At 32.9% G+C, this 72,089-nt stretch overlaps 6 protein-coding genes across 6 annotated transcripts; 1 reads left to right on the top strand and 5 right to left on the bottom strand.

The window, feature by feature from the left end:
- Window positions 1–3,886: 3,886 nt before the first annotated feature.
- Window positions 3,887–5,911, bottom strand: LOC108334921 (uncharacterized). The gene is made up of 5 exons (XM_052869854.1): window positions 5,494–5,911; window positions 5,265–5,322; window positions 5,069–5,152; window positions 4,833–4,974; window positions 3,887–4,717 (listed from the first exon to the last, which is right to left on the bottom strand). Exons 1-5 carry the CDS (start codon window positions 5,828–5,830, stop codon window positions 4,439–4,441), a joined length of 900 nt encoding a protein of 299 aa, XP_052725814.1. The 5' UTR covers window positions 5,831–5,911; the 3' UTR covers window positions 3,887–4,438.
- Window positions 5,912–15,154: 9,243 nt separating this feature from the next.
- Window positions 15,155–16,893, top strand: LOC108335090 (UDP-glycosyltransferase 89A2). The gene has a single exon (XM_017571027.2). It carries the CDS (start codon window positions 15,423–15,425, stop codon window positions 16,806–16,808), a length of 1,386 nt encoding a protein of 461 aa, XP_017426516.1. The 5' UTR covers window positions 15,155–15,422; the 3' UTR covers window positions 16,809–16,893.
- Window positions 16,894–24,734: 7,841 nt separating this feature from the next.
- LOC108335057 (sugar transport protein 1) lies at window positions 24,735–27,620 on the bottom strand. Its single transcript, XM_017570978.2, has 4 exons — window positions 27,280–27,620; window positions 26,661–26,986; window positions 25,656–26,285; window positions 24,735–25,330 (listed from the first exon to the last, which is right to left on the bottom strand). The coding sequence occupies exons 1-4, from the start codon at window positions 27,386–27,388 to the stop codon at window positions 24,872–24,874; spliced, it is 1,524 nt and encodes a 507-aa protein (XP_017426467.1). The 5' UTR covers window positions 27,389–27,620; the 3' UTR covers window positions 24,735–24,871.
- A 7,705-nt stretch (window positions 27,621–35,325) lies between these two features.
- LOC128194357 (uncharacterized) lies at window positions 35,326–36,878 on the bottom strand. The gene is made up of 3 exons (XM_052869853.1): window positions 36,724–36,878; window positions 35,809–35,840; window positions 35,326–35,548 (listed from the first exon to the last, which is right to left on the bottom strand). The coding sequence occupies exons 1-3, from the start codon at window positions 36,809–36,811 to the stop codon at window positions 35,354–35,356; spliced, it is 315 nt and encodes a 104-aa protein (XP_052725813.1). The 5' UTR covers window positions 36,812–36,878; the 3' UTR covers window positions 35,326–35,353.
- A 4,556-nt stretch (window positions 36,879–41,434) lies between these two features.
- Window positions 41,435–42,732, bottom strand: LOC108335470 (transcription factor MYB53). The gene is made up of 3 exons (XM_017571491.2): window positions 42,538–42,732; window positions 42,279–42,408; window positions 41,435–42,194 (listed from the first exon to the last, which is right to left on the bottom strand). Exons 1-3 carry the CDS (start codon window positions 42,668–42,670, stop codon window positions 41,558–41,560), a joined length of 900 nt encoding a protein of 299 aa, XP_017426980.1. The 5' UTR covers window positions 42,671–42,732; the 3' UTR covers window positions 41,435–41,557.
- Window positions 42,733–48,136: 5,404 nt separating this feature from the next.
- Window positions 48,137–52,347, bottom strand: LOC108336078 (protein NRT1/ PTR FAMILY 3.1). Its single transcript, XM_017572396.2, has 4 exons — window positions 52,145–52,347; window positions 51,779–51,996; window positions 50,557–51,116; window positions 48,137–49,137 (listed from the first exon to the last, which is right to left on the bottom strand). The coding sequence occupies exons 1-4, from the start codon at window positions 52,209–52,211 to the stop codon at window positions 48,255–48,257; spliced, it is 1,728 nt and encodes a 575-aa protein (XP_017427885.1). The 5' UTR covers window positions 52,212–52,347; the 3' UTR covers window positions 48,137–48,254.
- Between the last annotated feature and the right edge of the window lie 19,742 nt (window positions 52,348–72,089).

Raw genomic sequence — 72,089 nt, 5'->3', positions numbered from 1 at the left:
ATTCTAGTGTATAAGCTTGTTGGACTTTTCAAAAAGGGAAATGAAACTTCAACAACCACTTTGGACAACATTTTGACACGGGATAGGTGTCAAAATACTAGTGGTTCACATGAAAAATAGAATTGAAAATTTTAAATAATGTGGAAAGGGAGTGGATAAGGGGTTTCAAGTTTGGCGGTTCAAATTTCACTTTTCAGATTTTCAATTTGGGACATTCGTAGAGAGAGAAGAGAAGCTTGAGAGAGAGAGTCGAACCTAGAGAGAGAGTTCCAGAGAGAGAGCTCCAACGGAGTGCCCGCCGGTGTCGTCGGACAACGTTGAACGCCGTCGTCGTCTTTCTTCCACCCCTCCAGCCAGTTCCGATTCAGGGCCGCCGCAACTCCGGCGTTGGCCGACGAAACGAAGACGGCATCGTCTTCCCTCCGACCCAGCCAACTAAGGGCGCGTTCTGAGTCTCGATTCCTCCCACCCAGCCAACTAAGGGAACAATTACTTAAGATTTTATTAACAAATTCGTGCCACAAAAACCACAATTTGTAAGACTCATGATGCAGGAACAGATTTGGTACCAAAGGCAAAATAAGTGAGTACTTGGGTTGAAGTTTTTGCACAGCAAGGTCAGTTACGTCCACCACACTCATTTTGGGGTGCCTTATTTTTTTGTGGGATGACATTGAGAAATACGAAAGAAACACAATGCCCACTTACACAACTATAAGTTGTAAAAATTTATATGTTGTGGATCTTTCATACAAATGTTGCATTTGATTCATGTGTTGTGCATTATTGTCTTTGCAGGAAGAACTACAACAAGTTAGGGAGCAATATGTTTGTCAATGGATTTTGGATGTTGACAACGTGCGGAGGAATCAAGTGTTGCAAGATTTAGGCAAAAACTTCAACCCAAGTACCCACTTATTTTGCCTTTGGTACCAGATCTGTTCCTACACCATGAGTCTTACAAATTGTGGTTTTTGTGGCACGAATTTGTTAATAAAATCTTAAGTAATTGTTCCATAATTACTTAGAATTAAAACAAATCAGGGAAAAAAAATAAGGCACCCTAAAATGAGTGTGGTGGACGTAGTTGGCCTTGTTGTGCAAAAACTTCAACCAAAGTACCTACTTATTTTGCCTTTGGTACCAGATCTGTTCCTACACCATGAGTCTTACAAATTGTGATTTTTGTGGCACGAATTTGTTAATAAAATCTTAAGTAATTGTTCCAAAATTACTTAGAATTAGAACAAATCAGGAAAAAAAAATAAGGCACCCCAAAATGAGTGTGGTGGACGTAGTTGGTCTTGCTGTGCAAAAACTTCAACCCAAGTACCCACTTATTTTGCCTTTGGTACCAGATCTGTTCCTGCACTATGAGTCTTACAAATTGTGGTTTTTGTGGCACGAATTTTTTAATAAAATCTTAAGTAATTGTTCCCTTAGTTGGTTGGGTGGGAGGAATCGAGACTCAGAACGCGCCCTTAGTTGGCTGGGTCGGAGGGAAGACGATGCCGTCTTCGTTTCGTCGGCGAGCTGCGGCGGCCCTGAATCGGAACTGACTGGAGGGGTGGAAGAAAGACGACGGCGTTCAACGTTGTCCGGCGGCACTCCGTCGGAGCTCTCTCTCTCTCTCTCGAACTCTCTCTAGCTAGGTTCGACTCTCTCTCTCTCAAACTTCTCTTCTCTCTCTACGAATGTCCCAAATTGAAAATCTGAAAAGTGAAATTTGAATCGCCAAACTTGAAACCCCTTCTGCACTCCCTTTCCACGTCATTTAAAATTTTCAATTCAATTTTCCACGTGGACCACTAACATTTTAACACCTGTCCCGTATCAAAATGTTGTCAAAAGTGGTCGTTGAAGTATCATTTCCCTTTCAAAAATATGAGTACTGTACTTAGTTTTACGTGTTTATTGATTCATATCCATTTTGAAACAATTACGCTGTTTAGAATTCTTTTTCTATGATTACATTTGTTTTCAAATGTTATTTGTGGCCGAAATGTAAATCATTAATATCATATTTAACCTAAATTTTTTGTTTCTTTTTTGGTTACGGTCTAAACAATTATCATGACAAACCATCAATTCAATTTTGTTATCACTGATGAAACTTTTCATTGAGAGGCAGTTCATTAGACACTTATTGAGAGAGATTATATATATATATATATATATATATATATATATATATATATATATATAACATTTAATCTTATTATATATTGACATCATTTTTAATCTAAAATAGTAAGATATTAAGTTTATGAATTTTTATTTTATATGGTGTATAACTTTGTCATTATTATATGAGACTTAAATTTACATTTGGATTTTTTCCAACAACCTTGCTCCTTCTTATATCTCTCCTTCAAATTTCCAATGTCTCCAATCACTCAATTCATCTAGTTAATCCTTGGTTGAGAATAGACAATAAATGTTATAATGATTGGATCATATGTCATATCTAGTCAATAATCTCTATTTAAAACATTTAAATGTATTTTTATTGTTCATAATTTTCGTAAGTGTATCCTGATTTAGAGTTTCCTAAATAGCCATTTGTTACCTTAATCCTTTCTTAGTCATCATTGATTTGTTTTACTAGAACAATATTGCCTATGTGTGAATCCGATTTTATACTATCCTATGTTGATTTTAGAGTCGAAGTCATCTCGTCCTCGGTCTCCTGTACGTGACCAATATTAATCAGCATAAACTCTATTAATTAGTTTAGATATTTGGATGTTAGATATCAAGGATAAATTCGTTCACTTTTTTTTTTCTTTGTATTTTATGTTCGTATTAATAAGTTCCACTCTCTTATTTTTTTCATGTTTTATTCAAAATTTTGTATCTTTAACTAAATTTTAATTGTTTGAGAAATAAATTAAAATATAGGAAGTTTCAAATTTATGTTAACCTTTTAAAGTTTCTATTATAATATTAAATTTCTCATTTTAACATAAGGTACAAAAAGTATGTTAGAACCTAAGGGTAAAAGTACACGTTCTGAGTAAATGTTATGTGTAGAAGAGACAAAGTAAACGTTTAGGTGTTAATGATTTGTATAAATAAGTTAGAATAGACTATCTAAGTGGATTTCATTATTTTATTATTGAAACCCTTGAGTTATAAAAAGAAAAAAACAAGTGATCGAGCTCCATTTTACAAATATTACCTTTGTAAACATATTTATGTTTTCTTCTTCTCGATTCTCTCTAGATTTCTGACCAAGTTGTTCATTCATTTGAAAACCTGAGAGCATCATAGGAGTTTTGGTGTAGATGGCTATCATCCAAACCAATAAGAGACTAAATTCAAGTAAGTTTTTTGAATAATTCAATTCTGTTTAGAAATTGAATGAATGATAATTATTTGATAATTGATGAAAAAAATTAACTATTAATGAACTGGAGAATCAATATTCTTCTTTAATTCTTTTACTCTCATTCTTTGTAGCATTATGTACAACAACCCTCCTTTTAATTTACTAATTTTTTTTAGTTATGCTTCTGCACTCACCTTCAAAATCTGGTTTATTGAGATTGTAATTAAATTCGTTGACAGACAACTTTGGATTGACTAACTTGTTGACATTGTCTGTCTTTTGAAACTCTATTATAAGGACTGACGAGGTTGTTCAAGATATTTGTGACCTTTGATGAGATGATTTTGGAACATCTTCTTGGAAGGTAACGAAGGAGGTAAGTATTATAGGTTGAGGGTCTCTGCGCTATGTATAAATAACAATCTATTAATTTTCCCTTTGAATGAATTAGTTAGGTTCTGACATCATGTTATATTGATGAAACTAGTCTGTTTTAGTAATATAGAAGTCATATATAAAAAGATTTAGAGATAATGAAAATCAGACTAAAAACAATTAAAACAAGATCATTTTCATTTACTAATTGGTTCGATTCACTTACCAAACCAAACATGTAATGTACAACAACCAAGGCTTCAACACTCACTCTCATCATCACTCAAATTCAATGACAAGCAAGCAACCCTTTTCAATTTATTGACAATGGCAAAGATTGACTTCATCACTATGGAAAGAAGAGAAGGAAAACTGACCCCAAAACCCAAAGAAGAAAAAGAAAGGGACTGCAAAGCTTGCATTTTCTTGTTTTTTCTTGCTAGAGTATGCATGTATGGAAAACTGTTGATACAGAAAACAAAGAGTACAAATTGTGCAAGTAAACTGCTGAATGTTACAAAGAGAAACACCAAAACACATTGTTTAACACACTCTTATAAATACATTCCTTATTATTGATAGGATTCTTTTGCAAAATCACAAAATTGTAAGTCTCACTTTATATATAACGAGTCTTGGAGATTTGTATTTTTGAGTAACATTTAACCAATAATAGAAAATGTTTTATAAAGAGTATGTTAAAAAGTGTGTTGTTAACACTCCTCGAATATGTTACAAATGTCTCCAAGGCCTTTGTGCAAGCCTTACACATTCACTGTGCCTATGACAATCCACAAGATGATCAATTGTCAATCCTGCAGCTTGCATAAAAGAATAAACAATCACAGGACCCAAAAATTGGAAGCCACGCTTTATTAAGTCCTTACTGATCGTATCTGCTTTTGAAGTCCTTAAAGGGACATCTCTTGGATATTTGAATCTGTTAATCACTGGTTTGTGGTTTACATAACCCCATATATAGCAGCTGAATGATCCACATTCCCTCACAATCTGTGGGGTAAAATATGATTAAGTCAAAAATTTACATAGTCATGTTGATCAAGTCACAGAAAAAACCCAATCACAAAAAAATTGATCTTCATCAGATTAGTGATTTTGCTCTTACCGTCATTATGCATTTCGCATTGTCTACTATGCACCTTACTCTGCAATCGGGTAACAGAATTTCTTTGTTTGATGCTATTGCCACGATTTCTTTCTCCTCCATTTTGGCCACAGTAGTAGGATCAAATCCAGCAAAAACTTGTCTGTGTCATCATGCATAACATTTTATAGATATATTAATGAATCACAGACCAAGCAACATGAATACAAATGGAAATTTTCCTCACACAATATTACCTAAGAATTTTCTTTCTTTTTAGAATTTCTGTCCAGTTGTAATCTATCAGCAATCCTGACAATGTAAGAAGCTCGAACAATTTTCTGTTTCATGAATCAAACCGGAGTTAGATCGTGCTTATGATCGTTGTTTCACTACTAGAGCTTATTTTAATGGTAAAGAAAACGATGTACACCGTACAGAAATGTTACTTACTTGTCATCATAGGCTGGGACCCCCCAACACTCATCGTGAAATTCTATGTAAGCCTTATCTGTGCAAATATTATATATCAATTCTGAGTCTAATTTTTCTTAGTGAAAAATATTATCAAAAGTCAAATCGTATACTGCTGGAAATAGAAATGTGACACTTTTCTTTGGTTTTATATTGAATGTTTGTATGGAGTAACCTCTGTTTGCAATGCAAAAGAAATTGATCATACCACAGTTTTTTGTGATCCAATTGCATCTTCTCAATTGACCAGGTTCAGCAGCATGTGAACTTTGTTGTTGGTGAGGAGTATTAGTAACTGCTGGTTCTCTTCTTCGATCACGAGGTGAAATCAAATTCAATGCAAATTGAAAATTGTCATCTGCTAGATTCAAAGAATCCGATAGGGAAGAGTCATCTGAGTTTTGTGAGAATGATGATGATAAGGAGGATAAGGAAGAAGTTGAAGAGCTTCTCTGTAGTCTAATAGGGTAGACTTTGTTGAGTTGCTTGGGGAAAAAGATTTGGCTCAATTTTCGTGACTCTTGAGAACTAGGTTTTTTCTCCATAGCATGCCTTCTTACATAGGCATACTTACTGGGAAAGACGAGGAAAAGTCTATAGTTATAAATGGGAATGATGTCAAAACGGGTTGGTACTCATAATAACAGTGAGAGATTCAAAAGGAGATGGATGGCAAGTAGGAACAATTCTTAAGTTGGTTGGTGAAATGTGAGTTTCAAGTTTTTGAAATGTTTGGGCTTCTTAGATTTTAAGAAATATCTAAGCCTCTAGCAGAACCTATGTATTAGGATTTCAAGTGTGAGTATAAGTCTCACCGTTGAGAAAATAAAACATCGTATAAGATTGAAGATCCAATAATCGATTGTCTTGAGGTTTTAGTAAAGAGTAGTGTCAATCTTTTATATGGTTAAACTTATTTCTTATTGGTGTTTATATCTCTCAAATGAACCTCTTCATTTTCCATAGACTCAATACCATGTAGCTTACTTCTCTTATGACAAATCTTGATACACACATGTCATGTGATTAATTTATTGGCAAGTGTGATAAATAATATCACATATTATTGAATAACATCATAACCATTAACGCATTGTATCTCAAGATATTAATATTTTCAAAAGGGTTTTCTTTGTTTACTCCAAATGATACCAAAGAGAGGTTAACTAGTTGAAAGGTAATGAGTCTCGTAATCAAAAGACAGAGCAGTCACAGTAGTTGTGGAGTTTGTCTCAGAGCAATTCATTCTTAACTCTTACTCATAATAGGCCTTTTAAGTCTGATACATACTTGTTGCCAATAAAGACAGAGATATGTCATCCTTTTTCTAATTTTACTTAAAACAAATATAGGGTTCTTAAAACAAATTGGCGCAAGAGACGAAGCGACTGCGTTTGACATGTTGCTCGCTTGAATGGTTGGTAACCTTGGATCCTTGACCAGAATGTGTGTTGTACTAACTCGTTTTAGCAACATATCATTCACATTTTATCACGGCATTTTCAAGTAGTTTATATTTTGTCATTTTCGTGCCTTGAGCTATTTATGAATTAATTCAATATATTGTTAATACTTGAAGTTTCACATTCAGAATCTTGAGAATATACATTGCATAATATATATATATATATATATATATATATATATATATATATATATATATAATTATAATAAAGTATTAAATAATTGTTTTATGTTAGTGTGTTTTCAAATTATCATTATTTATTTTATTCAAATGAATTATGTTATATAATCAATGCATGTTTAGTTCTTAAATCACTTTATTTTTAATTAATATAATAAAACAAATTAAAACTGTATAACTAACATATTTTGATTTATTTATACTTTAGATTTAATTCATCTTATTATTGTTATTATTATGAATAATATATGTAAAAAATAGTTTTACAATAATATAAATAAAAATACTTATTATATAAATATTATACTGTGCAAATAAATATAAACTAAGTATTGATAGCGCACTTCTTTCTTGGTTGTTTTTTTAATAATAATAATAGATAATAATAGATAATAATAATAATGATAATAATAATAATTATTGTACTATTAGCTGAGAGGAAAATATCTCGATTTACATTTCGAAGACATCTTGGCTAACATTGTAGTAGGAGATGAAATATTTAAAGAAAAATAATTCTTTGACACACATACTTTTTTACATTCATTTGACATTAGCCTTACTTAATTTTTACTTTCTTTTTTCTTAAAAAAAATACAAAAGTTTACACTTTTATGACCATTTTATCCTTAAATTCTATATCAAATGAATGTAAAAGTGTGTTATGATATCATTAGTCATATTTAAAATGTTCACATAAGCAACCTGATAAATCATAATTAGGTATGTTAAGAAACCCTAAAATAAGGTAAACTTATAAATTGTAGGCCCAACAAATAAGACTTATATATAGTCATTGTTGATGAAGAATGTCAACGAAATCATTTATTATATTTCCATTAATAACATCTCTAATTTAAATATCAAAGTGTTACTATAAGTTCTCGTCAAGATATACCAAAAAAGGACTTATCAACATAGTTCGTAGAAGATATCTCGACCAAAAGAACAAAAAGGCAAGTGTACACGTGTGCTTCTAGATACATTTCGGCCTAGGAAGAAAATGCTACAAAAAAGAAGGGCATTATCGACGGCTATAATCCTTCGGTAACAGCCAGATACCGTCGATAATGACAACTTACTGACGGCCTACCGACGGCCATGACACCCTCGGTAAATCTCTTGTCGCTAACATTTACCGAGGGTCTTTGTCCTTCGGTAATTACCAAGGGCTTCCGCCCTTCGGTAATTACCGAAAGGCAAAGGCCCTCGGTAATTACCGAAGGAATAGAGGCTGTGGGTAATTACCAAAAGGCGTGAGCCTTCGGTAATTATTGAAGGTCAGAGGTTGTCGGATATTTTCGAAGGGCTGAAGCCTTCGGTAAGTTCCAGGCAAATGTCAGGCACATTTGTATTTCTTATCCAACCAAACAAACCTGCATAAATTGTTCATAGCACAAACAGACCTACATAACATTTTCCAACCACATACAGACCTGCATAATGTGCATCTCAATGATCCAATCATTGATCAGAAAAACAATATAACATCTTAATCATCCAATCATCAATAAAACATGTATTTATAAATGAAACATAAAACAATCTAACATAATGTTCTAACATCCAAATCATCCAATTGATCTAACATCCAAATGATCTAACATTCAAATGATCTAACATCCAAATGTTCTAATATCCAAATGTTTCTATAACAACTATGTCCAATAACAAAATAAAACTAATAATCTACATAGTTATCATCAGAATTATCTTCATCATCCTACTCCTCTGTAGATGGCTGGACTGGTGTGGGTTGGACTGATGTCGGCTGGACTGAAGAGGGCTGGGCTGATGTGGACTGCTGAGGGACGACAGGTGACGGGGAGGGTCGTGGCTGGGCCGGAGGGATAATGAATTGATCCTGTGAAGTTTCAGGCAACACTCTCATGAATAGGGACTTAAAGTTTCTAAACTCTGCTATCAAATCAGTGATTTCCTGGTCACGTTGCTCCAGTGCCTGCGTGAGGCGGACAACGGCCTCATCAGCAATAATGGTGAAAGAAGAAGGTTGGTGCTTCAGAGTACCTCCTCTCGATGCTGTATAGTTTGCAGCAAGTTGTCCTGCACCGTACACTCGTCCCTTTTTCTTCTCACCAACGATGTCGACCCATCATTGTGTCCTACGGATGTAGTCTTCTGCATTACTCACATCATCCGGTGTAAGAGCTGACCCATGTTCAGATCTAACCTGTGCAAGTCTCGTAGAAAATTCTTCCTGTTCAAACATGAAAATCAATGTTAGGGAATGATAGAATAACATAAATGAAAAATTACTAATAGTAACAATGTTATTTGCTTACATGAGTCTTCCGAGATCTTTCATCAACGAATTCATTAGTGCCCTTCCAAACATGAGTCTGTGCAAAGACCTCATCAACATGGACCGTCGTCCCAGAGCTTGTGCCTGTAACATAATTTAGAGTTAGAAGTGTACATATGAAATAGAAAATACATAAGTTATATATGAAAGAAACATAAAAGTAATGAAAGTTTACCATACGAATGACATGCTCATGAATCGTGATCGACCCACCAGTATGCAGGGTGTCACCCCTTTCCGAAGCTCTATTCCTCTGGGCTTTGGCAATCTAATAATAAAACGGGACCACGACCCAATAACTGAGGTGAACTACCACTTGACAACAAAGTCGATCTTTAGTTGTCAAACTCTTTGTTGCCAATTGGAATTGAGAGATGTTCCCTCCATCATCACACAATATTTCCTACACCTCTCAAATTTTTTTTAATTCCAAAATTACCCTATTTACTTTTAACATTTACCTTTTTTTACTTTTATGTCAAAATCCTAATTACTCTACACCTCTCTCTCTCATTTTCACTCACAAACAACTATAGTCCCCTCCCCCCCAACTCTCTCTTTCTTTCCATATATGTTTTTCCCCTACCATTCTCCATTTTTTGTTTCGAATTCCTTCCTTCTTTCTTTTCCATATTGGTGCCTTGGTGGTGTGTTGGTGGTGTGGTGGTGGTGCGCCGTTCGTAGGGAGCGTCGTTCGTGTTGTGGTGGTTCGCTCTTTTCGTTTGGTCTATGACAGGTTGGGTTTCTTTCCCATGCTTTGGATGAATGATAGATAATTTCATTTTAATGTATTTGAATTTATAATATATGTGTTGTGATATGTGATGTTTTGTGTTTGTGCCTGTGTTTTGTGTTTGTGCAAAGGAAGAAGATAACCGCGAATGGCTCAGCGGATATAGGACATACGTTTGGCCTTCAACGGATGTGGATATCCGTTGATGGATATCCATATCCGTTCAGGACCAAATGGATGTGCCATATCCGTTGAGCCGTTCACGACTTTTTCTATTTTTTTAGTTTATTAATTAATTGTTTTTTAAATTAATTTATAGATAGTATTTAAATTAAATGTTTTATTTGATTTATTTTTGTCAAAGTCATTAAATTCAGCAGCAAAGTGGGATCCAGGTGGGTGCAGCAGATTGGACCTAGTGGATTTTGACGGTACAATATAATTAACTTTTTCAAAAACCTTGAGCCATTTCCTGCATGCACCTTCTTCTCCAAAAGTTTCTGAATTTCAGTTTTCTCCTCCTTCTCTCTAAACTTCTTCTCCTTCTCTCTGCAAATTCTTACATTTTCCTTCTTCCGATCATCATTCAGGCAACACCTAAGTATTCTTGGTGTCAAGCTCTCTCTTTTAAACTGATCAAGTTGCTGTTTTGGAGTTGGTAAGTTAAATTCCTTCGTCCTTTTAGGATTTATGCTTTTTTTTGTTACATGTAAGCACTGTTCAGCTTGCTTGTATTCATCAAACTCCCCCTTTGAATCTATCTTCTGTTTTTGGTTCTATGATTGGTTCATTTTCACCAATCAGAAGTTCGTAGGAGGTTATAGAAGTTACTTGCAGTATAGGAAATATTGTGGAAGCATAGAAGTTTTCTTGGTTTCGAGGTAAGGGAAGCTTGTAATTTAATTATGATTCTCTGTTTTGAATGGTTGCATGTTTGAATGATGTTTTGTTTATTTATTTGGTTGATATGAACTATCAATGTTATTGTATGTTCGTCTGTATGTGTTGATGATTAATAAATGGTGTGAACTAGGTAGGAATAGAACTTGATCATGATTTTACAGTATTTGTGCAGAATTCATTAATTGTTGCCGAGAGTCATTCGTGACCATTCGGTTTCTCTTGGTGTGTTCGGTCTTAACTGAATTCTCATTCTATGGAGAATTTCAGTTAATGACCGATTGGTCTTCTATTAGTATATTTTAAAATAAGCGTTCGGTCTAAGTATAGTTTTCTATTTCTACTTAGTAATCAACCTAGTTAAGGTACTCAATATAACTTAAGTCTTAGATACTATATTTATCCTCAATTTGTAATAAGTGTTTCGTAGTTGTGCAGTAAAATCTATTTATTCATTTTTGTATAAGTTCAGTAGTGTTCGGTCTTGCACTAAGCACTCGGTCTCAGTAGTGCTCGGTCTTGTACTAAGCACTCGGTCTCAGTAGTGCTCGGTCTTGTACTAGCATTCGGTCTCAGTAGCTCTCGGTCTTGCACTAAGCACTCGGTCTCGTCATAGTACCCAATTATGTACTTGTATTTGAAACTAAGAGTGTTCGGCCTAAGCTTGTAGTGTTCGGTCTAAGCTCTTAGGTTTCGTTTAAAAGCTTTTAGTATTCGATCATGTCTAATTATAGGTGTTCTATAGTATTCAGTCAATTCTTCGGGTTCTGTCTAAGTAAAGATCGTTCAGTTATAGCCTTTGAGTAGCGAGAAAACGTTCAGTCTCACAATAAATATTCAGTTCAACTAAAGTGTTTAGCCTGGTTATAGCGTTTGGTCATGGTAATCACTAAGAGGTATTCTCCCGTTCGGTCTTGTTCATAGGTATGGTGATGTCTCTTTCGGTTTTGTTCAAGGATGGGATCTTATTTTATTGTTCGGATTAACTGTATTGATGGTTAAGTATGATGGTATTTAAAGTATGACATGAATTGAATAGTATGGATATGAAAGAGTATTCCAAGGAGGAATATCTCGTGGTTGGTTACTGAATTGTAAAGTATGAATGTGGTTATGCTTAGCTGGCGTTTATCCTGATATTCTGTGATTACTCATTCTCACGTAGAGTAACTCATGTGTGAGAATGGTAGGAGGTCTTAGTCCATAAGGTTAACTTGGGCGAGGTATAACGGACTAACCTCGGGTGGTAGCTGTTGAGGGCATCCCAGCTACTACACCATCCGGTTGCTTAAACGTCGTAGCTACATAATTCATACAATCCGGATAAGTCAAGTCAGTGGTCGGTCATTGCATGTAGATTTCTGTCGGTTATTGTCTGAAATTGTATGTGTGATGATTGTACGTGAATCTGTTAAGTTTTTATGACTAATTAAATTACATAAGCTTACCCTACTCTTCTGTCTTGTTTATGTTGTCCGTTCGGTCATCCTTCTTGTTGTAATGATCATCCTGTGGATGTGAGCAGAAAGGGGCGAGTGTTCTTTGGAGGAAGCATTGGAGGGTGAAATTCATGAAGTCTAGTTGTAGGATCGTTCGGTTAGTAGTATTAGTATTACATTTTGTATAACCGTTTGGTATGTAATTTTCCCTTGTACCATCGTTCAGTTTAAGCGTAGTTTAGGAACCATTCGGCTTGTTCTTCTAATCTGTACCAGACTTTATTAGTTATTGTAAAGTTCAAAATGCTCAGCAATTTTAGTTTATCTAGAACTCTTATTGTAAATCTGATAACTCTCCTATCATATTATTATATGTTGACTCCTTCATATAGTTTTAAGCTATATTTTGTGGGATGTTACATATTTTTGAATTGTTTTATTTTTAATTAATTAGGTAATTTTCAATTAATTGTGTAATTATAGTTAATTAATTTTTTGTTTTATTTTTAATTAATTGTGTAATTTTTTTATTTAATTTATTTATAGTTATTGAATTGTTATTTATTTGATTATTTAGTTGTGTTTTTATTTAATTTTTTTAATAACAATAAACTAATATAATAAAACATAAGTTAAAAGATGGTAACCCTTCAACAGATATGAAATTGACGGATTTTCACATATGTTGATTGATTTTCACATCCGTTGATGAATTTTCACATCCGTTGATGGATTTTCACATCTATTGAAGGGTTACCTTCTTTCTTTCGCACCTCAGATGAACCTCCTCTACGGTTGATACCACCACCACTGCATCTTCAAGCGCCACCACCAAGAACGAGTTCTGCCACCACTGGATCAATTCCTTGCACCACTACTAACCTTTGCAACTTCCCACCAAGCACACCACACTTAGAGAGACACACTCACAACAACACCACACTCACAACACAATGAAACAGTTAAAGGATAAGAAGAAAACGAGAGCTGATTTTCGTGTGAAAGTGGTGGGGGTGTGGAGGTGCATTCATATAGAGGAACCATTAATATTTTATTAATGAAGGGAGTGAATGTTGGTGAAAATTAACCCCAATAATTAAATATTACTGAAGAACAAAAAAGAAATGAAAAGTTGCAAAGAATAGTCCGTAGTGATGGTGTAGAGAACTCTCGACAATGGAATAATAATCGGACTCTTGCTATGCTGACGTATTTTTTTGGGTTTAGTCCGATCAGTCTTTGAGCAATAAAAAAGAGAGATTCAATTTGTAAGAAATTAAATTGTATGTTGGGTTCGTTGAAAACGAATTCCGTTTATTTGTACATTTATTGTAGAATTCATGTGCACGGGACATTACTTCCGCTGGTGAAGTTGTGCTCCCATATAATACTTAGCTATAAATTTCATAATATTTTTCAAATTTATTTAAAAGAAAATTTCCCTTGCATCAAATTATGCTCTCCAAGGATGAGTTTTAGAAGACATTCATTTTATTAGTATATGAAAATTTAGTTAAAAATAATTTAAAGGTAAAATATTTTATAAAAATTACATAGTAAAAAGGAAACAAAATTAAACTAGAATTTTTATATATAATACATAATAATTTAAGGGTTAAATATGTTTTTCGTCCCTTAAGTATCACACGATTTTGGATTTAGTCCCTACTCGAAACTTTGATGGTTTTTAGTCCTCATAGTTTTGAAACTCTTACTATTAGTCCTTAAAATTGGACGACGTTAACTTTTAGTAGATGTGGCAAACGGGAGGCCAAGTCTTATGCCAGCTTGCCTCTTCACTCTCTGCCACGTTGTTTTTCTTTTTATCTGGTCAATAAGAATCTGACACGTGTCAGCCCCCTTCCACCCCAAAATAGGGTTTGTCAGATTGGGAAAACTTGCCCCTGCACCTCCGCCACGATTTTGCTCTTTTATCTTACGCCGTCATGAACCAAGAATGCGAGAAGGGAAGGGTTGCTCTCTTGCAGGTGGCGAATGGAGTTTCATCTGTGTTTTCGGATTTGCAGGTCTGTTGCAGGTGATGACGCGAGGGAGGATGTCGCGACTTGCAAGGATTTTGCGCGTTGAAGGTGGCGTTGATGGAGGATGGCGGTGTTGCAGGGAGCTTGCTAGATGAAGGCACGATGGCAGAGAGGCTTAGGCGATTTAGGGTTCGTCGCAGCACTCGTGATTTGGGATTTCGCTTGTCGTGGTTCTCGATTGGTCGGAGCGAACTCGGTGTGCGTCTTTCGGCACGGTGCAATTTGCGATTGGGGTTGCTCGCGTTTTCTGGTTTTGTCTGAGTTTCAGGTGATTCTAGGAATGCCATGGATGCTCGCGTTTTCTGGAATGCCATGGAGCATGTGTTGATGGCGCGAAACAGTGGACTTAGGAAAGAGAGCTTTTCTCTCGCGCACGGAGAAAAGGCAAGGAGGGAGAAATCGACGTCGCGGCTAGCAATGGCCCCGGTGGCGATTGGTGTCGCCGACGATGCCCTGGACTAAGCGGAAGATCCGGCACGACGGTTGGTCCGATGGAGGCTAGGCTTTGTCGGAGAAGACGAACGAAGCTCTCAAACACAAGCAACGTGACAAAGAGTGAAGAGGCAAGCTGGCATAAGACGTGGCATCGCCGTTTGCCATATCTACTAAAAGTTAACGCCATCCAATTTTAAGAATTAATAGTAAGAGTTTCAAAGCTATGAGGACTAAAAACCATCAAAGTTTCGAATATGGACTAAACCCAAAATGATATGATACTTAAGGGACGAAAAACATATTTAATCCATAATTTAAAGCTATTATAACTTAAAAAGATAAAATATTCTCAATAATATATTATTTAAAATTGATTCATAATTAGTTTATAAGAATTTCCAAAGATAAATATGCTTTATGATATGAAATAAAAGTTGTGCTTGAAGAGACATTGGTCAAGTCAACGGGTGACTAAGAGGGGCTTGTCGTCCACATTAAAAAGAAAGAGCATGCTAATAGATTTATCCTGAATTATTTAGAAGTAGGTGAAGTAAAAAAGCTTTATCCCCCGTTACTCTTCTTCCACACATCTTCTCCTTCCAGTCTTCAAATCTAAGATCATGTCGAAACCTCACATCCTTGTATTTCCATACCCAGCGCAGGGTCATATTCTTGCACTCCTCGACCTCACTCATCACCTGGCCCTCGCAGGCATAACAATCACCATCGTTATCACTCCCAAAAACCTTCCCATTCTCAACCCTCTCCTATCTTCCCATCCAAACAACATCCAAACCCTCGTCCTCCCATTCCCGCCGCACCCCGAAATCCCCGCCGGTGCAGAACACATTCGTGAGGTTGGCAACACCGGAAACTACCCCTTCATCAATGCCCTCTCCAAACTCCAACCCCAAATAATCCACTGGTTCACCACACACCCAAAGCCCCCTGCTGCCCTCATCCACGATTTCTTCCTCGGCTGGACTCACCAACTCGCCGCCCAACTCAACATCCCCAGGATCGCGTTTTACGGCGTCGCTGCCTTCTTCACCACCGTCTTCAGGCGCTGCTGGCACAATCCAAACATACTGACTAATAATAGCGACATTCTCTTTCATGGAATTCCCGGACAGCCGTCGTTTAAGCGGGGCCACCTTCCTTCAGTGTTCCTCCGCTACAGGGAATCAGAGCCGGACTCTGAGTTCGTTAAGGAGAGTTTTCTTTCCAACGATGGTGCATGGGCCTGCGTCTTCAACACGTTCCGCAGGCTGGAGAGTCCCTATTTGGACCACATCCGGGCCGAGCTCGGCCATTCGCGGGTCTACGCGGTTGGGCCCCTGGGCTCTAACCGGTCCGAAAATTCAAGCACGGGATCCGAGGTTCTAAATTGGCTCGATGCGTTTGAGGAAGAGGGTTCGGTGCTGTACGTGTGTTTCGGGAGTCAGAAGTTGTTAAAGAAGAAACAAATGGAAGCGTTAGCGATGGGGTTGGAGAGATCCCAAACGCGATTCGTTTGGGTTGCACCGACGCCAAACAAGGAACAACTGGAACAGGGTTACGGGTTGGTTCCGGATGGATTTGTCGATCGGGTTTCGGGTCGAGGAATGGTGGTTACGGGTTGGGCCCCACAGGTGGCGATACTGAGGCACCGGGTTGTGGGGGGATTTGTGAGCCACTGCGGGTGGAACTCGGTAATGGAGGCGATAGTGAGTGGAGTTGTTATTATGGGGTGGCCGATGGAGGCGGATCAGTTTTTGAACGCGAGGCTGTTGGTGGAGGAAATAGGGGTGGCGGTTCGAGTGTGTGAGGGGGCGGATTCTGTGCCCGATCCAAATGAGTTGAGTCGGGTTGTGAAGAGGGTTATGAGTGGGGAGAGTCCTGAAAAGCGAAGAGCGAAGTTAATGAGAGAGGAAAGTGTTAGGGCTGTGAGTGAAGGTGGGGATTCTTCCATGGAAGTGGATCAGCTCGTTCAAGCGCTGCTACAGCTTGGGGAAAACAAATTGTAAAGTGTTACACGAGTGACTGAAAACATTTAAACAGCTTTTGTAGTTTAAGAAATTGAATAAGAAGAATGCATATGCCGTGCTTTAATTTTGGAGTTCAATTATCCAGCAATTTAATATTCTAGCTTCATCTCGTTACCAGTTCAAGTTTTATAAAATTGTTTTGAAGAATAATATTGTTTAAAACAGATGAATTACATAATTTGTTCTTACTGGGCTTGCTTTTGTATATGCTCGTGCCAAGTTTCTATTCCTATAATAGTTTTGTTGGTCATATTGGATATGACAAGAAAAATCTATCTTCAGAAAATTTCCTGAAGTTTAAAAATTTATGTATGTATAAAAAAGTACGAGAATAGGAATTTGTGTATTAATAAGAGAGTAACATAGTTAAAACTAGATAAATATTTCTTGGAATATATTTTTTATTGTAGAAAATTTTCTGATTTGTTTACGTATAAGAGAGTAGAAGATACTTAAAAAGTGAGTAGATACTTTTTAGAATACATATTTTATTATAGAAAATATTCTGATATCCAAGTAGAAATGTACCAATGTATAAGAGAGCATGAGATAGTTAAGAAGTGAATAAATGTTTCTTTGAATACATCTTTTATAGTCATAATATATGACTGTTGTACCAAATTGTTATGAAGTAATGATAAATATTCTAATACAAAAATGATTTTTGATGTTCGTTATTTTTGAATTTTGATTTAAGTGAAATCTTTGATTTATGAAAACTTGTATAGGGAGCTACAACATGAGTCATGACTCAAAGAATGGAGGAAGAAGAAAGACTTCAAAAAAACTCTTATTTTCTGAAAGATAGTGTATTAGTTTGTCTTTTCATTTTCTTAGCATTTTAAAAATGTAAATAAGTCTTTTCTTTAGGCCTTATATTTGGGTCAAGATTACATTTCCTTTAGGAGTGTATTTTGTCTATTTTTATTGAAACTCTCTTATTTAATCAAATATGTAAATCACTTAATGGATTAAAACAAACAACATCCTACGAAGAGTGTAGTTTTCTGATTTAATTGATTATGCAAGTGCCATAATCGATTAAAATAGACAACTTTCTGCAGAAATTGCAGTTTTGGCTTTCCAATGTAACTCTTGAGTGATTAGGGAAGCTAAGTGATTTTTTGGACTACCTTAGGCCTCAAGTAATATTAAAACATTGCTTGTAGGTCTAGGCATCTTCTAAAGGTGTATGCATTTGAAACTAACTAAGAACATTTTTTATTTAATTATTTAGTTTCAAAGGTACATGCAATAGTCACTCTTAAGGAAAGATCTAGAGCTTTTCTATTTTAGATTCATTATCTCTTTCTTTCTTCTTTCTTAAGAGTTGGGTCCACTTTCCCCGTCTATAAATAGGAGTGCTTAAGCATTATAAATTCAACTTGGAAATAATAGAGAAATTATGCCAAGTTTGCATTTCTCTCTTTCTAAGTTCACTAGGATAATCGTCTTATCGACTTTTGCCAAACCTTTTCCTTGAGGATTGACCTAATCTTCTTCAAGACACACATTTAAACCACTCTCCAAACACATTCTCATTCATCATTTCAAGCTTCTTGATGGGAGGTCACATCCCATACAAATTTGATGTGCAATAAAAATACAGTATAGATTAAGAAGTGAGTCATAGGTCGTCTCTCGAGGACCAAATGTGGTTCGAGACTTAAGTCAAACATGTAGTGGGGGGGGGGGGGGGGGTTGAAAGTGTTTTTGAATGCAATTGAACTTGAACTTAAAGCATGAAATTAAATATAACTAAACAGAATTGAAAACATTAAATTAAATTTGGAAAACATGAAGACCGTACGGTTCTTCACAAGGCCGAACGGTTCTATTAACAAGGCTGATCGGCTCTAACAACAAGCGTGTTGGAGACCGATCGGTTTTGTCACAGACCGAATGGTCCTGGAGAGGAGACCGATCGGTATTAAAACAGTAAAATGGAAATGCAGACTAAAGTCGAATGGTAAAAGTAAAATTGAACAACACAAATAAAACCCGAACGGTCATAAAGATGGACCGAACGGTAAACATAATCAAGGACGAAAGAGTCGTTCGGTCATGACAGACCTAACGGTAGCAATGAAAAACCGAACAATATGCAGTAAAGGCAGAAACAGTAAATGTGCAAAATTGAAATGTGAACAGAATTAAATGCAACTGAACTGGAAAACAAGCACAAAAGCAACATAACATTCAGAAACGAAAATCACACCAGAACATAAACCAAAAGATGAAAATGGAACGAGAACATGAAACAGAAACGTGAATGTAAGTGCTGAAACGAAAAAGAAATAGTAAAAACTGGATTGCAATAGTGAACAACAAAGAGGATGAAGATGAACAGTAAAATGCAAAAAATGTAGCACAACAATTGAAAACGAGAATGAACCGTAAAATTAAACGAACTGCAACGATTTCAATTCTTAAATTGCAAAGTAAACAAGATTCAATACATGAGAATGGAAATGAAAGCAAAACCTAACCTCCCCAAAGGGGAGGAAGAAAAAGACGCTCCCCAAGAACAGAAACTAAGTGGCGGCTGGGAGCTTAATGAAATATGCTTTTAGGGTTTTATACAACCCAAAAGACCAAAAGGCCCTTCTAATGGGCTTATCCTACAAAATAACCTAAAATTGGGCCCAAAGTCCTAAGGTTTGACCCAATGACTTTCTAAAACAAAATTAACTACACTATTGACGTAGGCCTCCTTTTGAAGTCCCAGAATGTGCTTCCAACACTACTTTCTCAGGTTACTGCATCTGACCGTTCGGTCATTAAGGGCTCAGGCCGTTTGGTGCAAGGATTAACAGATACTGTTCGGTTCAACAGTTGAGCTCGGCTTACACCGATCATTCGTATATGCTTCCACAGATCGGTCGGTGTAGGCGTTTACAGGCCGCTCAACATAGGCGTTCTCATGCAATGATGTTTTGTCGCTCGGTGAATCAGTGCTCTGCAGGTTAGCTCACTAGTGTGCGGTGCAGACTTCAACAAACCGTTTGGTTCAGGGAAACTCATGCACTAAGGCTATGTCGTACGGTTCAATCAGTTGAGCTCGGGTTTCACAGACTGTTCGGCCAATCCTTCAGTAGACCGTTCGGTACAAGTATTCTCATGCACTAAGTCTTTGTCGTTCGGTTCTGTGATGCTCGGCCATTCGGTGCAGGCTCTAGCTCACCGTTCGATAGTGACATGGGCAGACCGTTCGGTTCTGTAATGCTCGGTCATTCAATGCAGCTTCTCAGCAGTTGTTTGGTCAGTCTTTGACAGGCCGTTCGGTTAGGCCTTTGATAGACCGTTCGGTCAAGAACAATACGTTTAAACATTTTTTCAACCTTTCAAACAATGAGTTTCCTGCAAATAGTAATTGAAATAATTAAGCCCAAATAATTCAAATTAATGAAAATAAGAATTATTCTTGAAATTAAGCCCAAATAGTGAAAATGAGACAATAATGGAGAATTAAGCACAATTCATTAATACAATTGGGTGCGAAAAGCTAAGTGAATAGTAGAAAATAATGACGCATTACTCCTACATCCAAATGCATCATATCCATGGAGTCTCCTTCAACTTTGTGAAGTGAGTTTCCATCATTTGGCACCAAAGCTTGTTCCTTCATATGGGTCTTGTACCATCTTTTAGTTCATGTTCCATCATTGGTGTCAATTTTGTAGTTCAGTGACGAGTTTCGTGGTCCATTTCCATCATTTGGTTTTTGAGCAAGCTATTTTCCCTCATTTGGTATCAATAGAAAATGTTGCATCCTTTGTGGATCAAGAACATGACTTTCATTCATGGTTCAAGATATAAGTGTCCTTTATCCAAGTCTGTTTTGTTTCATGCTTTCCTTACATGTCCATACGTGTTTGTGTTGAGTGATATATGTGTTTCATTTTGTCCTTAAAATAATGAGAATGAAATTGGAAATGAAATTAATTGGGCTTAAAAAGGAAATAATGGAGTTACAAGAGTAATTGAATTAATAAATGATTTGGCTTTTATCTTGATGTTGAGTGATATATTTTGTGACATATTGTTTGAGTGGAATTCATAAGGGGTCCATATTAGACTCACATGGGATATGGATGAAACTTTATATGTTAAATGATGAAAAAAGGGTGTAGATAGTATTTAGTTTTCCTATCGATTGTTGTTTGGTTCACTTTATATGAATGTGAAACTTAAAACCAATAGGTGAAGATGCATAAATAAGTTACGAATTTTAATACCTTAAGGGTGAAGTTGAGGTCTTGTTAGTGGTATACACTTGAAGAGAAGGACGTGCCTATCCTATAACTATAAATCTTGAGTTTGGACTATCTATTGTGTGATACAAGATAAGAGTTCTCTTTGGCCTTGTGTTCTAAAAGAGAGTGATGTTCGAGTGTTGTACCTTCTTTGTATGCGAGGAAAGATATTTTGCCTAATCTTCGACTCGTTGTTAAGTATAGTACTCGGTGCACGATGTGTCGACATTTTTACTCGTAAGTTCTTGCGGAACAAGGAAACAAGTCATTTGGCCGTGAGGACGGGACAACTCGAACGAACCTGTATGGAAAAGCTATAGGTGGTATGGTACAAGCCTGTATGGGGAAGCTACAGGTGGTATGATTCGATTCTGTGTGGGGAAGCTACAAATGTTATGTTAGGTACAGGAGATAGACCAAGGTCCTTCATGATGAGGTTTGGGATTCGTGATGATGATGTGTTTGGAGACGGTGTTGATAAGGATAACATTGATAGTATCGTTATGATATGATTGATAAGGATGTTGACGATGATCATGGTTTATAAATGATTATGTTAGTAAAGATAACACTGTAAATGACGATTTGTTATTAAGTTGTGCTTACTTGCTATGTATATATTATGGTTATTGGTTATGTTAATGGTAGTTTACCCATATATTTTTGTGTTTGTGTCTTGCGATGATCATATGACATTGGTTATACGGGAGCAGGGGATGTTGCAAATGCTCCAGATGCATGATAGAGATGTCAGAGTAGACAACATTCATGGTTTATCTAAAGTTTTGTGCTTTAAATTTTAGAACAATTGTAACTAGGTTTACTTTATTTCGTGGTTTATTTTATTAATTCAGTATTATATAATTGGATTTTCACAATAATATTATGATTTTAAGAATTTTAAATTTTACTCTAAAATTATTCGAGTTAATATTAGGCCAATATTTTAAAAGAAGAGTTGAATAAATTTTAGTAACAAACATGAATTATTATTTCTAAGTTTAAATAAATTACATCCTCTTAAAGTCATCAAATAACTTAGTAACCTTAAGAGATGGTAAAACTTCCTATGTTTGAATTTTACAAGAAGAAATAATATAAGGAATTCTTGACACAAGTAAGAGATATTTCTAAAATCAGTTTAATATTAGACCAATATTTTAAAAGAAGCGTTAAATAAATTTTAGTGACAAACATGAATTAATATTTTATAAGTTTGAATAAATTATACTTTTTTTTACATTGAGATATGATTCACTTATTTGTTTTACTTTATTAAGACATAAAAAATTCACTCATGATTGATGACAAGAAAAAATACAATTTTGTTTATTGATATACAAATAAATTAACTTACATGTTTATACAATCAAATCCATTCCAACCAAACAATTTAGTATGTTTCTAGATGCATAGAAAACTTAAGGCAACAAATACACACATATCTTTAGACACAAAGAGCATACAACTCATAAGAAGCACTAAACACAAGCTCTTAAAACCATATGAGTCTCAAGAAGCTCAAAATGTTAGTGTTAAGACTAGGGCAACCATGTAGTTAGAAGATGCATTCAAAAGCTATACCCATTACTGTTTAGGATTATAGGGTTGGGAGTTACTCCTTCACACTTTATGTTATCTTACTCTGTTCTAACGGTAGCTCTTCTTGCAATGTTTTTCTATTCCTTGCATTTTCAAAGTCCAAACTGAGCGGATGTGTATCTGTCAAAGGTACTCTGACACTCAAGTTAGTTAATTATATCATTCGGTTATTACAGTTAAATCTTAAATGTCTAATAAATGCAATCACCTACGTTCTTACCTTTCTTTTGTATTTATAGGTTTTAAAATGAGCTTTTGATTAGAATTGACTCAATTGCGACCCAATGACTCATAAATATGCTTTATTTTGTTAATCATATTGAGCTTGTGTTGCTACCTGTAATCAGTTTATGATCGAACGGTCGTCTGTAGGAATGAGACTGAACGATCAACATTGCTTTTAAGGTCCTAAAAAAACATTTTGTTGAGGGTTGACTGACCGATCATGTGCCGAGCATGTTGACCGGACGATTTATATGATAAACTTACAATATTTTTTTCTTAGTCAGCACTAAACTTGTCCCTGAGTATATAATTGTTGCTTAAACGTAAAAAAAGGCAATATTATAGGTCACGATTAATAAAGCGTTAATGTTTACGTCTCATTTTTTTTAAGTGTTGCTTTAAAAATATGAGTAAACTATCTAAAATAAGTGTTGTCAAAATTAAAACAATGTGGGCTAAATGAATAACTTCAAATTAAGTAGTGAAAGCACCAAATGGATGGGTTACATAGCATAAACATAATATGAGGATTGTTTCACCCTGCATCTCCAAATATTTCATCCTATATTTTTTTTATCGGACTTCGAAATTCGATAAATGATTTTTTTTATTGGATTTTAAAATCCGATGAAGAATTTTTCTTTCATCATATTTTGAAATCTGATAAAGAAAATTAAAAATCCTACATCAAATTTCGAAATTCGATAAAAAAAAAATTCTTTATAGAATTTTGAAATTCGATAAAGTATAAAAAGTGGGGTATATGATTTTTTGAATTGCAAAAGATAATTTGGAATTTTCAAAAATTTTGGAGATGTAAGATGAAATTATTAGACATGCGAAATGAAATAGCCTAATATGAGATCTTATACGTGGATCTCTTGGGAAAAATTAATGCATGGGCAAATAAAGGACTATTGAACTTCAAGGGCTTGATCATTACTCTTTGAGTGTTACTTCCTGCACCTCCCTACTTTTCTTTCTACACCCTCACATTCTAAAAATACCCTTCTTTAACAAATTTTGAAATTTGTTAAGGATTTTCCAAAAACTTCTAACAGATTTTGAAATTCGTTGAAGGCTTAGAAAATCCTTCAACGGATCTCAAAATTTTTTGAAAGAATTTATTTTTAATGAATTTTGAAATTTGTTGAAGAAAAAAAAAGGTGTAAGTTTTTTTAAAATATAGGAACAATTTTGAAATTTAAAAAAAATGTGAGATATGTCGAATGATCTCTTGAGCTTGATCAAATAAGGGGCTTCAATTCTTTTTCTAATAAGATTTCAAAAGGGTAAAACGAGTATTTTAAAAGTTAAGGGTCCAGGAAGACAAAATGGGTGCAGGAAAGTATTAAATTTTAAGTATTTAAAAACTAAACTTTAAAAAAAAAATTCAATGAGTCTAAATAAATAAAATGTATGTATAATTAAATTTTAAATGATGTTCAAATAATTACTATTTATGTCAAATTCAATAATTTTGGATTTAATACGATAATGTCCATATCCTTTCAATATTCCGTATTAAAATATTTGTATTAATGACGTCAAGGTATCGATTAAAATATCATTAGGGATTTTTATTTCCCACGTATATGTAGGTACAGAAATTTTGTCATCCATGGTTATTGGCAAGTTAGTGAGATTGATGCTGAATCAGAATCACTGAACCAGTGACACGCTAATAGCGTACAAATGACAGTCCATCCAAACCCTGAAGCTTCCACATAAAACCAGATTTCACACGCCATTTGAACTTTCACTATGACATGTAACTTGATTATAGTTCTACGTCTAATCAAGGAGATGACCAATTGTTAAATTCCTTTGCAATATACAAGGTGGAAACTCCATCTTAAATATTATCATGTACAATGAAGCATCATAAGAAAAGGACAAGAAATCGAGTTAACACTGACTTGCATAAATAAAAGACCAAGACCAACAAAGAACAAATATTCAACATTTGGAGTTCGCCTTGTCGTTTTGGATCGTGCTGTCTGACTCCAAAAATTTGCTCCAGATGGGGTGTTTCTGCCAAATCGTACTCATTTCCTCGAGTGGGATACCCTTTGTCTCTGGAAATAACTTGTAGATGAATATGGTCATGATCACCACAAAGAACCCGAAGAAGATGAACAAACCGAATTTCATGTGACACAGCATTAATGTGAAGAATTGGGCTATGAAGAAAGTGCTAATCATGTTGACAGCAACTGTGATGCTCTGTGCAGCAGGTCTAATTTCAAGAGGAAAGATTTCACTTGGTACCAACCAGCCTAGAGGACCCCATGACCAAGCATAACCTGAAACATAGACGCATATGATCCCCACAACCACAATTGCATACCACTTTGGCAATGTTCCTGGGTTTCCATGTGTTCCAAATGCAACCGCAATTGCAATTGTCATGACGATCTGTGGTCAAAACATACTAATTAAAAACTAACCAAATCAATGAAATGAAAAATGTTTAGTTTGGGTGAGTGTTTAACAGATACATTTTTAATGAAATTGATAACTTCTAAGTGAAAAGATTTATGTTTTGATGTTTTTCTTCTAAAATCAAGTTAGTAAAAAAAGTTATTCAAGACAAACTATTAAAATTGCTATAACTCAAAATTAATCAACCTTAGATCAAACATGCGAACATATATCTTAAATTAGGTTAAGCTAGCATCCTAGTTGAGTTTGAAACATGTAATGTAAATCCAAAATTTCACTTTGAGTTTGAAACAGGTACCTGGCAAAGCAACATTTGAACACCACCTTCAAGGAAAAGGGTGCGTCTTCCAAATTTGTCTACCACAAGAATTGAAACCAAAGTTGAAACAGGTTTAAAGCTACCAATGATCACTGCAGACATAAGAGAAGCAGTGCTTCCAAAACCAATTGTTCTGAACAAAATAGGAGCATAGAATGTGATCACATTCAGGCCGGTGAACTGTTGGAAGAAGGGAATGCATATGGCAAACACAAGCTGTGGTCTATACTTTCTCTCCATCAAGGTTCTCCAAGGATGTTTCACACTTTGTGAGGCTTCACTAGCAGCAAGTATGTCCTTGAATTCTGCATCAATTTCTGTTGTACCGCGAATTTTCACAAGCTCCCTTTTGGCCTCTTCAAGACAGCCACGTTCCACAAGGGAGTTTGGTGAATCAGGAAGGCAAAATGAGCCTATAACAAAAATGATAGCTGGAACTGCACCAAGCCCTAAGCTTAGGCGCCATCCCTGACCATTCATTATCTTAGCAAAGTAGTAGTTGAACAAATTTGCCACAAATATGCCTATAGTGATTGACAACTGGAAGCACATATTTAGAGCTCCACGGTACTTAAAAGGGGCCATCTCTGATACATAGATTGGAACTGACTGAAAATACAAATGATATTGGTTAGCAAGAAAGAAGTATAATCAAAGCCAATAAGAAAACATACATCAAGAGTAATTAGAAAACATACAGCAAGAGTCTTTTGTAAACCAATAAGAAATTATTATTTTATGATAATTTTATAATAAGCATCTTAAAAGTCATCATATTTCTTAGTAATTGGCAGTGACAGAGCAAACCAACCCAGTATTATTTCTAATTGATGGATTACTGTACTTTCATGTGTAAAGGGATTTTGGGTTTTTACTCTCAACCAATCAAATTTTAACATAATTGTCTTAAAATTTACTCCTAGCATGATCTCCTGTGAAATCATTTTACAAGCATAAAATTAAATTTGAAAGAAAAGGGTATACCTGATTGGCACATCCAATGCCAAAACCAAGCAGCAACCTGCCAAAAATAAGCATCCAAATGTTCACAGCAAATCCATTAAGTAATGCACCTGCCACGAAGAATATTCCACCCGTAATCATAGTTGAACGCCTACCGAACATTCTGGTTATGAAGGATGCCCCAAGACCCGCTATAAGGGCACTCACATAAAGGGAAGATGTGAACAGTGTCAGTATCTGACTGTTGAACTTGCAGTACTGATTTGAAGAAGGCTTCAGATTCGACTCTTTTTCATATACAGATGGGAAGAATTTCATCAGGAAAGAATCCATGGAGGTCACTCCACCTTTGAAACAAACACAACAAAAATCCCACATCACGAATTTTATCAATCACAAAATATGCATCAGCTGTGTTGTTTTCAATATTGAAACAGAATACGACGGTTAATACTCTTCAATAGTAAATATCATCAACATTAAGTTAAAAACTCTCTCGATCACACACCAATCTCAGGATAATAATGCATTGAAATCCCAGATATGAAACCTCATTTCAGATTGAAACAGGGACAAAATGGGTAATCAAAATTTGCATCAAAGGAAGAATTTTTAAACGAATGTGAAGTACAGGATTTACCTGAAACGCCATGGTCATAACCAAAAATCAAGCCACCAGTAGCCGCCATGATGCAAGTGAGAACCACCCTAAGGGTGAGCTTGCCTGGATATTTGATTGGAACATCCATGATATTTTGCTGAGTAACTTCGTTAGCTAGAAGTTTGGGAGAAGTGAAGAATACATTAGCATTACAGAGAGGAGATCAAAGTAGAGAACAAAAACTATTCATATCATTTTGTTTGAGAGTTTTCTCTCCCTCCAGTGATTCTACCACTATAAATGGAAAGTAGACACAGCAAGCAGTTGTAAGGTAAAATCATCACTCATATTCACTCGCACCAGAGAACAACAGAAAATTATTCAATACCAACATTTATCAATTCTTTGGATAAAGGTGCAGGTTAAAAAGAGGAAATTACAAACATATTTTAATTTAATTTTAATAAAATTAGGTATGAATTAAAATTCAAAGATTAATTAATCAATTCACAAAATTAAAAACAATATTGAAATTCATTTATTAATAACATTCCATAAAAGTGCATAGATTTAAAAAATAATTAAATGTCATATATAATTTTATATTTTTATATAACTTTAATTTACCTTTTTAATATTTATTTATAAGAAAGAAAAACATTATTAATATAAAACTAAATCAATAATACAAACATTAACGGTTTATATATATATATATATATATATATATATATATATATATATATATATATAATTACAAATACTAAAATGTTTTTATCAGAACTATTTTTCATAATAATTTTATGATTTTTCTTCTGTTTAGATTAATAAAATATTGAAGTGGACTTTTATCAAGAAGGATGGTGTTAGAAAGGTATAATCCATTAAGACTTTAGGCATATACATAATTAACTATACACCTCATTTTGTATTTACCTAATGTACGTTTTTATGGAGTACAAAAATAAATTATGGAATCTAATAAATTTTCAATAATAACAGTCACATCAAAACTTTCAAATTTCAAATTAAATTCAAATATATTCACATTAAATTAGCAATAAAAAATGATTCATAGTTGCAACAGACAGGAAATGAAAATAATTCAAAAATAAAAAAGAGTCGTTATCATAATTTATGGAGAAAAATCAATGAAACATGTTCTAATAGATAATGTTTATCATAGGACAACACAAAACATCTTGTAGATAAAAAGAAGCTTACCTGTGGTTTTGTAATTCTCTCTTCTTTCTCTTAATTCTTGTTCTTTTTTCTCTGTCATTTCTTTCTTCTGCTTCTCCCTTTTATACACAAGAGAAGAAACTACTACAATAGAGATTAACTGTGCATAGGTGGATTTGTTACAACAGGAAAGTGACAAGATCTTACCAGCCAAAAAAATTAGGAAGAATTAGGGAAGAGTGGGTAGTTTATTTATCTGGAAAAGGTTAAATTTAAATAAATAGTTATGGACAAATCGATAATACAATTATTTTACTTTAAAAATAGTAAAATTTAAGTAAACTATTATAGGATAAAATAATTATTTTAGTTTTAAAAAATTGTTTAAAGAATAAATTTTAAAAACATAGACACATTAATACAGATAAATCTAGTATAGATTTATAGAACAAAATAAATTAAAAAAAATTATTTAATATTTCTTAAAATAAAATACATTTTTATATGAAAAAGATTATTTTTTTAATATTTAAATATAATTTAAATTTTACTAATTTGACTGGGAAGTTGTTTTTAATGATGTTGTAATTTGACTGTGCTGATGATGTGTTGTTGATGAGCATAATTTAAAAGTCTTTTATGATTTTGACAATTTTAATTAATATAATTGTTGTTTAATCACGTACAGTCTTCTTGTTTTTTCTGTGTGTTGGATTATATTGAGTGTCTAACATTCTAAATTCAGTATCCGTGAACCATCTTCTTAACGAAATTAAAACTTTTAAATAAAAACAAGTAGAGTAACAAAAACCTAAAACACAGAAACAAGAAATTAAGAAAGTAAAGTTGAAAACAAGTGGTGTTATGGATGAAATGGACATAATTGGGACATGGAACATGAAACATGAAACATCAAAGAGATTCTACTTTATACGCTACGTACTAATCCTATAGTCTCCTAAAAATATATTAAACATACTTTTAGTCTCTAATCTTAATATAAAATTAGAATTTATCATTAATTTAAAATTTTGATATATTTTAATTTTTAAATTTAAATAAACATAATTTCTTAATTCATACTTTCTACGTGTTAAATACTGTTTGAAATTTATGTTTAAGTTAAAATATGTTAATGATATAAAGAGTTTAAACCTTAATTTAAAACATCAATCAAAACATTAAAAAGTTTTATAAAATTAAATTAAATATTTATTTTTATAATTTAAGAATCATTGTATCAAATTTTCATACAGAATTTCAATTTTATATTCAAATAATTTGAGACTAAAAATATATTCAATTAAAAATATTATTGTAAGTTTTGTATATTTTTCTCTTTAGTCTGAAATATAACATTTTTCTTTTTTTAAAGAGTGTTAAAACATTTTCTGCATAAAACATTATCAAAACCACTCAAAAGACTAAAAGCAATACATTTTAAAATTAGAGAAACTATAAAACAGACAAAATATATATAGAAACTAAAATTGAACTTCAAAAAATTCGATGGGTATAAAGAAATTACCGTGGATAATCACAAATTCTACAAAAATTATCTTTCAGAAATTGTAGTATTGTCGTAGTCGCAAACTGTATATAGACACCAATTAAAATATAAAGAATGAAACAAGTGTTGGAATCTTGGAGTGCGGTTGCAATTGAGAGAGTGTAGACCCATTGTGTGAAGTGTGAACAGATGACTAAATTGGTGACCGCTTCAATGTCAGAAAGGGATGATTGTGCTGTGTAATCAATCTCTTTCTTGCTTCTTTTATTGGGTATTGGAAGCAATTTAAAGCTTATGGGCAAAGCCAAAATCATTATACTATGAATAAATTGTAGAGGGTTATGGAAATCATCATCATAAAATCATGGTGGTTTGAAATGAATGAGAGAAAGAAAAGAGAAGTGTTTTTTTCTTTTCAGTTTTAGTTTTTAACATTCAATTCATTTAACACACATTATGAAACTTATTTTTATTGAATTTTTAGATTATCGCAATATATAATTAAAAATTAAAAAATATTTTTTGACATATTTATTTGACACTATTTTTTGTTTAAAAAATACAAAAATGTATACTTTTATAATTATTTTACTCTTTTGTGTCAAATAAATATAAAATTATGGTATAGTATTATTAGTTTATATAATTTTAAAATTTAATAATATCATATGTATCAAATGAATGTATTTATGTGTTTAAGGTACCGCTACCTGTGAATAATACCAGGTTCTCCTATCTAACTTTCTCTCTCCCTGTATATATTTAATAGAAAAACTTTATGTGATTTTTTTAATAGAAAGAGAATTTTTGAACCTACTTGAACTTTATTAGGTCAATTTGATAAGAAGAGAATTGTATTTCTAACACTAATAGTTTGCTTAATAATTAGTCAAATAAGCACCGAGTTTCGTAAGTCACGGGCGAGGATTGGGTATATATATTCACCTATATTTGACTTTTCTTACATGATTATATTCACGGGGTATATATTTATAATAAATTTTTTAACAACCCACTTTGCTAATCTTAACATTATACTAGCATTAGAAAATTACTTCAAATTGATTTTTATTTTGTAATTCATTTTTCATGAAAAATTTGTTTTATAGCTAAAAGCTTTAGCTAATGTGAAAAGAAACTCTTTTTTCAACCATAAAATTGAAATAGGAACACGACCCAAAAAGTTCAGCTTTTAATGAGTGTGTTTAGTGTGATGTTTAGTTTTATATTCACATTTTGGTGTGAAAAATAGAAAGATCTAAAAGGACTTTAGTTTGACGTAAATTAAAACTACGTTTAGTTTTATTTGACTCAACAGTAAACATGACACTAAAATAAATTTAATTAAATTCTTTTAATTATTTGTTCAAGTATTTTTATACCTTTCCCACTTATAATAAATTAATAACGAAGATGATACATTATTACATAATATATATTATTACAAACTTCAAAGTTATTCTATAAATATTTCAATTCCTCAAGTATCTTCAATATTCGTTTTTCAAAGTGTTTATTTGTCACAAGGTGAATGAGGGTTATGTTTACAGAAGATGTTCCAATGCTCAATTTAGCTTCAACATCAATAGAGTATTAAACGTAATTAATAAGAATGTAATTTATTTATCATCAACTTTCTTCTTCCATTATCAGGAATTAGCTCACTATTGAACAAGATTATCACACTTTTTTCCATCAACTTGCCTTTTAAGGTTCTTCACATCTTCTTTAATGGAAAACAATACTTTCAACCTAGGAATTATAAGCAAATACCACATTATCTTAGTAGGTGACCATTATTGTCTTCATCATCATTATTTCCATCAACATTCTTTTTAAACCACAATAAACCACCTGTTGGACACACTTTCAGTGAAGCATACTCGACACAATCATTAGGGCATGCATGTATCTTTAGGTATTCCAAACCCACTCAATATAAAATTTTCTTCGTCTCATAATTATAGATAGGTATTGTGTTATTTTTCTTCAGCAATTCACACAATTCTATGCAACTTTTATCAGTCCATCCATTATTTGCTTTTAAACTAAACAATTTCAATGTTATTGATAGTCATGCAAATTTGGAGCATCCTGGATACTACTCTTCCTCTGAATCGTTCTTAAGAGAATCATATAAATGAACTCTTCTAAATTTTGCTTCACCAACATCACGTACCATGTTCTCTAAATGATCATTCATCCATTCATTCACATAATATATTCCTCATGACGTCGTAGGATTGTTTAGTACTTCTCCATGCCAAGAACAAATTATGTAATTTCTCATTATACCATAGATGAATAGATGATCACACATGTTGGACAAGTCCTAACATATTTGATTAAGACAACGAATACAAGGACAAAAATATAGAGTTTGTGTGTTCTTCAACATATTGCAAGAACTTATAAACTCCCTTTTCATACTCTTCACTGATGTGACATTCATTCATTTAGCTTTGATCCATATGTCCGTAACAAACTCCATTTGTTTGAAATTCTTAATTCTCACAAGGTTAGGCCTCTACCTATTCAAAAAATATTTTTCATAATTACTAACACATATACAAAGAAGTTATAACATGATAAATTTGATAAAATTTTGACAGCATTTTGCATTGGCCTTTGAAATATACGAACTGAAAGTGATCACGGATTACCACAATCAAATATGCCTCTAAAGAACAATACAAATTGATCTCAAAACGATTTTTTTTATCAAATTTATCCACGAACTCTAACGTACATGTTATAGCAAATTATGAAAAATATTTTTTTTCAAACTATCCGATCAGATAATTTGAGATTTAATACAAACAAATAAAAGTTTAATCATTTGTGTTAAATTTTAAACGGAAACTAAGTTTCACCCAATATTTAATTAAAATGTATAAAATCACACTAGACAAAATATAACCAATGCCAGATACAACAAACAAGTTTTCCATGGGCAATATATATCAAAAGAACGAAAGTGCAACAACCAATTTATAAACAAATCGTTAAGACTGATCTAGATAGTGGTTCACTACAAAAATGCTTAAAGATACCAACTAAATTTTATCGACAGATATATATCTGTCGGTAAATTTTCATTATCGACGGATTTATCGACAAATTTTGAAGTGTTTTTAATGTCGGAAAAATTTGTCAATAATGCATAGTTAGTTACCAGCGAAAACATTTGTCAATAATGCGTATGTCAGTTATCAACGGAAAAATTCGTCAGTAAATCCATTAGTGTATGTCACTTACCGACGAAACAATCCGTCGATAAAATTCGTTAGTAATGAAATGACAAAATAGCAGAAATTTTCCTGCTCATTTTTCATTTATCGATGACATTTTTGGATGGAAGAATCCGTCGATAAGTGAAATATGCGTTACCAATAGAAGGATCTGTTAGTAAAATCCGTTAGTAATGCCTACTTCACTTATCGACGAAAAATTCGTCGATAAAAAGAGTGGGAATTTTCGTGCCCATTTTTTCCCTTTGTCCACGAGAAGCATTATTTATTTCGCCCTCTTTCTTGCAAGTTTCATTTTCGCTGCATGTCCTCAGGTCATGGTAGCTTTGACGTACTTCCATCTTCGTCTAGCCAAGTCGTCGTTTCCATCCCCACCGACGTCATTGAGGTTTTTGACTCCATTTTTTTCTTCTCTACAACCACTGCCAGCACCGTCCAATGCCTTTTTTCTTCTCCTTTCACACTTCAGTCGCTACTGCCACTGTGCAACGCTACTTTTGTTCTTCCCTTTTCACTCTTCAAGCACTGCCACCACCGTGCAACACCACTTTTATCCACTGTAACGATTCTTGAAAAAAGGCTTCAAGATGAAAGAAAGAAGAAGAAGGATTGGTAAAAATGCTTTTGTCCACTATAATGACCAAAGCCAACGTTTTTCATCACCATGCAAAGATTCTAGATTGGTAAATGTGAAAGAAAAAAGGAGAGGGAGAGGAAAAGCAGAGAAGAAGATGAACTAAATCGGGATATTTACTGACGAATTTTTTTCGTCGATAATTACTAACAAATTTTTCCTTCGGTAATTACCGACGAAATAAAGAATTCGTCATAAAATTTACCGACAAATTTTTGACTGTCGGTAAGTCGTTGATAATTTTGTTTTAGCAGTGAATTTTATGCATTATCGACGGATTTTGACCATCGATAATATCAATTTTTCACGTAGTATGGTTTAATTAAAATGCGAAAAGTCACACTAGACAAAATATAACCAATGCAAGATACAACATACAAGTTTCCTAAGGGTAATATATATAAAAAATATTGAAAGTGCAACAGCCAATTTGCTAACAAAGTTCATTGTACACATAAAAAATAAAAACAAAACTAACCTTCAAGGTGGCTGCCAGAATAAAGTGTCGTCGCTACTGAGAGAGAAAGAAGAACACGTCGATGCTCCAAAGATGGTCTATGCACGGAACTAATCAGTCAAAACGAATAAAAGTTAAATCTAAATTATTCAATAAACGTGTATTTGTGTTAAATGAAAAAAATATTTCCTTTTGTTTTGGGCAATTGTTCATCACATATATATAACTTATGGTTTTTTGGCATCATTTCTTAGACTATGAATCTAAATCTGTCTCTTCTCATAAACATTAAACTAGAGAACGTTGTTTTTCAAAAAAGTTCTTCAATATTTCTATACACACAGATTAACGTACTTATATCTAACGTATCCTCGCGTACTATTCAAATAATTATAGAAGCACAAAAAAAATTGCAGAAAAATAAAATTAAAATATTTTTTTATAACGAAAAGTTGTAAAAATAAATTTAAAAGTTACTTTTCAATTTCCTTTTTACTTTTACCTTTCATTTTTTTCTTTATTTCATATTCTAAAATCTAAAATCATACTATTTAAAAGATTATAATTTACTAGTAATTCTGAAGTTTAAAACTTAAACAATTGTCAAAAACTAGCATTTAATGTTAGATTATTATTTTTTGACTATAATTTTAAATATTTTTTGAAGTGTCAAAAAAGTTAGACGAAATATTACTTTAGTCTCATCAAAACTAAATTTACATGTATTTTCACAATCTCTTATTAAAAAATTTAATAAAATATATCATATTTCCATAGACAATTATATAACCTTAACAACAAAATTCTACTTTAAAGGAGAATGATATATATATATATATATATATATATATATATATATATATATATATATATATATATATATATATATATCTGAGTTATTCGTCAATACTTCTTTAACTTAACTGATTCATCATGTTTGTTTACGGTACATTGAGACCATAAGCACTTCTATAAGTTCATATATGTAGTAATTAAATTAAGAAATACTAAAGGATGATATATATAAAGAAATAAAAAAACACCCAAATATCTTCCATTAAGAGGATGAACTTAAGAGTTCATTTGTTATTCTTAGGTGGATGGTGTGCTGGTCGATGATAATCAGCAGTAAAAGCCAAGGGACCTCCATTAACCTCATAAGGCAAACGTCTTCTACCATTTCTTTTTGCACATGCTTTGCTCAACTTCCCTTCATCAATTGTTGCGAAGCTTTTCACTGTAGTACTTTTCGTAACCCTAGTTGCAACACTTGCCTGTTAAATTCCAAATATATGGTACAAAATAAAGCTTTTTAGTCTGTGAAATGCTAAGTTATCCTTTATGAAATGGTTTTGCATTCCTAGACTAAAGATTCATTTACTGCAGTTCCACTGCATGAGCCACATTTTCTTTTATAATTTAATAACATGTGACAAATATACTATCCTATATAGACTTAAATAGTTTGGTTCAAACGCTGTCAAACATTCCCTTGTAATATATCATCCCATATTTCAAATGTTCATTCATTTACCTTTATATCCGGAATTTCATCAACTGCAGCACCTGCATTTTCCACCATGTTTTTGGTCAATACAATTCTGCCAACGATGTTAATTTGATCATCTATAGAAAGTAATTAAGGACTTGGTGGAAGGAGCTTCTCAATAAGAATTTTTATAATAAGAAGAATTTACTTTGGCATACATTAAAATTAATTTGTGTAAATTAAAAATAAAAAATTGAAGAAGTTAAATGAGAATTAAAGGCTTTTTTTATGAACTTCTAAGTATTTTTTTTAATAAAAGATTGATTTAGTACAATAAACATATTTCACTTTTAATATACTAAGAAAAAATATTACAATCTTACTACTAAAACTGTAGTTTTATCAATTTTATACGAATTAATTAATGATCAAGTTAATAGAACATAATTCACTTTTTAGTAATTATCATGCGTGTAAATTGAAATAAACTAATCATTCTATATCAAATGAAGTTAAAACAAAACTACCATTTAAAATTATTGTATAAAAGTTGTAGTTTGCTTTTATTGTAGTGAAAACTAAATATCCCAATACTTGTAAGACTATATATCCTAAAACATTTTATTAAAAGAACATAAAAATAATAAAAATAAATTTAACTTATTTATAAATAAATTAATCATAACTCAAGAAATTAATTTTACTTTCCTTTACTTCACTGCAATTTTTTTCACTAAACTAAAAATGGAATATATTATGCCAATATTTACTATACGATTATTTGTCTTAACATATTTTATAAGCAAAATATAAAATAAAATAAAACTAAATTGACTTATTTATAAATACATTAATCATATCAAGAAATCAATTTCATTTTCCTTTTAGAAATCATTGTGAAGAAATTTGTGCCATAAATAACAAATAGAAACATATACATACACCAAATGAAAGAAATACCTTTAGGGTTCATCCGTGCAGTGGAGAACCAGGCAGCACAAAGAAACACAAACACAACACAAGCTGCAGTGTTCTTGATTAGCACCATCACAGTCTCTGATATAACTTGTATAAGTAGTCTTATTCCTTTCGGAAGGTAAAGTTTTACCTTAAAATGAAATTGCCTAAAAGAGAAATCAGTTCCAAAGGGTAAGTTTTCATTTATAGGAAGTGAAGGAAAACCCAAGTCAAAATTAACCAACAATTCCGTAATCCAATCAAATTTAAATTATTCATATACCTATAAAATCTGAGGGCAACTTTTAGAAGCTATCGTTGCAAAAACTAGTCCTTGAACGTTCAAACACTAGCTGTAATGTATATAGTATTTCAAATGCTTGGGAACTAAAACTATTTCTCAATCCCAACAATTACAACTTCAATGAATCCCCATTACAAGTATCGATCGATGTATATTTTTGTAGTCTTTATATTTGTTCTTTCTGTTGGTCTAGCAATAAAGAAATCATTAAATTTCGTTCTATCATTTCTAAAATTTATTTTTGTCAGTCATTATTTAATATTGATTTATGAGCATCTTGAAAATTAATGGAATATTTTTTGGGTGCCTAAATTGAAAAACTAATACCATATTTATAAAAATGGAAACACATTTAAGTATAAAAGGTTTGAGAATTTCTACGTGAATCTGTGGTCCAAAGAATGTAAAGAACAGTGGCATTAGAGTTTCAGACGTAGTGCCACCATTCTTGGGATAGGAGAGAGTTCACAAAGGGTTGACAACAAAGATGATGTTACTCGTGATAACGTGGAATTGAAGCTTTCTGTGTTTTGCGTCTGTCTACCACCATGCATTCAACGAGAAAAGACTATGTGCTTTTAATTTCCCGAGGCAGGCACACTACGTTAAACAATGTGATTCACGAATATTAAAATTAAGTTACTAGATTTCCCATGTAATAGAACATGACCATTTTGCAGTTCAAGGTTATTGTGGACAAAACAAGTTATTTAGTACTAACTACCCCCATGTTTGATAAAAAGAAAATATAAATGAGAGCGAAAGAAGTCATTTTAAGAGTATTTATATTTCATAAAATTAAAATGGCTTGAAATCATTGCAATATTTTTTAAAATTTTAGATACATTTATATTGTTAACATTTGAAAAGTAATTCGTAGGTATATAATCAGAAACAGTAAGAAAAGTATATAGACATTTGGTTATTAGCAGATATTATTTTTATTTGTGCGCATTATAGTTTGTAATTTTTATTATATATTACGGTTAATTAAAATCATATGGTCTTCTATGTAAGAATTCGGTTAGTTAGGAAGCATGAACCAAGAGGTCTCACCACTCACACCTTAAACATGGTTTAGAACTAAAGATGATTATATTAAACCAAATCATGATTATTACAAGTTGAGTCGTAATTAGGTGGGTGCTAATCCGAAATCCACTCCAAAATCTATAAAAACAAGTTTAAGGTATTGTTGTAGGTTTACATTTAATACACATTTATTGCAGAACTGTCGAATGTATATTGATTTTGACTAGAGTACCTTCTCTAAGTAGTCTCCAAGTTTTATTAAACAACGAGAGTGAAGTGAAGGACGAACGATGACTTATACAAAAAAGTCGTACGAACAAAATAAGGAGAACAATTAACCTCAAACTCACAAATCGAAACAGAAATCATTCTTGAAACGTAAAATAGACAACTATAACTATTCAAGATTATCCTTTCAAAACCTGTAAAATAGATTTTATATATACAACAAAAATATGTTTACTTATTGTTACTTTTTAGAGATAAGATTAAAGAGTTATTCAAATATAATTATCTTATCGACACTTTGTAAAATTTCTTACATATATATAAAATAGAAAGTATTTTTAAAATTGTGAATATTGTGAAGTCTTACAAAATTTATAAAATTGATTAAAAATGAAAACAAGTTTTATAAAAGGCACTCAATATTTTTCTTATTATTAAAAATTCAAAACTATAAATAGAACTTCTTTAAAAGGAATTTAATTTTATAAAAAAGTTTATCTTTCTAGAAACCTATTCTTTTGCGGGTAACAGGTACCCGCGGGTCGAGTAGTATATTACCCGTACCTGACCCGTTTAGAATCGGGTATTAAAATACTTGCTACCCGTTACCTGCGAGTAGTAAATACCCGCGGATAGTAACTACCGCCGCAGATTTTTTGTCATCCCTAGATGAAGTGTTTAGGATTCTTTAAGAGAGGTTGGACCAAGTCTTGGAGGAAGGTGTAGAGGAGGCCACTTAGATTGCTCTAGCCCAGGGTGACCTTAGAAGAGGTTGTGTGCACAAAATGACAACATAACTTTACTCTATTTCCAAAGGTGATTACATGATGGAGAGACATCTTTATTTATAGGCTAAGGTGTCTCAAAATTGACAGAAACTTAGATCTAAAAGAGCCACCTTGGTTGGCTTGGAGAGCAAGGACAAATCCTCTCCAATAGGAAGGAGACAAGAGACAAAAATTCTCTCAAATGAGAGTGACATGTGACCATTATCTATGGAAAAACTATTCTACATGACCACTAACTAGGAGAAAAACTCTCCAATGGCAAGCCTCCACATGCCTTAGATGAAAATGTTCCCTTGTTCTCCAAGCTTAGCCAAAATGTTGACCCATTACTCAACCCCCCAATTTAGACGTCCAAACATGGTCAAGATTGGGCTTTGGCCCTTTGTTGACTTGGTTGGTTAAAATCATATTCTACTTGGCCCAAAATACAAAGCCCAAATTGAAATCCTACACTACTAGGTTCATAACGAGGTTTCACCATGCACCTTCAAATTCCAGGTTTGCCCTCTAATTAATGAGGTTTTGTAAATATTATCATAGTTATTATTGATAAAATTAAAAAATTTAATCACAAATGATTTAATCACAAATGAAACTAATAAAATGTGTGTTTAATGTTCATAAATGAAAGACATAATTATAAAAAACATTGTATCGGACATGGAAATTCGAAGAAAAAACATTATATTTCGAGATCTTATGTTTCTCCTTTGGAATGTTCATATTCGATACAATGTTTTTGATAGTTTTTCTTTAATTATATTATTTGTAAATATTTATTAGATTATTTTAAATTTTTTTATTATATTATTTCTAAATGTTTAATTAGGTAATTTGTATGAATTAATTTTATTTATGAAAAAAAATAAATTTATTTAAAATTGATAAAATTTATTCAAAAGTGATATGAAAAATTTTAAATATTTTTTAGTAGTGTTAAGTATTATTAATTCATTAAAATATTTTAAAATAAATATGAAATATTTATAAAAAAAATTATTTAGTTCATAATTAATTTATTAATGCAAATATTTATATATTTATTAAATCTTATTCTTTTATTAAAAAATAATTATATATCTTAAATTATAAAACCTAGATATTTGAATGGAGATTGGGAATCTAAGTCAAAGAATCTAGTCAAAAGTTTCTTTTACTTTTATTAAAAATTAATAACATCTTAATAAAGGATATTACAGATATTTCAGAAAATTTTGGAGGTTTAGGATGAAACTTTTTACGTGCAAGATGAAACACCTCTCAAATAAAATTTAGACTATTTGACTCATAATACAAAACTTAAATAAAATCTAGATTATTAGACTCAAAATACAAGACCCTACATCTTTATGATAGTTTAAAATAGTTCAAGAGAAAGAGTATAGGCTGATCTTTCATTAATCACTTTAACTCTTCATTAGTATACCATGTGACTTCATTCATTTGATTTCTTTTATATTTCTTTATAACTTTTCAAATGAATATCATTATTATTAGGCCAGCATGAATGACTTGTGCAAGGTCCTCTGTACGCCAAAAGACTTCTAAATTGTGAGGATTTTCAGATTTTTAAAGGTCCATAAATATACATTATTCTTTTCATGTTTTTATTTTTATATTAATGGTCGAGGAGTCCAATTTTGATGATAAGAGTAGAATCTCCAAAGGCATTCCTGATCACTGTCCAGTCACCACAAATACACGACGCAACGACTTTGATTAGTATGATTTGGTTTCTTTAGCAAGAAATTTTTTGTCTCCCTTGTTAGAAAAGGAATAGTATAATCACCTGCTCTGTAGAAAACATCCGTATAGCTTTCATTTCTATTGGTTGAACCCGTGTTGCTGTTGCACATATATTACTTTCAGTAAGTATTTCTTAATTAACTACATTGAAAAGTCAATTAGCTTAACCTGCTTATTTTGTTGTCTTTATCAATATCAAGAATTATTTACCTAGATAATTATATAGCACCTTTTAGATAAAAGAATTAATCATATTCTACTTTCAGGTTTCAAATAATTTTCAATTTTTAGTCACGAATACAACGTTCAAATAAAATAAAATATTATATATAAATTAAATTGAAGAGGGTAGAGTGTTAATATGATAAGCTCGAAAACCTTTTTACAACTTAAGTTAAACAATCGAAGGAAGAGGTGTAGTTGAGAATTCTATCTACTGGGTTCCTCTCCCATAATTGGAAATCGTCGATACTAAAAGATGAAAGAAAATGAATTTCCTAATAACTTTTCTCAGCAGTTGTTATTCAACTACATGAAGTAAATGATTAACACATAGAAAACTTAGCAGATGAGAATGTAGATTTGAATCGTGATAAAAATATAAAAAGAGAGTATGCATGTACTCGTAAAAACGAATTTTGTATACAAACAAACACACATCGACATAAAATTTTATGACTATAGCACTTAAAATTAGCACTATATTTCAGTCTGCAACATTACACGGAGTAATCTCAAACTAGGAAATCATTTTGAAGAAAGGGTCCTCTAGCAGGATCTCTGGCCAAATGGTGCAATTGTCGTCCACATTAGTCAATGAAACCTCTGACGTCACCGGTGGAACAACATGGGTAGAAGGAGAAGGGGTAGTGCTTGAACAAGAGAAAAGCCACGGAGAACAAGAAGATGGTGTTTTCAATTCAGGCATGTGAGAGAAAGGGGTGGAATCATTAGCCAATTGGACAGTGCCAATTCCATTAGATGGTGACACACTGGTATCATTTGAAACATTGACGATGTCGTTGTTCATCATGAAGGTACTGTTTGTCATACTACTAACTGTGTTAAGATCTGCCTCAGTGAATTGTGGCTGCACGAGGTGTTGTTGTAAGCTTTGGAGGTTGGTCAATTGGATGGCCTCTTCTTGAAGCCTTGCAAGGCTTTGTTCCCATGATTGATGGTGCTGATCCAAAAGTTCTTTCAGGTTAGCCAGTACTATGAGATGAGACAAGCCTGTGAGAATATCATCAGTTCGAGGCTGGTGTGTCATTGGATCATAACCCATTTGAATCAGCTTCTTCTTCAGATGAGTGTTCCAAAAATTCTTGATTTCATTATCTGTCCTACCAGGTATGTGACTTGCTATTGCGGACCATCTAGTGTGGAATGGAGAAAAAAAATTGAATTACAAAATCAAGAATTGTGAATATAAATGCCATAAGAGTTATGAATATAATTACTTGTTTCCAAGGATGGCATGGAGATCAAGAATTGTTTGTTCTTCTTCTTTGGAAAATTTTCCTCTTTTAATGTCAGGTCTCAAGTAGTTAGTCCACCTTAACCTGCAACTTTTGCCACACCTGTTGAGTCCTGTTACCAGATAGAAATGATCACCTCTCATTAACTATGTTAGAGAACTTGAAAAAGAGAAAGTATTCATCATGAGTCTCATGACACTGTGATCAATGCATTCAAAATCATTATAGTATTATTAATTACCTGCAAGTTTTGGAAGTGCCCTCCAGCTTGCATGACCATATTTTTGAATGTGGTTAACAAGCTTCTGATCTTCCTCAGGTGTCCAAGGACCCTTCTTCAAACCACTTTCATCACAGCATGGAGATCTTCCCATGTCTATTATTTTATGGTATGTCTCTCTTCTTTGTCCTATCCTATCCTTCCAAGAAGGGAAACTTAGTCACTTCTTTCAAATTCAAATGTGGGATATGGGGTAGATGCTTCCTATTTATAGGGCGAATATATGGCGTGTTTGTGACCCACAAGGTTGTTTGAAACTCATCATTTACCTAAAACAACTGTTCATTTTCTTAGCTAAAATTACATATAAAACCTTTGTCAACCCATTAGTGGTTGGATACTGCAGAAGTAAACTACTTTTAAACCAACATGTAACATTATTAGTTTGAATTGATCTTTTTGAAACCTTAAAGATTTTTCTCAGTTACTACCTCCAAAGTTTAAAACAACCATTGTATACGTGCAGTTTCTGTGGCTTCATCACAATGCGTCAGCAACAAAACGAATCCAGTGATGTCATGTACGAAAATCTTGATGATTTTGCTATAAGAAAAGAAAAGAAAAAGAGGGATTATAGCCTTCAGTGGATCTAGTTAGACGAGAAGTTGGTGCGGCAATCTCTCTAATTTTCTTACCCTCTCTATAACTCACTTTGGTTTCATATACTTTATAGGCCATTAATGGGTTCTTTAATGCATTCTTTGGTCGTTTCTTCTCTGTCTCTGTCTTGTATTTTTACCAGTAAGAGCTATAACTTCATCGTTTCTTCCTATGAAACTGAAAGATAGCGTGTTTTCTTTGTTGGTTGCGATAATAACTTACACACGAATCCGCGTAAAACAGGACTAGTTACGTAACTTTTCTACAATAAATGCTATGTGGTGCAAAATCTGGAATGGTGTTGTTTTTCACTAAGATTATAAATTTTGAAAAACACATGACAATAAAAACTCTCTTTAGCATTCCCATAAAACCGACGAAAATAAAGAAAAGTTAATGGTAATCCTTGAGTAGTGTCCTCCTTAAATAGGCCAAAAAATTCACAATCCCACGATAAGAAAATGGAATATTACTAAGCGATATAATTCGTCAATAATAAGAAAATTATGTCAGTAATTTAAATCAAAAGATTATTAAAGTTAAAAATTTGTTTCTAAAGTGTTCATCAATCAATTTTACCAATCTAACATGAAATTCATCAATATTTTTTAGATTTCGGTGTATCAATTGCAATTGGGTTCTTATCTCTCTTTTTTCTCTTCTTTTTTCTATTTTTCTTCTTATTCTTTCTTCTTTTATTTTCCATTTTTATTGGCGTCCTCGTCACTACTTTTACAGTTATCGTCATTATCTCTACTTGTAATCCTTTTCTTTTCTTTCTCCTCCTTTTCCTCTTCCTACCCTCCTTTTCCTCTTCCTCCCTCCTTAAACTCTGGTTAGCATTGTCATTGCGTCTTCGCATCATTGCCACTACCACTAGCTTCAAATTCTCCTCCTTCTCCTTGTCATTCACTTCTTCGTCTCTTATTCTTCTCACACATCTTCTCTTAACATATAAAAAATATCATCAGATTGGCAGAAAACTTGCCATTTAATTTATCGATAAGATAGTTTGTCAGTAATATGATTAGTTTATGACTCATCATGAAGCCATAGAGAACCTTTCAAGGAGAGTGACTAGAAGCATGACTAGAAGGAGACCTCTAACCCAACTTCTTTGTCTTTATTTTTCATTTCCTTATGTTTACTTTTCCTAAGTTGATTTTTGTTGACTTGACTTTGGTTGTCTTGTTTATCAAAGTTGATTTAACTTAAGTTGGCATGTTGACTCTTTTATTTATTTAGTTTATAGGGTAAAATTATGTTAAACGAGAGGAAGATATTATTACTTAGAATGGAGGAGAGCCTTAATCTTGGAACCAACTATGAGAGGTGAATGTTTGGAGAGATGGAGAGCTTGAAGTTGACCTTTTAGAACAGAGATGGAGCCTTAACTTCTTTATTTGAAGATTGTAGACTTTGTAGCCTTTTGATTATGTAGCATATCCCCATAAGATGCCTTGAATAGTTTTGTCTTCTAGTTTATGTCTCTTTTGGTTTATTTAGCAACCAAATCCAAATACTCTTAGATGTTAGGTTGATGGTTTCTTCACCCTGGAAGCTTTGATTGGAGTTTGAAAACATAGGAAAGCACTACGGAGTGAATAGTGTTTTTAAAACATTTCAAAAATGACGTTTGATAGGTTTTCAAAAGATTGATAGACAAGATATATGTTTAGCCAAAGGTATTTCAAAAGGGCATTATGAAAATGATTGAAGAAACAAAGCAATAAAGAACACATTTCATACTGGTTCACTCAATCTAAGCTATGTTAATTTCTCCCTTAAGAATTCTTAAAGGGTTCTACTAATCTTCAAGAACATTACACGAGTTTTACCTCTCCAGTTTAACAACCAGTATTCTAACCGCTATTGGTACACCTAGTCAACACGACTAGTCCGAGTTTAACCACTCATGGTATACAAGTACTCTAACCATTTCTCGTCCAACCTTAGATAACATGTCTAGACTATTTAACTCGACTAAGATAAACACCAAGTATTTTAATTCTCTTAAGAATGTACAACACAATCAGTGTTATGAGCAATTACAAATTGATAACTCTAAAGAGAGGATAAAAACTACAAAGAAATGTGAGACTTTTCTAAGTTCCACTAGTACAAAAATATCGTATAACGTCACACGTTTAACGTCCAACGTCCAACCACTGAATAACCAACGTTAAAACTGAGCGGTGACATTTTTGTAAATAAATGCAATTATTAAATGTCGTTTAGAATTGTAATTCGACGTAAAAGGATATAAAACATCAAATGACTTTTAAATTCGTCGTCAAAAGGTTAGTGCATTCAATAAAAATTTGAGCAGGAGATTGAAAATTCATTCACTTTATCTTAGCGTGCAATACCCTCTTCTCTTCGCAAACTTTTCTCAAACGAAGTTTGACGAGCATCACATGTAATCTTTCTTTCATTTGATACTAATGTGTAAGACCCGTATAAATAAAATGATTCCTTACCTTAAGCGTATTATTTTGTGGTATTAAATAATAAATTGTGATAGATACAATGTTGAGAAATATTTAAGGAAGGGAAGAAAATTAAATTAATATTGGTTTCATATTAATTTTCGAAAAAAGTTTGAAAGAGTTTTTAAGTATAATTGTTTGGCACTATTATATTAGCGGATGGAGGCTGGTCTAGTGGTTGATGTGAGTATGCATGAAGGGTGTGTGTGCTTGGTCTCAAAGTTCAAACCCTCCTAAAACCAAAAAGGCTCCTAGCTCTTTTTAATTTCCACCTTAACATGTGGGTCCCACTATGAGTTAAAAAGCACTTTAAGTTAATGCTTCCATTTTTTGATTCCAAGAGGGAACTTTTATTCCCATTACTCCCTCATTTACGTGAGTGCTTGGACCATTTCCTTATTTTTTTTCTTTTCCACTTTGCTTGGGTGGGCACATGTTGTTTTCCACTTTGCTTGGGTGGATACATGTTTTCCTAGACTTAAGAGGCTTGTAAGTGACCTTGGGGGAGGTTAAAGCTTGGAGAGTGAAAAGAGATTTTAGGAGAGCAACCAAGTTGGGAGAGAAAGGAAGAACCACCCTAGCCTTGGAGTTTTTGGACATCACTTGTAGGAGACCAAGAGGAGTGAAAGCTTGTTGTCTAGTGAGGAAAGAAACCTAAGAGCCTTTGGAAGCTAGCTTGGAATTGAGGTAAGGGGTTTAACTTGGGATATAACATAGTGTATGATGGGTAGAAGGTAAGGGGAGCTAGTGTCTTGTTGAAAATTTGTTGTATGATCTGTATGCATGTTAAATTCTGAGCTGGTATGTTGTTGACATAAAACTGTGTTATTATTGATAGTTGGAAGAATTGAGGGTTTTAAAGGATAGAAATGAAATTGGGCAACTTGTAGAAGTGAATTTGGCTTTTTAAAGTGTCAAAAGTGGTTTGATACACCTAGTCTTGGATCTAGTGATCAAATGGATGTTTGTTTCAACTTATAAACGTGTTTCCCATCAATACCAATGTGTAAAGAACCCCTTTAGCCATTAAAACAGGTTCCAAGTGCATCAAAAGTCAAATTTCATGGTTGCTATCAACTGGATGCGAGACGGTTCGCGCCAAGCGCCCCTGAATGCGAGGCGGTTCGCGCCGAGCGCCCCCCGAGCGCCCTTGGCGTATCAGCATGCTGTTGTCTTTGTTTTTGATAGTTTTTGGGGTTCTGGATGTCTGTTTTGGACGTTCCTTAGGTCGTTTTGGGGTTTTTGAACCTGTCTGGAACTGTTGGTGATGGTTTCAAAGCCATTTTCTTTGTCTAAGTATGAGTTACGGGGTTTTGTGTTGTTTAGTGGTTCTCTTGGGATTGTTATTGTCTGGTAATGTGTATTGGATTGATTAATGTTGTTTGCTTGACAAATTGTCATGTATGGTTATGTATGTCTTGAGTGGAAGAAGAACATGAAGGAAGAATTATGAAAGTGGAAGGTGGAGATGGGCACATTACAATAGAGGCAAGGAGAAGTAATGAGAGTCTTGGGGTAGGAGTTGAGAAAGAAAGGAATGGAGTAGAGTCTTGGAGTTGACTTGAAATGTTATGGAAATGAAGAAAAAGAGAATAATGAAATGAAAATTGTAGTGTTTAGGTGTGTGGAGAAGGAGTTACATGGATGGGACGTAAATGAGGTGAGGAATGAGTGTGAAGTTGGGATTGAAAAGTCAAGGAGAGATTAAACAAATTAGAAATAAGTGTTGAGGGATTTAATGAAATGAAGAGAGGAAAACAAGGAGAAAGTGGTGTATAATATGGTGGGGTCTTGAGTTTTGGTGGATTTAATTTATGAAAAAAAAGGGTAAGGTGGTTGGGTGAAGGAGAGTGGTTACGTAACTTTGGTGTGAGGAAGAAATTGTTTGGTTTGAAAAGTCAATATTCCCTGTAAGTTGCCGGGACGTTACATAATGCATGTTAATTAATTACTTTATATATGATTTTTGTTTGTTTTAACCGATTATTTTCGTGCTCTTGTCCTTCATAGGCGCATTCTGCTTTCTCTCTCACTGTGACGAAACTTTATTCTGACGAACTCACCTTTTGAATGTTAGTTTTCGTTTTCGTTTTCGTTTTAACGAACTTATTTGTTGAACTTGTTTGTTGTTTTTTTTGTTAAACTTGTTTGTTGTTGTTGTTTAGTTGAACTTGTTTGTTGTTGTTTGATTGAACTTGTTTGTTGTTTGTTGTTGATACTACACTACACGTTCATAGTTCATGTTTTATAAAATACCAAAAACTGAAATTTGTTATTTTTTTGTTTTATAAGTCTCATAGAGTTGTAAAAAAAAATCACAACTAATTAAAAAAACAAAAATAAAATTGATTAACGTCGAATATTGACAAAATTTGACATTAAATTAATATTTATCAATAATTAGGAAACTATTGTAATAATTGGCCGATGTCTATTTGAGATTCTGAATGAAATTAGGAACCATCGAAACATTAAACCTAATAATAATAATAATAATAATTTATTATTTATATATACAGTACATGGGTCTCCTAGTGTCCGATCATGGTCATCGAAAGAGTAAGCAGCTCCAAGGCTACAACATCACACTCAGACAGGGGTGGTGAGCTCAATTTGATTCCGATCTGAACTGGTATCCCCTTTGTCATGAACCTGAATTGGTTTGTAAGTGTACAATTTGGCACAAACCAAGTAGTAAATAAGATTGAAAAACTGCAGTAATGTGATGATCCAGTAAAAGTACTCTAATTTTCCCTTGTTGAGGTTATCAGGGAGCCAATTTGACCCATTAGGTCCAGCACTGAATTTGTGGACCAAAGTAACCAAAAGGGTACTCACATAGTTGCCAGCAGAAATTGCAGTCCAAAATAGTGCCATTGCAGTGCTCCTCATGCTCTCAGGGGCCTGGTCATAGAAAAACTCCAAGTGCCCAATTGACATAAAGGCCTCAGCCATTCCATGAAGACTGTACTGTGGCACAAGCCAAAACACAGAGATTGGGATTGTGGTATGTGGATGGTCATAAAGACCATGTGCCAAAGCTGCCTTCTTTCTCTTTGTTTCAACAAAACCAGCCACCAATGTAGCCAAGGTTGAGATCACAAACCCAATACCCATTCTGTGAAGGAAGCTTATGCCACGGTCCAACCCAGTGAATCTACGGGCAACTTTGATGAAGACTCGGTCATAGAAAGCAGTGGTGATAAGCATGGTGAGAATTGTGAACACAGACATGGAGCCTGCTGGAATTTGAAAGCTTTTGGTTAGGTGTCTGTTCATGGTTTTAGCTTGCTGGAGAGAGAATGTGTTTTGTTGGGCATATGCTGTGATGAGAAGAATGCCTGAGGCCCATATCGGTCCCATTCTGATTATGGATTTCAATTCTTCCACTCTGTGCACTGTGCTTAGCCTCCATAAGTTGGGTGTTTTGCTGTCATCTTCTTCTGTCACAATTGCTGCCTTGTCCAAAAATCTGTATCAATTTTCAACATGGATTGAAAATTTGGTAAGAAATGCCAAATTCCTGTCAACTTCACTTCAGTCATAAAAAATTAAATGAGAGAATACAAATTATTTTAATATAATCATACAAAATAATGAAAGCAATTAAGTTAATTGGGCGTTTTAAAAACATTATAAATATGCCAAATTATTCAATATTATTAACTTTAAAATTTTGTTCTCAGTATTCTTTAATACAAAATACATGTACTCCTAACATTTAATAACAATGAATAAATATAAAGTCGTAAAAAATTTATAAAACATTTAATATAAAGCTCACTAATTCTGTTTTTGTTTTTCTAAAATGTACCACATAATAAGGAAAGTGCTGTGACCTAAACTTATGTTCTTAACTTTGATGACACAGAGACAAAAAAATTAATGACACTAATAACTTCTTCTTTAATTAACTGTTGTAATGTCGTTGACTTTGTTGACACAGACAGAGAAATTAGAGACACTAATAATTTCTTTGAAGATGAGCCCGCACGAACTTATGCTTTTTCTAAGGAATTGTGTTTGCATATATTTATTTTTATTTTGTAACATTTACCACTTTTAATGTAGTAATTACTCTATCAAAAATATAATAATCACAATTTTATTGAGAAGTAATATTGATCATTCATTAGTCAAGTACATTATAATTCGCAAACCAAAAGGATAGATTTTCTATGGACCTAACATTAAGGTTATCATTATCTTTTGAATATTATTTGGTACTCGGTGGGACTAGAAAGGCATCTTTTCGAAAGTCGAATTGCTAGAGATATACATCAAACGAACATTGTAGTCGCGAAGAAAACTAAAAACAACCATATGATTGATTTCATGTATGGACAAGACATCCCTGTTGTGTTCTGTGCACCATCTAAATTTAGATTGACATGAAAGATTGTGTACTTCGTGGTTATCTACCTAATATGAAATGAACCTCTCTCTCTCTCTCTCTCTCTCTCTCTCTCTCTCTCTCTCTATATATATATATATATATATATATATATATATATATATATATATATATATATATCTCCCTCCCTCTGACATGAGGCATAAATCTTTTCTTGAAAAACACATAATATATTTTTTTTTCTATTTTTTCTTGTTATCAAATTATTTATATTGGATAAATATTTCACGTTATTTCATTTTATCTTCTTAATGTAAATTATGTGTAAATCAGCGTGATCAAACTTTTCCAGAACATTTTATGACCCCACGAAGAAAAGAACGTGGTCCATGACTTTCGACCACTGATGAGAAAATCTAGTAAAAGTTTAGTAATTATATATTTTTTTTCAGAAAGCTTAAAAAAAAAAACAAGTGGATACATTATTAACATTAACTTTTTGTGGTTTTTAAAAGAAGAAATATTTGAATCACTTACTTCATTTGTCCACTATGGAGAAGCTTCCCTCCCAACGAAATAGAGGCATCCAGTTCAGCGTTTTGGTAGAGTAAACTAGCTTCTGACACATTTGGCACCTTTCTCTTCCGAATTGCCGCCACAGCCACTTGTACCAATCGGGTAAACGGGCTCCCAGCCGGGTTCAGGTTTCGGTAAAGCGGGTACCCGACAATGAAGGCAATAATTGAGATGAACATTGCGACGGTGGGGATCCCGAGGCCCACTCCCCATCCAATGTTATCTTGAATGTAAACCAAAACAGTCACAGCGACAAGAATCGCTGCACCCATCACAAAATAGTACCAGTTGAAGTAAGTCCACGTCCTTGTTGTCTGCTTGGGATCCGACTCGTCGAACTGGTCCGCCCCGAATGCCACAATGCAGGGTCGGATACCACCCGATCCGAGAGCCCCAAGAAGGAGTGAGACATATAGAACTGCCAGCTGTCCTGCACTTGCTTGTTGGCATACCTCTTCAGCTTTGCAAGGAGGTGGCCTAAACTGTGGAAGCACCGCTGAGAGGGTCAAACTAATCATTCCCTGATTAGTTAGACAAAAAGTGACTAGTTAGGAAAAGGTTCCCTTACTAACCATGTGTGTTTATAAAGTAGACAAAGAAAAGTTATTCTGATATAGACATCTTTGTTTATCAACAAAAATCAATGAATCTTCTCTCATTATAAAACAAAAAATAAATATATAATTAGACTTGTAAGTATATAGAAAATACCCTTCTTCTTCATATCTTTGACATAACATGATCTTTCATTAAACATAAACATACTTAAAACTTTACCCACTTTCATGTTTTTATTCCATCTAACCATTTGAATTAGCCTAAGAGGCATCTGTCATAATTTGTAATTACCATTGTAACTTGCTAGTGACCAGTGTGGCCTTTTGCCAAATCGTAACACCTCTGCAGATATCCTCACGTGAAAAAAGTTAACAGCTAAGCAAGATAACATTGACAGGACAAAGTCCTATCTATTCTTGTGAATATGTGAATGTTTCTTTTACCAATATTGAAGAGCTTCTATTAATATGACTCCAGAATTTAAACAAATAATAGAAAATTAAGTTTTACTGCAACATCAAGAAGTTGATGGTTGAATCCTTCACAAACAAACAATTAACATCTACCATTAAAAAAAATTATAATCTAATTTGAACACAATGAAAAGTTAGGAAAAGGTGTTTACTATCTGATATATGATGGAAGCAGCAGCAACAGTCCAGAACTTTCCGGCAAAAGAATCCGCAATGAAAGCACCAAGCAAAGGTGTCAAGCTTGCAGTTCCACTAAAGTTAGTGAGAGTGTTAGCAGCTTTGGTTAATGGCAAATGAAGCTGTGTGGTCAAGTAGCTAATCATGTTTGTATTGAATCCAACTACGGCCAGCTTCTCACAAACCTCATTAGCTGCACCAAAACAAATCAATCCAAAACCATTTATTTAGAGTCTTCTGTTTTGAGGAGCTACGTAGCAGAATCTTATAATCACACTACAGAAAGTACTACCAAATTACTTTATAATGGAGGCAAAATTTTAATATAATTTGAGGCTTACCAAAGATGAAGGGCATTGTGATAAGCCCTCCCTTTTTCCGTCTAGCATGGTTTTCCTTCGGCTCCATCTTCTAAAACCCCTTTATCTATTCGTATTCTAGTATAAAATATGGCCTCAAAGTTTTGTATATATAGCCTAAACTTGAGGTTTGGAAGGATCTAATAGTTTGTCACAGCAACTATTTTGTCAAGCGTTCACACCACGTTGTGGAGTTATGGCCACGAATATGATATAAAAAATTTCTACTAAAAATAATTTGGCTCTAGGTAAAAAACTGGAGTTATCTTAATCAAATTATAAATTTGATACATTATGATTGGCGGGTGTGGGACAAGAAACTTTTGTCATACGCACATTTTTTTCCTCCCATGTAATGTATAAATTGTATTTATTTATAGATATTATTAGAATTAGAAGATATTATTTTGTTTTTGGTGAGTTGGCCTCTTTAACTTTTTCATTGTTGGTACAATCATGGTTGCTGAATACATGTATATGCCCACCTCCCTTTTTCTCTTTCTTGTTCAGGCACCACAACTAAATATGTACACAGTAAAACTGTAGGTTGGGCATACCGTAATATTTTTATTTTCCCTACTATGCACGTGACTAATCAATTTGAAGTTTATGTTCTTTTTACGAAACCTAATTAACCAATCTTTCACTATTAAGTGTCAGAGCTTTTTCGAAGGAAATAAAACAGTAAATAATAATTTAAATGTAATATAATAATAATACACATATTTTCTTGTTTTTTTGTTGTTTTATTGTTGAAGTTCATTAAAATAAAGCTAAATATGTCTTCCATGTGTTGTTTCAATTAACATTTAGTTACCGCTTTTGAATAATATGTATCATTTGTACATATAACTTGTTAGTACATATGACTTAAACTCGTGTATTAAGTATAAACACATGTGTTTCAGCCCAATGGCACAAGTTCACTCTACCTTAAAGAAAGTGCGGGGGATCCATTGTAAATGACAAAAACGGAAAAAAAAAAAAGGAGACGAACCATCACAAGCTTAAAGGGCCATGAATTCCAGTCTTTTTATTTCAGCTAAGGAGTTCAAAAAGGTAGCTAATTCCGGGAGGTTTTCCTAGATTTGGAAAGGTTTTACCCCTATAAGAAATATTGAAAATCAAATCGATTTTATTTCATGTTCTTCTCTTTCAAATAGACAAGCATATAGAATAAATCAAGAGGAAACTCAAGAGATCCAAAAACAAGTTAAGAATCTATGACTGGTTCGTTTAATGTAGTTGGAAACAACGTGCATAAGACTCTATTGTCTTGTGTATGGGGGCTTACCTAGATCAGATAAGCTTTTAGGTGTGTGGCGAAGTCATTCATCCCAACATTTTTCAGAATGTTGATGACAACTCCATTGGAGATACAAGTCTTAGTTTCTTTTGTTGTAAAAGGATGAAAACTCTAAATGTGGTCGGACCTAACTTGGAAGTTTTGGTCGTTTTTCTGGGGAGTCTTACACTATTCTTGACCTATCCTCCTATCGGGGTATATATCTTGTAGAATTCTGGGACTCCACTGATTCTATGTCCTAGTACGAGTTGTGATTTCTACACCGACTATGCTCTTGTCAGAGTGGCGAGATCGTTGTGAGTTTCTCCCGTTCTATGTTGGACTAACTTGTTGCATTCTTTCCGAGTCCAACGTTTAAAAGATCATTCTCGATTAGAGTGACATGATCTTCCACGAATCTCTCATGTTCAATGTTGAGGAGACTGGTCACGACTTCTACTAAAAACTCATTGATTTGGAAGGTTATGCTATGTCTTGATGTTACGGGGATATTCTTCAAGAGAGATGGGCTGCGGTTGGAGAGATGATTTCCATTCTCAAGGCAATCAACTTATGCTAAAGTTCTTGAAGCTCATGGAGGTCGGGTTGTCGTTGGCCATGAATGGCTTCAAGCTCGACATCACAATTTCGAAGCTCACGGAGGTTTGTTGTCGTTGAGTGCTAAAGGCTTCGAGCTCGACATCATAATGTTTGTGTTGCTTATTGTGTTGTTATATTAACATCTGCACTTGATGTTGTATGGTCATCTCTAAGTTGGATTCCATCTCGTGAGAGAGTTATGCTTAGGTTCTGGTGGTGACTATGGGAAAGTGAGGTCAGGGAATAGTTTTATTGAGGCCCAACAATGGGTGCCAAATGATCTTACTAGGATCTTGAGCGTGGATTCACGAACAAGTGGCGATATCCTAAAGGTGACCTCATCATTCACGATCACTGGTAATCGAATCCCTTGTTGTTAAAAGGGAGGAGATCTAGCTACAAAAGACACTTCAACGCTTAAATCAATAAGAGAATTATGAGCTTTATGTATAAGGTAAGTATAAGTGTTTATGAAGTTGGTATTCTTGTGGAGTTGTATTTATATGATCCATAAGAGTTATGAGCTTATCTTCTTATTGAAATAATACTTACCTAAAGAATATAATAAGATGATAATAAATAATTACAAAGTGATAAATAATAACTAACATATTATACTGCCGAGATTTAATTATAATATATGTATATGACCTAAACAGACGTAAGTTGGGACAACTCCATATAAAAAAACTTAAAAAATCTTAAAAACTTTAAAGAATCTTATTGAACTATGTTATATTGATCTAGATAGAAAGAGTATCTATTACCGTCATCAATATTTAACATCTTTCGAGATCCATACACATGTCTTCCAACCCTAACATCTACACCTTTCATCTATTCATCATATATATATATATATATATATATATATATATATATATATATATATATAACATTTTCCAAGTCTTATTCTTCACAACAAGATTCCGTCCTCTAAAAGACACACCTAAAATGACAACATAATGTGCTTAACGTGTTACCTAAAGACTCTTAGTGGTCATCTCTCCCATCTTCACAAAACATTAGGTTGTCTGAATAAATAATATGCTTTTGACATGCATATCAGAACCAAAGCATGTATCCATAGGCTATTAGGGGTCAGAATTAACTCATTCTAAAAAAATCAATTTTCAATCAATATGTTTTTTTGAAAGGACGGGCATGATTGTGGTTTTGCCATTAATCTCAAGAATGCCATTGCATTTGGACACTCTTGGTCCCAAAGCCAAATCCTTTAGAGAGATGACTAACATGCCAACAAGACAAGGACACAAATATCAAAATCAGAGCGTGAAGGTGCTTGTACATGGTGGGTTGGGCAATTCCAAGGAACATTTCATCCTTCACTTCGCTTTCTCAAGGCCTTCGCAATCAACCCACTTAGATTAAGTTGGTCAAGATACAACTCAAAATCAAGAATAGAACGCAAATAACATGTTTTTTTTTTTTCAAATTGCATTTAGTACTTAACTATCTTTTTAATTTCTTAAATCTTGATTACAATTTTTTTTAATTATCGTTTTTTAAATACTACCAAGATGAATATTTTGAAAGAAAACTGAATATGTAATTTCATAATTTTTAAATATAACAATACAACATTGTTGTTCGCAAGTCTAATAGTAATGGGTATAAAAGTATAAATAAATTTGAATAGGATAAAGTCTCGATATCATTTTACTAAGCGAGTTTATCTCTAATTCAATATTATAAAAATGACATGTAAGTAGGTAAGATCTATTCTTCTTCTGTATAATAATTTGACCATATCTAGTTAATATGAAATCTTTTACCAACACTATCAAAATAAAAATTTTGAAAACAAAAAGTACATATGCAATTTAATAATTTTTTAAGATAACAATATAATCTTGAAATAAGTTATTATGTATAGTTTTCTTCAATTAATAGGTTGAATGAACATAATTTGTAATAGTATCTTAGATAAAAAGATTAAAAAAAGTTTTTTTTTCTCTAAATTTTAGGATGTAGAAAAATAAATTTGAATTTAGAAGACCATAAAATTTAAAAAGGAAATATATTTAAGCTTTTAATTATTCTTTAAACATGCTTTCATGTCTATGAACGGTAAATTATATAATTGTAGTTCAACTAGTTGAGTAGAGTGTATGAATTGTGGTAAAGTCCTATTATATCAGTACTAAAATTGTTCTAATGGGGAGGAAATGTTGTACCGAGATGGGGTGCATAGAATCGGATAAGCCAAACACGTTCATCCGTTTTCAACAAATAAATTTTATATTAATAAGAATTTTGTTTTCTTTATATATATTATCGACCTTAGCCATGGTCGAACCAAGTTTCCTTTTTTTATATATCGATCCTTTATTAGATAATGGTTCAATCCATTTTTTTTCTCTTTAAATCGAATGAAATTAATGTTTTTATCTTTATTTATATTTTATTATGATAATATGAAAATTTAAAAGTTTATGTTATCTAATAAAATCTAAATAAAAGAATAGTAATAAAATCCAATTTGGTTCGGATAAGTCTATAATAAAGAAAAAATATAATAAAAAAATAAAGAAATAAAGAATAATAATAAAATATGCTAATAGTGGATAGGAAAAAAGAATAATAATAATAAATAAAATAAATTTTCTTTATTTTTTAAACTTTAAATTAGCGTAAAAAACAAAAATATAATAAAATAAAATAAGTCCAATTTGTTTAGTTAGTACAATTCATATCCTTAACTTCAATTTATTTTTCATACTTTTTATATGGCATCTTAATTATAATCAATATTTATTGTTTTTGAAATATATTACTATCAAGAATATTTTTTTAATATTATTCATTTTCAATTAATTCATAATTAAAATAAAATTAAAAAACATTATAATGTATTTATAAATATCCATTCTATCGAAAAAATGAGACCAGAAAAAAAAAAGAAATACAAATAAACACATAAAGAGGTCAGAGAAAATATAGAAGGGGTTTTGCTAAAAGTAATAAGCAAAGAAGAAGTAATTGGAGAAACTAAGGTTTTGAATGATAAGTTCTACGTCCTAAAGGTTATGTCGCAACATGTAGGTAACTGTTTGCATGCCATTGGTTGTCTGCAGTAATTATTATTAAAAACATATTGTCTACACTAATTATTATTAAAAGTTAGCTTCGTTCCCTTCAACCTATTGCATTCTTTCGATTAATCTCCACCATATCGCAAAACCAAACTACCACCTTATAGGCCAAAATTACGGTTACTTTTCACCCTCCATAAGCCACGCGTTACCTCTCAACCAAACCACCACCATCGTCATTATCAGATTTCAGCCCCTGAAGCACCCAAGGTCACGAACAGAGAGCACTAAAACAGATTCACCATCCCAGCCTCATCCTACCCTCAACCATCTCCACCCATACCCCACGACACCTTCATCACCACCATATCATTTCAGCCTTGCTTCAAAACCACATATCTTCTTATAGAATTTCAATCACGAAGATCATTAGCATGCGTATCAACTCAATCAAATCAAACCAAAGAAACAGAGAAAGAGGAGAAGCAGCTGTCGACAACACGCGTCCCACTCTCTGGTGGTGGCTGGTGCCACCAGCGGCGTCATGGGCTTGCGCAGTAGGGGCAGTGACCCTCGTGTTAGGGTTTAGTCCGCGAAATAAGATCAAGAGGCTGAATCGCCGTGAAGGGTAGCGGTGCCTCCAGCGGAACGACATCGTGGACGAAAGCTCAGAGAAGCGGTGCTTCTCTCTTGCACACGAAAGGAGACAGGAACGTGTGGCGCAATGGTCGGCGAAGACTTCGACAATGATCGGTGTTGCCGGGGACGCCTTTGGCCAGGTGGAAGGACCTTCGCGGCGGCTGGCTCGGTGGTGGCAGGGTGCACGCGTACAAGAGGGTTTTCTGATTTGAAGAAAAAGATGGGCTCAACCCTTTCATTTTACTTCCTGCACCCCGTTTTTATCTACCAATACATAGTTTTTTTAGGCCCTTTAATTACTTGCAGCTTTTTTTATTTTCGCTCGGGCTTTCTAGCCTTAATTCCTACACCACGTTTTCTCTGCTTGCACCCTTTCTATTTTATTTTATTTTATTTTAATTAGTCCCTTTATTACCTGCAACCCCTTTTTAATATTTACATCCCTCTTAGGTTTTGGTTTGGGTTTTAGGGTTTCCTACCTGCACTCCTTTTTCCTCTGTCTGCACATCCATTTTATAAGTCCTTTTATTGCTTGCACCTTTTTAATATTTGCATCCATTTTTTTTATTAAAATAATAAATTATAAAATAAAAGATAAAAAGGTTTTTCATGTTCATAAATGTATGAGTATTGGTGAAATTGTTCGTATAGTTGTCACAGTGCTTAATAACCTTTCATTTTCTAAATAATTTAAAGGTACCAGCATTGTTTTAATGCTTAATAATCTTCCTTTTTTCTAAATAATTAATTATTATTTTAAAAGTATAAATACTTGTATGACGGTCTCCATTAGCTTAATACTTGTTGCTTACCCTTTTTCTCACTATTTTTAAAATACCAAAAACATACAAAATCTTCAAAACTAAAAATATTAACATTTTCAAACAAACAAGCTTAAAAAACTTGGTAATCATAGTTTTTCACTCTGAATGAGAACAAAGTCAATCCTTATCGAGCCCTTAAAACAAAAAAATATATTTTTGATTCTTATAGTGTTATTTTTAGGGAAATTTAAACATTTTGAAAACCACATTAACTTTGTATAGTTAATCAAAGCTATTATTTTTAGACATGTGCGGTAGAGTGATAATACCTTCCCTACGTGTAACCCATTCTCGAAAACCAAAATCCAATTTTCGTAGATCATATCTTATTTTATGGTTTTATGTAGTTTTCTGAATAAATTAAGGTGATGACTCCAAAACCTCTTTCTTAAACTCGTTTGTTCGGTTTGTCGTCCCATTACGATCCTAGTTGCGACACACAAATAATATCATCACTAACCTAAGAGAAACATGCCAACATCATATCAAGGGAAAGAATATGCAATTGAAGAAACCAAGCATAATTAACAAAATCACATTACACAAAACGAATAATAAGAATAACTCCTCTTACCTAGGTTTCCCACTAAATCTTTTACTCGACTAAACAATGCCCTTCTACAACACCCCCCTTCTACACCACCCTCGAGCTCTCATTTAATTGATCAAACTCTAACTATCATGGAACACTCAAAGTTCCTGACTCTTTTACCTATAGCTAGGGTTTCTACCTTATCATAGTATAAATAACATAGTATAAATAAGAGGCATATTTATCCATATTAGGTATATTTTCTGAAATATTTGTAAAAGCCCAATATTTTCATAATATATTACAATAAAATTATATTTATCTTAATTGATTCTAATAAGTCCCTAAATAATATATTCTATTTTAATTATTCCTAAACTATTTTATTTAACACGTTAATTTCACTCTCCCGTACTTTAATGAATTTTATCAAAGCACACAAGTATTATAAATATTAATATACACCACACTTGCATATAAAACAAATAATAAAAATAGTAAACATATATTGGGCGCACAACAAAAATCAAACACATAACCACCAACTCATAACAAAGAACTCTAATTATCTGTTATACTTCAGTTTAGTAATACTTATCTTTTATTATTTTAATTCATGATACACACACCACCACCTTCCTAGAAAATTATTTTTCCTGGGTCTTATAAAACATATCAATCATAAAATGAATTTTTATATTGGTTCACTCCTATCTCTTTGACTATTTCCAATTTTCAGGTTACAAGTATCAACCTCCCCCTAAGATTAACAACTCTTAAATAGAATGAGAAAAACACTCTCAAATAAAAGAGAGAACAATTCAACTTAAAGGGTAAAACTTTAAAAAATGAAGAATATTGTAATGGTTTAAGCACACAACCTAGTGGTATTTTGTTCAATACTCTTTTCTCTAAATTTGACTTTTATGCACTCAACTTTTATTTTATTTTTCACTTGAATGTATCTTGTAGCACTAGTTCTTCTTGCTCTCTTCTTTTTCTTGATCAATATGAAATTTTTTATATAATTATTGAAATGATAGTGGTTGAGAATTTGAATTTGATTAACTCGATTAACATCTACGTGATTGTTCTTCATAAAGAATGACTTGATACATTCTTTAATTTGATTCTTCAACATAATTTTTCAAGTCTTCGAAATTTCTTCACTAAGACTTTTAATTTTTTTTCCTTCCTCTCTAGTGTTTAATTTCTAGTTTTTAGAGTAGATTTAGTTTAGAAGGTTAAATTCTTAGTTTTTTTTTTAATTTGTGTTAATTAGATCTAGAGGATTTTTCACTAGTGCAGTCAAGGGAAATGGCACCGGTTATTTTCGCTTATAGGCACCGGTTCTGCAACCGAGGCATATACAAGCGAGGTAAAAAGGGATAAACTTTTTGCCTCGGTTCTTAACCGAGTCAAAAAGAGATAAGATTTTGCCTCGGTTCACCGGTAACCGAAGCCGTACAAACTTTTTTTATATTTTTTCTGGAAGAACGTTTCGCCTTGGTTCCTATTGAACCGAGGCAGTTTCTCCCAAGCAGAAATTTCAACAATCAAGAATTAAGCTATTATAGGAGAGCTTAAAAATCTCAAGACACTTTCAGTCTACACGAGACATCTCTCAGGTCATATGCCACCAGAGATTCAGAACTGCTCAGCCTTGGAGGATTTGTTTCTGTATGAAAACCAGCTTTCTGGAAACATTCCTTATGAATTGGGCTCCATGCAAAACCTGAGGAGGGTGTTCCTGTGGCAGAACAATTTAACTGGGACCATTCCGGAAAGTCTTGAGCTTCCTTGAGTTATCAAATAATCAACTCAGTGGAGATATTCCCTCTTAGATAGGAAACTGTGCTCATCTAGAATTGCTTCATCTTTGAAATTCCTAGTTGGTCTCAATGTCTTAGATCTTTCGACAAACAAAATAACGGGAAGCATTCCGGAGAATTTGGTCATTTGCAAGGATTAGATATCCTCTTGAACTTGAGTTGGAATTCTCTTACTGGCCCCATTCCACAGACCTTCTCAATGTCTCCTTGCCAACTCCTTTCTGTTCACCAAGAAACAAAATATTTCTCATTCACGGGTGAAGAGACTAATGAATAAAAGATTTATCTTACCTAGTCAATTGCCTATCAAACCTGAAGCAAGACGCCGTGACTCCACCAGACCACCACCGAACCACCATCATTGTCGGACCACCACCGAACCACCAGAGAACCAGGACGCCGCCGCGACTCCACCAATCTTCAACACTCCATTCATCGGACCACCACAAAATCACCGCGAGAGCTCTCTCTCTCCTTCGCACAACCTGCAATATTTCCCCCAATCTCTCTCTCTCTCTCCTTCGCACCGAACCACTACGACTGCACCAATCTCTCCCTCTCCTTCGCACCACAGAGCACTGCCGTCATCAACCCTAAATCAAAAAGTTTCCCCCAAACTCTAAATCGCGTCGTCAAACCCTAAATCAAGGAACTTCGTTCAATTCTTCTCTTCGCACCGTGGCACCATCGGCACCATCTTCTATGCTCGCCAAACGCCTTAGATCGGCGAGCCTCCCATCATCGCCGTCGCGGTACTCGTCTCTACCATCGCGCCTCCCCTATGCTTTCGACGCCGGTCACCATCGTCATCCTCGCCGGAGCACAAGCTGCTGTAATGGAGGAAAGAGAAGGATTCACCGATTGAATCGGTGAAATGGAACGAGAAGGTGTTTTGTTCGGTCAAAAACGAAGGAGAAGGTGTGAGAACGATAAAAATGGTGTTAATCGAAGTTTCAATCAGTGAGTTTAGAGGCAGGATGCATTTAACTGGTAGGAATGAAAGAAATCAGTGGTTTAAACGGCCAAAAATGGAGAAAACTGGGTCAGTGATGATGAACCCTAGCAAAGGCCGAAGATAGGGTTTCAGGAGAGGCTTTTGTGCGAGAATGGAAATGTCTCGCGAACTGGAAGCAATGAAAGCAACAAAGTAATACTGACTCGGTTATACCCTTAACCGAAGTAATACATTTATACGACCTCGATTCCTTCCTCCAACCGATGCCTATACACAGATTATACGTTTCGGGTGATTTCTAACCGAGATAATATAACTATTATGCCTCGGTTCCTGTTAAACCGAGGCCTATAAATTTAAATGCTTCGAGTTTGTCTAAACCGAGACGTATTAGCCGTGTTAGAAGACTTTTTTTACTAGTGTTTAGTGCAGTTCTTAAATTAGTATATTTGATTAGATGAGCTAAGTAGTAGTTTAGATTGCTTCGATCTTCATTAAAAGTTTGGTTCACATATTATTAGTATAGGTAATGATTAATTGCAATAGATAAGTCCTATATTTTGTTTTAGGTAGTCTTAGCTTTAATTCAAGATTTACACTTAGGTAGATTTTGTTAAAATAGATGTAGTGTGCGCAGGTTAGTGCTCTAGTTTTGTGCTTATATTGGATTATGGTGGGGAAAATATAGTTTGCAAGTCTGCACTTATGCTGGATTAATCAAATGTTGATTAAGCTACAATCCACGTAAGTCTGCTGCCACGCTGGATTAATCAAATGTTGATGTGGAAGTCAACAACTGGCATGCTTACTTGGACCAGCCAGTTAAGGAACTCAACAACTGGCATGTTGACGTGTTTGATTCTTGTTTTGCTTTAATACTGATTTCTTTTATGGATTCACTCTAGAAATTAGAAAATGTAATGTCATCACCTTACAATCAATTGACTACAAAGTTATCATTGATTCAAAAGACTAGAATTAAGAAATTCTACTTAAATTTTATTCTGACTTAATTTTCACTTTGTAATTCTATTTCATTTTATAGTTCTTAATTCACATTTGGTCTTATCTTTCATTAAAGTTTGATTAATCAAAGAAAATAGAAGTTTGGAAGTAAATTATGTTAGGTTAAATTTTGTTATTCTCGTTAACATAGGATAGTGTAGTTTAGATTTTCATTGTCTTGGGCTTTGTTTGTTCAGTTAAGTATTTCTATCTTCAATTCATATTTTATAACACTCATTCGAAAGCTCAATTGTACATTCACACCATTCATATTCACTGAATTCGAAGCTATCACACACCATTGTCGTTAATTAGGTGCACGTTCTCTATTTTTTACAGCTTTTGAGTTTGATATCGTGATTCGCTATTTTGAATGTTTTAACCAATTTTAATTCCAGTTTTATGTTACGTTTAGTTTTAGATAGTTCTAGGAATCAATTTTGTTGTAAAATACCATGTATATTTCATTGCTCATTTCATCAAACACTTGTACATAGTTAGGTTTTTATACAGACAATTTTACAAACAAATTCTGTTTTCACTTCTAATCATCATTTTAACTATTGTGTGAATTCAGTTTAGGTTCATTAACATCCATACATCATGCTGCATCAGAATAGATTTTTGATAGTTTTTAGTTCATATTTTATAATCGTCCCTTTAAGCGTAAATTCAGGTTTTACTAATGATTGTTTTTTATGGATGATTGATAGAACAAAATATATCAGTAAAACTGTTATCGATAAAATTTATTGACGAATATTATCCATCAACAATTATTGACAAATATTTGATACGTTGTCGTTGACGCGATCAAATTAATACTATTAAACTATAGCAACTTTAGTATTGTTAAGATAATAGTTAACAAAATAGAAAAGGTAAATTCAACCTTAAGTAGTCTACCAACGAACATGAAATTGATTTCTAACCAATTAGTTCTTGTAAAAACTATACAAAAGAGTTAGTAAAAAAATTAAAGAAGATAAAGATGAATAAAAGATTAAAGAAAAAAATAACAAAAGATATAAAGAAGTAAATTTATAAAAAGATTTAAAAAGATAAAAACAATGATAAAGAAAATAGGTTGGTTTTATTGCTTTTTCAAAATAGAATTCATCATTGGTTATATAAAGATTTTTGTTCAATTAATTATTATCTTAGATTTTCAAATTAGTCAATGTAAATTCTCAATTAATTTGTTGGCATTCTCACTCTTAACCAAAGTACATTCTCAACTAAAAGCAATAACTTTCTAGAATAATCATAGTAAATTTAACCAAAGTACATTCTCAATTATATATTATTATGGCTAGTCATGTTTATTCTTTTACCTCTTATATCAAGTAAAAAGATAATTAACCAAAGTACATTCTTGATTAATTTTTGTAAAAGGTTTTACCACTAATCAAAGTACATCCTCAATTATTAGCAAAAGTTCATTCAATCAAATGAAAGTTTCTAACTTTAATCAAAGTAAATTCTCAATTAAAAATAAAAATCCTTGGACTCATATGATTGATATGGTATGTAGATTTAACACCATGCTAACTTGCTATAATGTAAAAATCATTACTTTTACTTGATTAAAAAGCAAAAGAGGTAGATTAAAATAAATCACAACAAGAATCAAAAGAAAAAAAAAATTTATTCATCTAACCTGAGAATCCGGTTAAGAACACCACTGCAAAAAAGGCCTTTGACGTTTATTATTTTGGACATTCACGTCCAACCTCGCCTCGACGTCTTATTGGGAGATGTCTAATTGACGTTGGATTCCACATGGGACGTTAATTGACATCGACAACCACGTGGACAGACGTCAAAATTGACGCAAACTACCGCTAAACCAACGTGGAATGACGCTTAGCGTGTTGCTGCCTCACTGAGCGAGAAAATCCTAGGGTGAGTCACTAGAACGAATAAGACGTCAGACTGTGCATTACCAGACATCAATTGACGTCGATTTTGACACTAACCGACGTCGAATTTGTGTTTTTCAAAAAAATAAATAAATTTGTTTTTACAATAATACCACACCTAAAATACAAAAAATCCTCTCAGTAAATCACAAAATTATATATGCTATGCGTTTAAGGTGATTATAATACTAAAAAAAACTAAAAAGAAATCCAAAACTTAAATTATCAAAAGCAAGTTAATTAATGTATGCAACAACAATAAAATTGTTCCTAAAGGGATGACCATAGGTCCTAAGTCCATCTCTACAGAAGTTATGTTGTTTACTCTTGTCGTATCTTCTTAATTGTGTCGTCTGATATAGGTGATGTATTCTTGAAGGGCTGGAAAATTAAGTCAAATTCATTATGTTTGCATACGAATGTTCAAAGCTGATAAGTAAGTACCACATCACCTTAGCAGGTGCACCATTATTGCCTCCATCACCATTTTTTCTGTCAATGTTCTTTTTAAACCGTGATAAACCACATGTAAAAAGACACAAATTTAGTGAAGCAAACTCCTTTATGTACAAAACACAATCATTAGGACAAACATGTATCTTTTGATATTCCATATCCATTGGACATAAAATTTTCTTTGTCTTGTAATTATGGATAGGTAGAGTGTTATTTTCTGGAAGCATCTCCTTCAAAAACTCCAACAACTCTGTGAAACTTTATCGGTCATCCATTCCTTACTTTTAAACTAAACAACTTCAAACTTGCATACAAACGTGTAAAGTTGGAGCATCCATGATACAACTCTTGCTTTGAATCATTCTTAAGAGAATCATACAAATTAGCTCTTCCAAAAAAATTTTCACCAACATCACATATCATGTCCTCTAAATGAATACTCAAACATTCTTTCACATAATCTATTCCTCGTGACATTGTAGGCTTGTCTAGTACTTCTCTATGTCAAGTCCAAACGGTATAAGTTCTCATTATACCGAACATGAATAGATGGTCACGCATATTGCCTAAGTCTTGAAGTATTTGATTAAGATAACAAATATAAGGACATAAATATGTCTCGTTCACAGAGTTTGCGTTTCGTTGAACTTATTGCAAGAACTCTGAAACTCCTTTTTCATATTCTTGACTGATGCGACATTCATTCATCCAGCTTCAATCCATACTTCGTAACAAACTTCATCAGTATTAAATTTTTAACTCTCACAAGGTTTGGCCCTACCCATTCGGAAAAATTATTTTTCATAATTTGCTAATACACATACAAAGAAGTCTAACATGATAAATTTGATAAGATTTCGGCAGCATTTCTCATTGGTATCTGCAAATACACGAATTAAAAGTGGTCACGGATGACTACAATCAAATATGCATCTGGAGAACAATACAAATAATCTCAACTGAAATTTTATCAAACTTATCCATAAATTCCAACATACTTGTTATAGTAAATTATGAAAAATAATTTTTCCAAACTGTCTGGTCGGATAATTCAAAATTTAATACAAACGATTAAAAGTTTAATCGGTTGTGTTAAATCTCAAACATAAACTATGTTTCACTCAATGATTTCATACTACAATATCATAATTAACACATCAAACTTAATTAATCATTCATGCATACTCAAGAGACAATATGTAACACAAAAACTAAAAATCACATCACCAATAACCAATATCCAATCACTAAAAATCATATCTTCAATAACCAATCAAATCTCAAAACTAAAATTCACATATCAAATAACTAATAATCGATATCCAATAACTAATAACAATCAACCAAAATACTAACCTTCTTTGAAGGATTGAAAATGGAAATCACCGAAAGAGAATGGGCACAAGTAATGGAGAGGGAAAATGCCACCGCCGAGGTCCAAGAAATTGCACCAAAAGCCAACAAAAATGAATTTTAATTGGTGCAAAATAATTTTAAATGGTGGAAAGTGGAAGAAAACGTACATGAACAATGATGGTGAACGAGAAAGGAAAAGGAAGAAGATGAAGCAGTGAGAGAGAAATCGCGTAACTGATGCTTGCATTTTGGAGTTAGTGAAAAAATAGGGCATTTAATGTCGGCTCCCCTCCTAGTCGACTTCTAATTGCTATAAGCCTTCAGCCTCCTCCCAAGCTGTCGTCTTATTCGTAAAAAAAATTAATATTGACGCCTAAAATGAGGTATTTTCGCACTTTTTTTATGTACGTGGTGGTGGAAGTCGATGTCTAATATGAAATAGACGTTAGAGCCTTGTAGCCGACGTTTAAAGCCCACAGAACATTGACTTTTCAGTTTTGTTGGCAGACCATTTAACGTTTGACCTGAGGGGGGCCAACATCTAATACATATGTGACGTCGGGGACGCCTTAGTCGACGTCTATAATGGCGTTTTGTTTACAAAACTGTCACCGATCATTTTTTACGTTGGTTTTTCATTTGTTAGACGTTAAACGTGTGACGTTAAATACTATTTTTGCCTCTTATATCACGTATTACTATGCCTAATAATGTCTATTCTTTTACCTCTTATATCAAGTAAAAAACTAATTTAACCAAAGTATATTCTTGATTAATTCTTGTTAAAAAGTTTACCACTAATCAAAGTACATTCTCAATTATTAGCAAAAACTCATTCAATCAAATGAAATTTTCTAACATTAATCATAGTAAATTCTCAATTAATTATAAAAACCTTTGGACTCATATGATTGATATGTTATGTAGGTTTAAAACCATACTAACTTGCTATAATGTGAAAATCATTATTTTTACTTGATTAAGAAGAAAAAGACGTAGATAAAAGTAAATCACAATAAGAATCAAAAGAACAAACAAATTTATTCATCTAACTTCAAAAGAAAAACAAATTTATACATCTTATTTTGTATTTGTCATATTTTTTTTATATTAATCTTAATATTTATATAATTTAATTATTTGTAATAGCAAGTATAACTTTAGTTTAAATCTTAAAATTATAAAACAAACATTTTAATAAATAGTTCGTAACTTACTCCTCTCATAACTTATAGTCCTCACATTTGATATTGTACATCGGTCCTAATCATTTAGTATTTGAGCATAAGATTTACATACTAACTTTAATTTTGATATTATCTTCGTAAAAGAAAAAAACATGATAATTGATGCAAAAATACATATTACTTGTTTGGTTAGAGTTTATTGAATTTACAAACCATGAATATAAGAATTTAATTAATCATTATTTAATTATATCGGTTTGTTTTAAATTAAATTAAATTAACCTAAGATTATGAATGGATTTAATTGTTTAGGTGGAATTCTCACACTGATACAAATACACATTCATTCAAGTAAAAGAAAAATAGTTTTTGGGTCTAAAATCCAACAAGGAATTCCTTATCCGATTTTCAATTGGTGGAGCTCATATACTTGATCCAAATTTCTACCATCTTATAGGTTAGATTTCTTATCAAAGAGATTTCACATGATAGTGTGAATATGAGCTTGGGATCACAAAGTTTTCCTCTGCACTTTTTGTTTTCTAATAATAGAAATTTGAACAAGACATTACCTTATCTGAATTTTATACAAAGTGGTCCCAAAACCTTTTGGTTCTGTCTATTTCTTTTTCTCTTCCCAATATTGTTTCAGCTTCAACTTTGTATGGTACCGTCACCGACAACTTTGTCAGCTAAAATTAATCCTCACTTCCTCGGTTTGTTTCATCTCTTTGTCAGCTACTTAAAAGAAAAACAATAAAATAAAATAGAAAAATAGTTTAGTATATCATAGTGTAAAAATTCTCATATAAATACCTAAAATGAAAATAAAATACAATTTTTATCATTATATTTCATCTTATTCACTATTTTACTTCCTGGTTTTAAAATAGAGACGTTTTATGTTTTTATTTTAAAGATTCATGATTTTATTATAATTATGAAGTCTGTACATATATTTTTTATTTTAATTAATTGAATAAGTGTTTATGATACCTTAATAAACTTACTAGATCTATCACTCAAATGAACCAAAAATAAAAGAAATGCAACATACGTAAATTTCATACTGGGACCAAAATGTTTGTTAGAAATATAAATTTATAAATATATAATTTAGTTTCAACCTTGTATGTACAATATAATTAAATTAAAAAACCAGTATATATTATATACAATCTATATTACATCTTGTTATTACATTTAATATTCTTATATAAGACAAAATTGAGATATATTATCATAGAGTTAAATTAAATTTGATTTTACTTTTATAATACATAATTAGTATGTCTACCGTGAAATATGAGTTTTTAAAATAATTTTAAATAATATAGTATATAATAATATTATATGTTATTTAATTTTTATATTTTGAGAAACATATAAAAAAAGAAAAGTGATTTTAGTTTTTATCTTTTAGAGAATTTGATAATCAAAATTAGTTTTTCTTAGAAAAGTAAGGTTGATCACATGAAAACTGTAGATATTTGAACGTGAATATTTTACATATAATATGCTATTTTTACTATTTATTTATAATTTATTCTAATTTTTATCAGTTATAATTTAATTTTTTTATTAATATACTATTACCTAGTATTCATGGAAGACCTTTTAAGGGAAAGGAGTTGTCATGGCTCCCCAATTTTTTGAAAATTTGAAATGTATATATTAGAAATTTTGAAAGTTTTTAAAGAATTCTAAATTATATATAGTATATATTAAAAATTAATAGAAATTCAGCTAAGAACCTTTTTATTTCTGCACAATAATGTTAATAAATATTAAATTAAATATAATAAAGAATAAAAATGTTGATTAAACTATTTTTTTTTCTTTTCTATTTTCTTTTGAGTTTTTAATACATTGTACTCATCTTTTAATCTCAATTATTTTCTTGTTAGTTTACGAAGAAAAATAAAAATAAAAGTTAACATAATCTCATTATTTTTTTATCTTATAATCTCATTAATTAATACTAGTTAGTTGAAAGAAAAACTTGCTAATATTTGAATGTAAAAAATATATATATAACAATCAAATTCAAAATTCAATTGTATTGAGTAATATTGGATCATTAAAAAAAATAAAAAATTATATAAAGGACATAAACAGTAAAAAACGACCAAATTTTGTTGATAATTCAAATTTTTTTATGGTCTATCGACGATCAATATTCATCAGTAATTTCATTATTGGTATTCATTATCCATGGATATTGGCCATTGGTATGAAAGAATGAATCCACCAATAATTATTAAAGAATATATCCTTCGATAAATCCGTCAGTAAGTGTTTGGCAGAGACTAATGCAATTTGTATTGTTAGTATAACCCTACATTGAGACAACCAGACCTGCACAAAAGAGCAAAGAAGAGTATCTGTTATTACAAAAGAAGCATAGAGAACTATATCTTCTATTATAAAATAAACTTTTAAACATATGTCTTGATTGTACTAAATAGCTTCAACAACATTTCTTTCATCATGTTTGTTAATATATGTTAAACTTCTAGATCATATTGACACTAGTGTTCTTTAGTATAAATTTGAATTCCCTTAACTAGAGTATTTGACTTCCCACTACACTCACTCAATACGGACTAATCCACTCCATTCATTTCAACTTGTAGATGTAGTCAAGGTATAGCCTTGCAAGCCACTTTTTAGGTCCACTTTGCGTAGATGTAAAAAATCAAATACAAGATGATATCCATTTAACTCGATCTCCACAACTACCTTCTTAACTTCAAGATCCTTCTTAACCACGTCAACAACATCCTTAGGAAGGTTACATCATTCACCATTCCTATAGAACATCAAATGCTTCAGTCTCCCACTCTTTTTATAATTTGAAAATGCTTAACTAAGTTATGCCCAATATGAGGACCAACATTTGTCAACTACATCCACTAAATCTCATCTGTTTGGGAACCGTGCTCATTGGTGATACATACGATGGGCAATAGAATAAAATTGGTTGTGAAGCTCCATTAAAATGTGCAACATATCGGATCGCTCGCTTGCGCTTCAGATTGAGTGCAACCCTATCCAATGCCTTTGTGGTTTTTGCTTCCATTTCTATCTACTAGCCCAATATCTATAAACACGCTTAAATATACAAAGCTCAAGTACGATAGTTAAATACAAACATAGACCTTGAGTAGTTTCAAAGAAACTATGGTGCCAATGGTGACGGTTGTGAACAACTCGTACTAGGATAACTACATTCGCATGAGGTGTAGTTCAAATCTAAACCTCTGATTACTCAACATACTAACAATAACTAGCTTCATGAATGACTTGTCTAGATCATTATACTTATACTAATTAATCTAAATACAAAGAACAAAGAAACAAACACAAATACAAAGAATAAAGCAAAAAATACATTGATTCAAAAACAAATTCATATACAAACAAAGAAGGACTCAAAACTTACCTCGATGGTTTGTGAGGCAGCTAACAGTTTATGGTCTCTCAACAATCATGCACTCTCTATCGATGAAGATACGACAAGCAAGGACCTTCTAATTACGACAACAACAATCCCTTAATGAAGGATGCCACAACCATACACTCTCCCTTAACAAAAATAATCCCTCGACAACAATAAAAATTCTAGAGAACTCCCAATTCCAAACATATAACACCCAATTTAGGTTCATTGTATAAAACAGAACATACCTCGACCAGGAACCCTCGAACAAGCTCCCAAACATGCACGAACAACCCTCCACCAAGAAGCTTCAAACTGTCGAGCAACACCTTCGGAACTAAAACCCTAACGTCATAGCATCGGGCTCCCAATGGCAGCGTCAACGAAGGACAAACCCTCCACCAAAATCATTGAAACCTCCAACTAGAACGAAGCTCTGTCTCTAAGATCAACGAAGGTCTGCGTATAGCTAACAACGAATGAGGGAGACAATCCTTGAGAGACGACCTTTGCCACTTCGAATCCGGGAAGAATACAATGAATGACCAATATAGAAAAGCAAAAACAAGGAAATTGGGAGAAAACTGATTTCTCAAATCCGTAATTAACTTAATTCTGGTACTTACCGATGAATCTTTACTCTGGTACTTAACTAAAATAAGATGACATAAATTGTCAGTAATTTTTATCAATAAAGGTTACTGACAAATTTATAATCGTTGGTAAAGATTCATTGATAACTTTAGTAATTCTTAGATGTAAGTTGATATATTTAAGAAAAATTTAAATAAAAAGGAATTAAGTGAAATATTTTACCAAAATGACTACGTATAAAA

This window comes from Vigna angularis, chromosome 10, assembly GCF_016808095.1.
Source record: "Vigna angularis cultivar LongXiaoDou No.4 chromosome 10, ASM1680809v1, whole genome shotgun sequence".
Taxonomy (NCBI): Eukaryota; Viridiplantae; Streptophyta; class Magnoliopsida; order Fabales; family Fabaceae; genus Vigna; species Vigna angularis.
Note: the sequence above shows the minus strand (reverse complement) of the source record. Positions and strands in the feature narration are given on the sequence as shown.

What these genes read in the sequence shown, in the direction of transcription:
- LOC108334921 (XM_052869854.1), bottom strand. Translation starts at nt 5,830, where the DNA reads ATGGAGAAAAAACCTAGTTCTCAAGAGTCACGAAAATTGAGCCAAATC. An exon ending in GTCCCAGCCTATGATGACAA is followed by an intron (nt 5,153 to 5,264) that starts GTAAGTAACATT and finishes TTCATGAAACAG; the next exon opens with AAAATTGTTCGAGCTTCTTA. An exon ending in ATGCGAAATGCATAATGACG is followed by an intron (nt 4,718 to 4,832) that starts GTAAGAGCAAAA and finishes TTTACCCCACAG; the next exon opens with ATTGTGAGGGAATGTGGATC.
- LOC108335090 (XM_017571027.2), top strand. Translation starts at nt 15,423, where the DNA reads ATGTCGAAACCTCACATCCTTGTATTTCCATACCCAGCGCAGGGTCAT.
- LOC108335057 (XM_017570978.2), bottom strand. Translation starts at nt 27,388, where the DNA reads ATGGATGTTCCAATCAAATATCCAGGCAAGCTCACCCTTAGGGTGGTT. An exon ending in TTATGACCATGGCGTTTCAG is followed by an intron (nt 26,987 to 27,279) that starts GTAAATCCTGTA and finishes TTTGTTTCAAAG; the next exon opens with GTGGAGTGACCTCCATGGAT. An exon ending in GCATTGGATGTGCCAATCAG is followed by an intron (nt 26,286 to 26,660) that starts GTATACCCTTTT and finishes TTGTATTTTCAG; the next exon opens with TCAGTTCCAATCTATGTATC.
- LOC128194357 (XM_052869853.1), bottom strand. Translation starts at nt 36,811, where the DNA reads ATGGTGCTAATCAAGAACACTGCAGCTTGTGTTGTGTTTGTGTTTCTT. An exon ending in TGCACGGATGAACCCTAAAG is followed by an intron (nt 35,841 to 36,723) that starts GTATTTCTTTCA and finishes TGGAAAATGCAG; the next exon opens with GTGCTGCAGTTGATGAAATT. An exon ending in ATGAAATTCCGGATATAAAG is followed by an intron (nt 35,549 to 35,808) that starts GTAAATGAATGA and finishes GGAATTTAACAG; the next exon opens with GCAAGTGTTGCAACTAGGGT.
- LOC108335470 (XM_017571491.2), bottom strand. Translation starts at nt 42,670, where the DNA reads ATGGGAAGATCTCCATGCTGTGATGAAAGTGGTTTGAAGAAGGGTCCT. An exon ending in GGCACTTCCAAAACTTGCAG is followed by an intron (nt 42,409 to 42,537) that starts GTAATTAATAAT and finishes ATCTGGTAACAG; the next exon opens with GACTCAACAGGTGTGGCAAA. An exon ending in CATGCCATCCTTGGAAACAA is followed by an intron (nt 42,195 to 42,278) that starts GTAATTATATTC and finishes ATTCCACACTAG; the next exon opens with ATGGTCCGCAATAGCAAGTC.
- LOC108336078 (XM_017572396.2), bottom strand. Translation starts at nt 52,211, where the DNA reads ATGGAGCCGAAGGAAAACCATGCTAGACGGAAAAAGGGAGGGCTTATC. An exon ending in CTTCCATCATATATCAGATA is followed by an intron (nt 51,117 to 51,778) that starts GTAAACACCTTT and finishes CTAACTAATCAG; the next exon opens with GGAATGATTAGTTTGACCCT. An exon ending in CTCCATAGTGGACAAATGAA is followed by an intron (nt 49,138 to 50,556) that starts GTAAGTGATTCA and finishes AAATTGATACAG; the next exon opens with ATTTTTGGACAAGGCAGCAA.